General features: G+C 39.5%; 3 protein-coding genes across 3 annotated transcripts in view; 2 read left to right on the top strand and 1 right to left on the bottom strand.

The window, feature by feature from the left end:
- Positions 1 to 2,625: 2,625 nt before the first annotated feature.
- On the top strand, positions 2,626 to 11,421 carry ostf1 (osteoclast stimulating factor 1). The gene is made up of 10 exons (XM_049470696.1): positions 2,626 to 2,840; positions 3,678 to 3,724; positions 4,710 to 4,760; positions 5,094 to 5,157; positions 6,661 to 6,714; positions 6,850 to 6,957; positions 7,164 to 7,213; positions 9,218 to 9,296; positions 9,890 to 9,988; positions 10,955 to 11,421. Exons 1-10 carry the CDS (start codon positions 2,807 to 2,809, stop codon positions 11,011 to 11,013), a joined length of 645 nt encoding a protein of 214 aa, XP_049326653.1. The 5' UTR covers positions 2,626 to 2,806; the 3' UTR covers positions 11,014 to 11,421.
- A 15,693-nt stretch (positions 11,422 to 27,114) lies between these two features.
- Positions 27,115 to 33,716, bottom strand: LOC103036138 (uncharacterized). The gene is made up of 4 exons (XM_007242774.4): positions 33,141 to 33,716; positions 31,962 to 32,094; positions 30,744 to 30,878; positions 27,115 to 30,225 (listed from the first exon to the last, which is right to left on the bottom strand). The coding sequence occupies exons 1-4, from the start codon at positions 33,625 to 33,627 to the stop codon at positions 29,139 to 29,141; spliced, it is 1,842 nt and encodes a 613-aa protein (XP_007242836.4). The 5' UTR covers positions 33,628 to 33,716; the 3' UTR covers positions 27,115 to 29,138.
- Positions 33,717 to 46,089: 12,373 nt separating this feature from the next.
- rph3ab (rabphilin 3A homolog (mouse), b) overlaps positions 46,090 to 72,089 on the top strand; it is a 37,850-nt gene continuing 11,850 nt past the window's right edge. Inside the window, exons 1-9 of the mRNA XM_022664851.2 lie at positions 46,090 to 46,346; positions 63,073 to 63,243; positions 63,854 to 63,983; positions 65,025 to 65,108; positions 65,316 to 65,481; positions 65,856 to 65,900; positions 67,148 to 67,324; positions 67,426 to 67,611; positions 70,833 to 70,912. Of these exons, the coding sequence (XP_022520572.2) occupies positions 63,095 to 63,243; positions 63,854 to 63,983; positions 65,025 to 65,108; positions 65,316 to 65,481; positions 65,856 to 65,900; positions 67,148 to 67,324; positions 67,426 to 67,611; positions 70,833 to 70,912 (1,017 nt within the window). The 5' untranslated portion in view covers positions 46,090 to 46,346; positions 63,073 to 63,094. The remainder of the gene's footprint in view (positions 46,347 to 63,072; positions 63,244 to 63,853; positions 63,984 to 65,024; positions 65,109 to 65,315; positions 65,482 to 65,855; positions 65,901 to 67,147; positions 67,325 to 67,425; positions 67,612 to 70,832; positions 70,913 to 72,089) is intronic.

Raw genomic sequence — 72,089 nt, forward strand, 5'->3', positions numbered from 1 at the left:
AGTGAGGTGATGAAGCTGAGAGTGAGGTGATGAAGGTGAGAGTGGGGTGATGAAGGTGAGAGTGAGGTGATGAAGGTGAGAGTAAGGTGATGAAGGTGAGAGTGGGGTGATGAAGGTGAGAGTGAGGTGATGAAGGTGAGAGTGAGGTGATGAAGGTGAGAGTGAGGTGACGAAGGTGAGAGTAAGGTGATGAAGGTGAGAGTGAGGTGATGAAGGTGAGAGTGAGATGATGAAGGTGAGAGTGAGATGATGAAGGTGAGAGTGGGGTGATGAATGTGAGAGTGAGATGATGAAGGTGAGAGTAAGGTGATGAAGGTGAGAGTGAGGTGATGAAGGTGAGAGTGAGGTGATGAAGGTGAGAGTGGGGTGATGAAGGTGAGAGTAAGGTGATGAATGTGAGAGTGAGATGATGAAGGTGAGAGTAAGGTGATGAAGGTGAGAGTGAGGTGATGAAGGTGAGAGTGAGGTGATGAAGGTGAGAGTGGGGTGATGAAGGTGAGAGTAAGGTGATGAAGGTGAGAGTGAGGTGATGAAGGTGAGAGTGGGGTGATGAAGGTGAGAGTAAGGTGATGAAGGTGAGAGTGGGGTGATGAAGGTGAGAGTGGGGTGATGAAGGTGAGAGTGAATTGATAAAGGTGAGAGTGGGGTGATGAAGGTGAGAGTGAGATGATGAAGGTGAGAGTAAGGTGATGAAGGTGAGAGTAAGGTGATGAAGGTGAGAGTGAGATGATGAAGGTGAGAGTAAGGTGATGAAGGTGAGAGTAAGGTGATGAAGGTGAGAGTGGGGTGCTGAAGGTGAGAGTGAGGTGATGAAGGTGAGAGTGAGGTGATGAAGGTGAGAGTGGGGTGATGAAGGTGAGAGTAGGGTGATGAAGGTGAGAGTAAGGTGATGAAGGTGAGAGTGGGGTGCTGAAGGTGAGAGTGAGGTGATGAAGGTGAGAGTGAGGTGATGAAGGTGAGAGTGAGTTGATGAAGGTGAGAGTGGGGTGATGAAGGTGAGAGTGGGGTGATGAAGGTGAGAGTGAGGTGATAAAGGTGAGAGTGGGGTGATGAATGTGAGAGTGAGATGATGAAGGTGAGAGTAAGGTGATGAAGGTGAGAGTGAGGTGATGAAGGTGAGAGTGAGGTGATGAAGGTGAGAGTGGGGTGATGAAGGTGAGAGTGGGGTGATGAAGGTGAGAGTGAGGTGATAAAGGTGAGAGTGGGGTGATGAATGTGAGAGTGAGATGATGAAGGTGAGAGTGAGGTGATGAAGGTGAGAGTGAGGTGATGAAGGTGAGAGTGGGGTGATGAAGGTGAGAGTGGGGTGATGAAGGTGAGAGTGAGGTGATAAAGGTGAGAGTGGGGTGATGAAGGTGAGAGTGAGATGATGAAGGTGAGAGTAAGGTGATGAAGGTTAGAGTGGGGTGCTGAAGGTGAGAGTGAGATGATGAAGGTGAGAGTAAGGTGATGAAGGTGAGAGTGAGGTGATGAAGGTGAGAGTGGGGTGATGAAGGTGAGAGTGGGGTGATGAAGGTGAGAGTAAGGTGATGAAGGTGAGAGTGGGGTGATGAAGGTGAGAGTGAGGTGATGAAGGTGAGAGTGAGGTGATAAAGGTGAGAGTAAGGTGATGAAGGTGAGAGTAAGGTGATGAAGGTGAGAGTGAGATGATGAAGGTGAGAGTGAGGTGATGAAGGTGAGAGTAAGGTGATGAAGGTGAGAGTAAGGTGATGAAGGTGAGAGTGAGTTGATGAAGGTGAGAGTGAGGTGATGAAGATGAGAGTGGGGTGATGAAGGTGAGAGTAAGGTGATGAAGATGAGAGTGAGGTGATGAAGGTGAGAGTGGGGTGATGAAGGTGAGAGTGAGATGATGAAGGTGAGAGTGAGGTGATGAAGGTGAGAGTAAGGTGATGAAGGTGAGAGTGGGGTGATGAAGGTGAGAGTGAGGTGATGGTGAGAGTGAGGTGATAAAGGTGAGAGTGAGGTGATGAAGGTGAGAGTGAGTTGATGAAGGTGAGAGTGAGGTGATGAAGATGAGAGTGGGGTGATGAAGGTGAGAGTAAGGTGATGAAGATGAGAGTGAGGTGATGAAGGTGAGAGTGGGGTGATGAAGGTGAGAGTGAGATGATGAAGGTGAGAGTGAGGTGATGAAGGTGAGAGTAAGGTGATGAAGGTGAGAGTGGGGTGATGAAGGTGAGAGTGAGGTGATGGTGAGAGTGAGGTTTATGGTTTAGTGCCTTTTTAAATCTAACTGAGATTATTCATAAACGATAAAACAAAATTAGTTAATGTAATCTGGACAGGTGTATTACATATTAAAAGAGAAAAAAAATCACATTAAAATATTAATATCAATATAAATATGAATTAGCTTGACATAATATATATATATATATATATATATATATATATATATATATATATATATATATATATATATATATATATATATATATAATGAAAATAATGATATATTAAATATATATTATTATTACTATTATATAAACATATAATGCTAATATTGTTATAATATCTAAAATATATATATATATATATATATATATATATATATATATATATATATATATATATATATATATATATATATATATATACATATATTTCAATAAACGGCTAAGTCAGCCGTGCGCATGCGCACTGACGCTCTTCCGCATTTGCTCATCGCTTCCTCCTCTGAGAGTGGAGTTCAGTTTTAACTTGTTTTTAAAGCAAAACTCTTTTATCATTATTTTATTGATCTTTTATTGATAATTTATTTATCAGTGATCACGCGCTGTTCGGGTAACGGATCCGCAGAAGTTCGGAAATGTCCAAACCGCCTCCAAAACCAGCGAAACCAGGTAAAACCAGCCAAACTCCAATAAAGTCGGTTTAAATTCTGTCAATCAGACTGGAAACGGTGTAATTCTGATAAGAGTTCGGACTCGCTGCTGCTCGCTACATTAAGCTCTGTTAGATCTGATTTGTTAGTGTAAACGGCAAGTTTTACTTTAGTTTAATTCTCAGTTCCACCTTAAATTGTACAGCAGGTCCGTTCAGGCGCCTCGGGTGGTGCTGCTGTAGCTTCTGCAGCATTTAAGGTGGAATTGAAAAGAATCTAACCCAGCTCACACTTACAGTGATAGTGATGTTAGTGGTTAATAAACGGCACTCGGTAAAATGCGGAACCCAGCAACAGCATTATTTGCCACAAGATAAACAGCTATCTAGTGTAAACGAGAACTCTGATTGATTTTGTGAGTAAAATAATAAAACAATGAGATAATAAAAAGCGTTAATTAGCCAATTAACCGGTTGTTTATTTTCGCCGGATTGAGCTTTTAAATAAACTCATATAACCATATAAACACTCACAGAATAATAATTCTACAGAAAAAGAACTATATAGCTCTTCATTATACCCTCTCTAATCGCGCGGAATAAAGGGGGGGAGTTTACTGTCATTCCGGGTTTGGTTCGGGACTGACCATAAAGTGTTGCTCCGCTTGTTTCTCTCCGGATCTACTTCCCTATTCCCACCGCGGGCACAGGTGGGCATTAGGGCGCTGACTGGCACCATAACCCCGCCCACCTTATCCTGTACTGGTGTGTTGGTGGGAAGTGTTTAGTTGAGCAGGTTTGGGCGTGTTGAATAAGGTTTCACTGTGTGTTTGTGTGTGTGTGTGTGTGTGTTGCAGGTCAGGTGAAAGTGTTTAGGGCTTTGTTTACCTTTGACCCGCGGACGGTAAGTCTTATTCCCTGTTCATGTAAATGTGACAAATCTGCTTCTAATGCCACCCTGACCGGACCCTTACCCACCCTGACCGAACGCTGACTGGACCCTTACCCACCCTGACCGGACTCTGACTGGACCCTTACCCACCCTGACCGGACTCTGACTGGACCCTTACCCACCCTGACCGGACTCTGACTGGACCCTTACCCACCCTGACCGGACCCTGACTGGACTCTGACCCACCCTGACTGGACCCTTACCCACCCTGACCGGACTCTGACCCACCCTGACCGGACTCTGACCCAGCCTGACTGGACTTTGACTGGACCCTTTAAAAGAAGCCGTAATCGACTGATACTGATATTTTTTTGCATCATTGAGCGTCCCTAAGTAAGTACGTTTTTAAAGTTGGTTAGAATTACACAACAATGCTGTGTTCAGTATATTTTAGCATGTTTTAAATCTCATTGCGGAAATAAATTCCTGATGTATTAATTAGAATAAAAAATTGTGTGCAAAGTTTAATGTAATGTAGAGCTGAGGGATGAGAGGCGGAGGACAGTAGTGCTGAGGGGTGAGTGGAAGAGGACAGTGGAGCTAAGGGATGAGCGGAAGAGGACAGTGGAGCTAAGGGATGAGCAGCGGAGGACAGTAGAGCTGAGGGATGAGCGGCGGAGGACGGTAGAGCTGAGGGATGAGCGGCGGAGGACAGTAGAGCTGAGGGATGAGCGGCGGAGGACGGTAGAGCTGAGGGATGAGCGGCGGAGGACAGTAGAGCTGAGGGATGAGCGGCGGAGGACGGTAGAGCTGAGGGATGAGTGGCGGAGGACGGTAGAGCTGAGGGATGAGCGGCGGAGGACGGTAGAGCTGAGGGATGAACGGCGGAGGACAGTAGAGCTGAGGGATGAGCGGCGGAGGACAGTAGAGCTGAGGGGTGAGCGAAAGAGGACAGTAGAACTGAGAGACTAATGAACCCAGTTTGTTTGTGTTTCAGCCAGATGAGCTTTACTTTGAGGAAGGAGATATTTTGTACATCTCAGACACAGTGAGTATCTCTCTCTCTCTCTCTCAATTCAATTCAGCTTGGCTTTATTAGCATGACTGTTTTTAAAAACAATAATAACAATAACAACAATAATAACAATAGTAGTACTAACAATAATAGTGACAATAGTAATAATAACAACAAAAATAATAGTATAATTAGAGTACTTAGAATAGACAAGTATAATAATACATTTTGGTTTATTGGAGAGTTACTCACTGTCTTTCTCTCTCACTCTTTCTCTCCCTTTTTTCCTCTCTTTCTCTCTCTCTCTGTCTGTAACTCTCACTGTTTCTGCCTCCTCTGATTTGTGTGTGTGTGTGTGTGTAACAGAGTGACAGTAACTGGTGGAAGGGAACATGCAGAGGACGAACTGGCCTTATTCCCAGTAATTATGGTAAGAGAAATCTCACACACACACACACACACACAGGTCTTACTGTGTTTCTGATCAGCCCTCTCTAACAGAGCAGCATTGAAACTGCTGAACCCAGAGATAAAAAGAGGAAGCGCGAACACTCTGTAACTCCATTCGAAGAGTGTGTGTGTGTCAGGGGGTGTGTAGGGAGTGTGTCGGGGAGAGTGTGTGTGTCAAGAAGTGGGTGGGTGTGTGTATCGGGGAGTGTGTGTGTAGGGAGTGTGTCGGGGAGTAAGTGTAGGGAGAGTGTTGTGGAGTGTGTAGGAGAGTGTGTGTAGGAGAGTGTGTGTAGGAGAGTGTGTGTAGGGAGTGTGTCGGGGAGTGAGCGTGTCGGGGGAGTGAGCGTGTCGGGGAGTGAGCGTGTCGGGGGAGTGAGCGTGTCGGGGGAGTGAGCGTGTCGGGGGAGTGAGCGTGTCGGGGAGTGAGCGTGTCGGGGAGTGAGCGTGTCGGGGGGTGAGCGTGTCGGGGGGTGTGTGTGTTGGGGGGTGTTGGGGGGGGTGTGTTGGGGGGGGTGTGTTGGGGTGTGTGTGTGTATTGGGGTGTTTGTGTGTGTGTTGGGGTGTTTGTGTGTGTGTTGGGGTGTTTGTGTGTGTGTTGGGGTGTTTGTGTGTGTGTTGGGGTGTTTGTGTGTGTGTCGGGGTGTGTGTGTGTCGGGGTGTGTGTGTGTCGGGGTGTGTGTGTGTCGGGGAGTGAGTGTGTCGGGGAGTGAGTGTGTCGGGGAGTGAGCTGGCTTTATTCCCAGTAATTATGGTAAGAGAAATCACACACACACACACACACAGGTCTTTCTGATCAGCCCTCTCTAACAGAGCAGCATTGAAACTGCTGAACCCAGATATAAAAAGAGGAAGCGCGAACACTCTGTGACTCCATTCGACGAGTGTGTCGGGGAGTGAATGTGTCGGGGAGTGAGTGTGTAGGGGAGTGAGCGTTCGGGGAGTGAGCGTTCGGGGAGTGAGCGTGTCGGGGAGTGAGCGTGTCGGGGGGTGTGTGTGTTGGGGGTGTGTGTTGGGGTGTGTGTGTGTTGGGGTGTTTGTGTGTGTGTTGGGGTGTGTGTGTGTGTCGGGGAGTGAGTGTGTTTTGGGGGAGCGTGTCGGGGAGTGAGTGTGTTTTGGGGGAGCGTGTCGGGGAGTGAGCGTGTCGGGGAGTGAGCGTGTCGGGGAGTGAGCGTGTCGGGGAGTGAGCGTGTCGGGGAGTGTGTGTGTTGGGGGTGTGTGTGTTGGGGGGTGTTGGGGGTGTGTGTGTTGGGGGGGCGTGTTGGGGTGTGTGTGTGTCGGGGTGTTTGTGTGTGTGTTGGGGTGTGTGTGTGTGTTGGGTGTGTGTGTGTTGGGGTGTGTGTGTGTTGGGGGGGGGGGTGTTGGGGGTGTGTGTGTTGGGGGTGTGTGTGTTGGGGTGTTTGTGTGTGTGTGTGTTGGGGGTGTGTGTTGGGGTGTGTGTGTGTTGGGGGAGTGTATTTGATTGACGAGTGTGTTTTATCCGCAGTGGCTGAACAGGCCGAGTCTATTGATAACCCGATGCATGAAGCTGCAAAGAGAGGTGCGTCACTTTTATACACACTTCTGTAGATTTATAATCTGATATTATTCAGTAAAATTGTATTGCCTTTTTAATAAATATTGAGTATAGTGTGTGTGTGCGGTGTGTGTGTGTGCGATGTGTGTGTGAGAGCAGGTAATCTGAGCTGGCTGAGGGAGTGTTTGGATAATAAGGTGGGCATTAATGGTCTGGATAAAGCGGGGAATACTGCACTGTACTGGAGCTGCCATGGAGGACACAGAGGTAATGTATTACTGCACTGGCTGCGTCTCAAACGCTTCTCTGTTCCCTTTAAAGGGCACGAACACTTCTGTCTAATAGAAAGCATTTCTACTGATCTATCAGCAGCACTGCTGCCCCCTAGTGTTGAGAGGGTAGCTGAACATACATAAACATATACATACTCATATTTATTTGGTGTGTGTGTTGTTCTGTGTGTGTGTGTATAGATGTGGTGGAGCTGTTGCTTGGTCAGCCGAACTGTGAGATCAATCAGCAGGTGAGTGACTGAGAGTAGCTGTGAGAGTATGAGAGAGTGAGTGGTGTGAGGGAGGGAGTGGTGTGAGGGAGGGAGGGAGTGGTGTGAGGGAGGGAGGGAGTGGTGTGAGGGAGGGAGGGAGTGGTGTGAGGGAGGGAGTGAGTGGTGTGAGGGAGGGAGTGAGTGGTGTGAGGGAGGGAGTGGTGTGAGGGAGGGAGGGAGTGGTGTGAGGGAGTGAGTGGTGTGAGGGAGGGAGTGAGTGGTGTGAGGGAGGGAGGGAGTGGTGTGAGGGAGGGAGTGAGTGGTGTGAGGGAGGGAGGGAGTGGTGTGAGGGAGAGAGTAAGTGGTGTGAGGGAGAGAGTAAGTGGTGTGAGGGAGTGAGTGGTGTGAGGGAGTGAGTGGTGTGAGAGAGTGAGTGGTGTGAGGGAGTGAGTGGTGTGAGGGAGAGAGTAAGTGGTGTGAGGGAGTGAGTGGTGTGAGGGAGAGAGTAAGTGGTGTGAGGGAGGGAGTGAGTGGTGTGAGGGAGAGAGTGAGTGGTGTGAGGGAGAGAGTGAGTGGTGTGAGGGAGAGAGTGAGTGGTGTGAGGGAGTGAGTGGTGTGAGAGAGTGAGTGGTGTGAGGGAGGGAGTGAGTGGTGTGAGGGAGAGAGTGAGTGGTGTGAGGGAGAGAGTGAGTGGTGTGAGGGAGTGAGTGGTGTGAGAGAGTGAGTGGTGTAAGAGATTGAGTGGTGTGAGAGAGTGAGTGGTGTGAGAGAGTGAGTGGTGTGAGGCAGTGAGTGGTGTGAGGGAGGGAGGGAGTGGTGTGAGAGAGTGAGTGGTGTGAGGGAGGGAGGGAGTGGTGTGAGAGAGTGAGTGGTGTGAGGGAGGGAGGGAGTGGTGTGAGAGAGTGAGTGGTGTGAGAAAGTGAGTGGTGTGAGGGAGTGGTGTGAGGGAGGGAGGGAGTGGTGTGAGGGAGAGAGTAAGTGGTGTGAGGGAGTGAGTGGTGTGAGGGAGAGAGTAAGTGGTGTGAGGGAGTGAGTGGTGTGAGGGAGTGAGTGGTGTGAGGGAGTGAGTGGTGTGAGAGAGTGAGTGGTGTGAGGCAGTGAGTGGTGTGAGGGAGGGAGGAAGTGGTGTGAGGGAGGTAGGAAGTGGTGTAAGGGAGGGAGGGAGTGGTGTGAGAGAGTGAGTGGTGTGAGGGAGGGAGGGAGGGAGTGGTGTGAGAGAGTGAGTGGTGTGAGGGAGGGAGGGAGTGGTGTGAGAGAGTGAGTGGTGTGAGAAAGTGAGTGGTGTGAGGGAGTGGTGTGAGGGAGGGAGGGAGTGGTGTGAGGGAGGGAGGGAGTGGTGTGAGGAAGTGAGTGGTGTGAGGAAGTGAGTGGTGTGATGGAGTGAGTGGTGTGAGGGAGTGAGTGGTGTGAGGGAGGGAGTGGTGTGAGGGAGGGAGGGAGGGAGGGAGTGGTGGGAGGGAGGGAGGGAGGGAGTGGTGTGAGAGAGTGAGTGGTGTGAGGGAGGGAGGGAGTGGTGTGAGAGAGTGAGTGGTGTGAGGGAGGGAGTGGTGTGAGGGAGGGAGGGAGTGAGTGGTGTGAGGGAGTGGTGTGAGAGAGTGAGTGGTGTGAGGGAGGGAGTGGTGTGAGGGAGGGAGGGAGTGAGTGGTGTGAGGGAGTGAGTGGTGTGAGAGAGTGAGTGGTGTGAGGGAGGGAGTGGTGTGAGGGAGGGAGGGAGTGAGTGGTGTGAGAGAGTGAGTGGTGTGAGGGAGGGAGTGGTGTGAGGGAGGGAGGGAGTGAGTGGTGTGAGGGAGTGGTGTGAGGGAGGGAGGGAGTGAGTGGTGTGAGGGAGTGGTGTGAGAGAGTGAGTGGTGTGAGGGAGGGAGTGGTGTGAGGGAGGGAGGGAGTGAGTGGTGTGAGAGAGTGAGTGGTGTGAGGGAGGGAGGGAGTGAGTGGTGTGAGGGAGTGGTGTGAGAGAGTGAGTGGTGTGAGGGAGGGAGTGGTGTGAGGGAGGGAGGGAGTGAGTGGTGTGAGGGAGTGGTGTGATGTAAGTTGTGTTTGTTACAGAATAAACTGGGAGACACTGCTCTACACGCTGCTGCCTGGAAAGGATATTCAGACATTGTGGAGATGCTTCTCAACCGCAGTATGTACTCCTCTCTCACTCTCTTTAACTCACTCTTTCATTGGAGAGGCAGTTAATAGTTGATTTAGTGAATAGTTAAATAGGTGAGACAGTGAATAATTGAATCAACAGTAAATAATTGAATCAGTCAGTAAGTGAATTAGTAGTTGTGACTAACATGAATCCCTCAGTGGTAATGCACTATACTGAGAGAGATTATAAAATTCACTATGTAGTGAATCATGAGTCTATATAGACACACAAAACATTAGGTAATAAATGTTTAAATTCACAGTGCATTGTGGGAAATTGTGGAGCCCTCATGATCATATGCAGGTTCATATTCAGGCATTTGGGAAAGTGAATCAGTGATGGATTTAATGAGTCAGTAAATCAGAGAGTGAGTGAATCAATAGGTGAACCAATGACTAAGTGAGGTAGTGAGTAAATAGATGAATCAGCAAATATCAGTGATGAGCAGTAAAACTCAGGATTGCATTTTGTGCGTGCGTGTGTCTGTGTGCCTGTGTTTGTGCGCATGTTTGTGCGTGCGTGTGTTCTTGTGCGTGTGTGCGTGCGTGTGTGTGTGCATGCGTGCGTGCGTGTGTTTGTAGATGCGAGGACCGATATCCTGAATAATGAGAAGAAGACGGCGTTGGAGATGGCCACTAACGCTCAGTGTGCCTCTCTGTTGAAGAGGAAGCACGGAAACGGTGAGTCCAGAACCTTCCACTGTTCTTACTGATCAGTTACAGCGCTGACCGTACTGCTGTTTTTAGTGATCCGTTACAGTGCTGACCATACTGCTGTTTTTAGTGATCCGTTACAGTGCTGACCATACTGCTGCTTTTAGGAATCCATTACAGCGCTGACTGTACTGCTGTTTTAGTGATCCGTTACAGCGCTGACCGTACTGCTGCTTTTAGGAATCCATTACAGCGCTGACCGTACTGCTGTTTTTAGTGATCAGTTACAGCGCTGACCGTACTGCTGTTTTTAGTGATCAGTTACAGCGCTGACCGTACTGCTGTTTTTAGTGATCAGTTACAGCGCTGACCGTACTGCTGTTTAGCGATCAGTTACAGCGCTGACTGTACTGCTGTTTTTAGTGATCAGTTACAGCGCTGACTGTACTGCTGTTTTTAGTGATCAGTTACAGCGCTGACCGTACTGCTGTTTTTAGCGATCAGTTACAGCGCTGACCGTACTGCTGTTTTTAGCGATCAGTTACAGCGCTGACTGTACTGCTGTTTTTAGCGATCAGTTACAGCGCTGACCGTACTGCTGTTTTTAGTGATCAGTTACAGCGCTGACCGTACTGCTGCTTTTAGTGATCCGTTACGGCACTGACTGTAATAAACAAGTTCAGACAGCATTATGACCGTGTTTATTGTTGTTTTTTTTTCTCATAGAAACTACTTTTAACTGTTTTTTTGTTATTTAGTTTTCTGGTAGATTTTTGTTTTTAATATGTTTTTTTTTTACAAAAAACATTACTATATTAAACCAAATCGTTTTGGTAAGTTAATGTTTGTTTTTTTTTAGCAGTTATATTTATACTTACTTAATTTTTTTTTGGCGAAACTGCTGTAGGTTAAATGAGTATTTTTAAACATGACAGATTTACACTCTTTAATATATGATGTATTTTCTGTGTGTGTGTGTGTGTGTGTGTGTAGTGGTAACGCGTACTCACAGTAACGCTGAGGAGTATCTGGATGACGATGACTCGGACTAAAATTTGAAGAGGAGACTTCTACAGCAAATCAACCCTCCCCCGCAACACACACACACACACACACACACTTTCGCTCTCACACACATAAACACAAACACTCTCACACACTCAGGAAACACTGTATAGGTGTGTGTTATTGGTGGATGTCTGATTGCTTTAATTTAACCCGTTTACCGCTCTGCCCGCGTAAGCGTTGCGCCCCCTGCTGGGAGCTCAGTAACATTAATGTAAATCCAGCAACATTGCTCCGCCTCCACAGTTCCTTTGGACCGATTCCCCCTACCTAACCAATCCGGTTCATCAGCGGCCGCGGCCGGAGTGCCCCCTGGTGGCAGGGTTTATAATGAGGATTTTGTGCTGTTTGGATTGATGGTTTGTAATATGCAAATAAAGGTTTTGATGCTCCAATTCCTGCCTTTGTTTCTTAAATTGATTTTCTGATGTTCAGGTTGAAGTTCCCGCCCCACATTAACTCCTCCTACTTTTCAATTATCCCAGTGTGTTCAAACCATTGAGAGGCTTAACGAATGTTCGATCATCGGATCTTTTATTTTAAATGAACCCTTTCAGACTTGAATTATCTCCAGTGATGGGAAAAAATGGAGATGGAATGGAATGGAAATAATGATGCTGTTTTTTTGTCTGTAATGCACAGAAAAGAAGACTCTAATATTATACTGTAAAATCTGTATAGCAAATAAATCCATAATTTTTTTTTTTATAATTTTATTTCAGTTTTTTTTAAATAATTCATTTTAATGTAAATGATTTCCAAAATTCATTGCGTATATATTTTGAAGTAATTTCTGTACAAAATTTGTCCTCAACACAGGTCAGTGATGTAAGGTTTGAATATATGCAAGAAGCGCTAGGTGACAGGCCTTCAATTTAATTTTTGCACAAGGAGTGCAAAAGTTATCCAAAAGCAGTGTGTAAGACTGGTGGAGGAGAACATGATGCCAAGGTGCATGAAAACTGTGATTAAAAACCAGGGTTATTCCACCAAATATTGATTTCTTAACTCTTAAAACTTTATGAATATGAACTTGTTTTCTTTGCATTATTTGAGGTCTGAAAGCTCTGCATCTTTTTTTGTTATTTCAGACATTTCTCATTTTCTGTAAATAAATTCTCTCTCTCTCTCTCTCTCTTAAATTATTTTAATAAAAGAAACCCATCGTAATTAGTTCCTTTAGTAGAAAATATAGTTTTTCCACATTGTTTACATACAAAATGTGGAACTATGCACACAAATCCAAAAACATGAAGCTCATGTGTCACATTGTGACTCCAAACTGCTAAACTCTAAACACAATTCCACATGTTCTCACTCAGATATCATTCTAAATCACAGCTTTACAAATCACTAAACACAAACTGCATCATTTAGTACAGCTTCATCACCTAACAATCACTGACCTTCAAATACAAATCCCTAATTACCAAGAAGTCTCATACAAGTTGCACCCATGTATACTTAATTAGAAGAACGTTTAAATAATTTGTCAGAATATAAAAGAGGCCTGAAGTGACTGATACAGGTGTTAGGCGAGATCAGAGACTGTAAAAAAAGATGGACGCCGTGTCTCCGTTCCCATTCATTCAGTGAAAATGAAGCTAAAATCTTCCTCCATGGCGATCCTGAAACCCGAGTCTGCGAGACCAGAAGAGGGAGAAAGACTGTGTAGAGACCCGCCTACTCATTTACATAACCCCGCCCCTGAGGGCTGCCTCGAGGTCAGACTGAAGAGCGGATCTGACGCTCTGTTATTGGTCCCGCCCATAACCAGCCCTTTTACAATAACCACACCTGTTTTGAATAGAGCTGAATAACGTTTTTAAAAAATGAATTCTGTGGAAATATAAAAATTTAACAATATAAGCAGAGGTTACACTAGCTGCTGCGTTTAAATAATGGAGGTAGAATTACAGTATATTGGTTAAAAAATTGAATTGAAAGTTTGTTTTGCCATTGAAACCTATGGGGATGGGTGGGGTTACACAGCTTTCTGAAACCGAACAGCAGGGGGCGCCCAACCTGTGGTGGCTTCACTTTTGAGAGACAATGCTCTGTCCAGCTATACACAGTCTATGGGCGAGATGATGGAGCAACAGGAAGAGTCAGAGTGAGAGGACAAGAAAGAGCAATCTTTCAAGGAGGAACATCATTGGCAACCGTGCCATTGTCGATGTCCCTGGGCAGCGTGGTGGAAACATCACCATGTGTGCTGCCATTGGTCACCGTGGGGTCCTACATCACCATGCACAACTTGGTCTTTAAAACACTTCTTCCAATAGAGAGATTATTTTCTGCATGGAGGTGGAAAGCGCAGAAACGCAGACCCCACAAGCGTGTGGCAATACTTCAGGCAATGGAGGAGGCATGTGGATAACATCCACGCAGATGATTGCCAAGGATGGATTCGCCATGCGAGGCGTTCGTCATGCGAGGGAGAATTTTGCAGCTGATGTAGATGAGGTCCTCTGGCCTGAGCAAGATCAGGGGTCTGATGAACAGTGATCTGTTTCTTTGCATTTTGCAATAAATACATTTTTGTGTCCTCTTTGTATGTGAACTACACCACACCAAATAAATATAAAGAACAGAAAGACAACATATTTTCTTAAACTTGTAAGCATTTGAATTTGTCAGTGTTTATTTGATGCTCTGCAGGAGATGAGTATATAAATATCTGTGTGTGCTGTTTTGGTGGAAGGAATCAGTTTTGCTGGAGATTTGTGGAGTTTCAACAAAGCAGTTAATAATTTTCAGTTTGTGTTTAGAGTTTTGAGAAACTGAGTAAAGTTTCTAGAAATGCATTTAAACATTTGGGAAAAAAAACTGTAAAACACACCGGAATCAACACTACTAAGTTTTTAAAAAAGAGTCGAGAAAATGTATGAATACAACATAATTGACATGCCAATACATAATACTAATACTAATACTAATAATAATAATAATAATAATAATAATAATAATAATCTGTTGTTATATTATTTTAATTATTAGGTGATAACTGTTTTTGTAGTATATGTATATAATTCAGACGTATTTTTTATAATAACAGTAAATGTAAAGTGACCTTTGGTTGGATTTAACTATTAATAAACAGAAGTACAGAAAAAAAATATATATATTGTTATGATTAACTATTATTCCTCAAATGTTGTTAAAAGTCACTATAGGGTGGGCTTTGATTCATTTTAGAAATTGTGTCCCCTCAACACCTTTGGGTAGGTAGGTGTGAGTTTTCGTATGTGCACCAATGGAGAGAATGGAGGCGATGCCGGGTGGTGGAGGGGATTCCTCAGCCGCATTATTTCCACATTAATTGGACACTGGAAAGTGGAGATCTCGCAAAGTGGACATCACATCATCATAGAAAATAATTCTCATGTAAGCAATGGCGATTTTTGGCGAAACATTTGAAGTGTCCCTATTTTGGCCTACGTTGATTTCTGTGGTATGAAACTCTGCATACAACAGCAAAAATGCCAGTTGGACAACATATTGCGATTTCAGGCCTCTGGGCTGTCAGGGGAAGAAGTTTGGCCCACATTGACTTCTGTGGCACAAAACTTTGCACGCGATGCCAGTTCTGAGATTTTATGACTATATTTTATAGTTTTGCGTATGGTGAGTTTTGTGAGGCAAAACTCCACAGGATAACTGCAGGTGCAATCTAACCCTAACCCTACACCCTAACATTACAGTTAACCCTAACCCTAATTTTTTAACCCTAACCCTAACCCTAACTTTACCAAAGCGTCTAATATAAATGGGTTTGTATAGCAAAAGCGTTCGCGGTTAGGGCTAGGGTTAGGGTTATCGAAGCAGCTAGGGTTAGGCCTACAGGTGGGATAGGGTTAGTGTTAAAGCTGGAGCTAGGGTTAGGGTTAGGGTTACCGAAGCAGCTAGGGTTAGGCCTACAGGTGGGATAGGGTTAGTGTTAAAGCTGGAGCTAGGGTTAGGGTTAGGGTTACCGAAGCAGCTAGGGTTAGGCCTACAGGTGGGATAGGGTTAGGGTTAAAGCTGGAGCTAGGGTTAGGGTTACCGAAGCAGCTAGGGTTAGGCCTACAGGTGGGATAGGGTTAGGGTTAAAGCTGGAGCTAGGGTTAGGGTTACCGAAGCTGCTAGGGTTAGGCCTACAGGTGGGATAGGGTTGGAGTTACAGAAGGAGCTAGGGTTAGGGTTAGGGTTACCGAAGCAGCTAGGGTTAGGCATACAGGTGGGATAGGGTTGGAGTTACAGCTGTAACTAGGATTTGTAAGAAAGCGGCATGTGCCGCCAACCACCAGCAGAGGGCCTGGACACTGCGGTGGAAGAGCTGGTGGATCTGGGGCAAAAAACTCCAAGTCCCAGAATCCCCAGCGGTAATTAGTTCAGATCAGGCTCAGCTGTGAACACAGCTTAAAAACCCCAGCCAAACCTCAGTTCACCGTCACACCTTTGTAGAGGGGTGACCGGTAACAGTGGGTATTGAAGAAAAGAGATTAGAAAGAAAAGAACTCTTAAAAGAAGCCACAAAGAAAAGAAGAGATCCAAAAAGAAACAAAGGCTCACAAAAAAAAAGAGATTGTAAAAGAAGCCACAAAAAAAAAAAAAAAATCTTACAAGAAATAAAGGCTCACAAAAAAAAAAAAGAGATCTCAAAAGAAACAAAGGCTCACAAAAAAGAGAGATCTTAAAAGAAGCCACAAAAAGAGAGAGAAAAGATCTCCAGTTTATTTTTGAACTTTTGGTTTTCAAGAAGTCTTTCCTAAGTTTCTTAAAGTTTGATTTCATTTCCTTTGTTTGAGCCATGCCATGTGGCAGCAGATCCTTTCTTTGATTTTCCCGCCCTTTTTCTTCACTGCCACATTTAAGGCCCTCATCCAAAGCCACTGCACACACCCTACGTAGTGCAGTGGTAGCACACCCGTCTGGAGTTCCAAAGGTTGGGAGTTCAAATCCCGGTTCAAGCACTTCATCACAGATACACCAAACCAACTGCACACACTATATATATCAAATATAATATTACCAATAAATAATAAATAAGCAAAAAAAATAATTAAATTAACAAATAAAATAACTCTGCATTTGAGTCCACCTCCCCCCACTAAACCGTAACAGAAGGTGTGACCGGCTGTAAATCAATATGTCGTCAAGGTAGACATATGCATATTGGTCCAAGGCCTCCCGCAGTACATCATTAATGAAGCGTTGGAACACTGCGGGGGCGTTCATGAGACCAAAGGGCATTACACGGTACTCGTAGTGCCCTGTTGGGGTAATGAAGGCCGTTTTCCATTCATCCCCCTGCCGTATGCGAACCAGGTTGTAGGCACTGCGCAGGTCCAATTTGGTAAAAATTGAGGCCTGCTGCAGTGCCTCAAAAGCTGTCTGCATTAAGGGAAGGGGGTAACGGTCCTTCACAGTAATGGCGTTCAGTCCTCTGTAATCTATGCAGGGACGAAGTCCACCATCTTTTTTCCCCACAAAAAGAATCCAGCCCCTGCTGGTGATGAGGAAGGCCGTATGAAGCCTGACTCCAAGGCTTCACGAATGTAGGTGTCCATGGCAGCACGCTCGGGAGGAGCGAGTGCAAACAATCGACCCCTGGGTGGAGTTGTGCCTGGTAAAAGGTCAATTGCACAGTCGTATGGCCTGTGTGGGGGCAGGACCTGGGACTGTTCTTTTCTGAACACCTCACAGAGGTCCCTATATTCCTTAGGAACTCTGTCTAGGTGAGGTATGGGCATCTCCTTTGGTGGAACTGCCCGAGGAAGTGCTTTATTGAGCTTTAAACAGTTCCCCTGACAAAATGGGCCCCAAGCATAGACTGAGTGGGTTGACCAGTCTATACGCGGGTTGTGAAGCTCTAACCAGGGATACCCAAGCACCAGCTTCAGGTGGGGAGCCTGAGTCAGGTACAATTCCACCTGTTCCATGTGGGCCCCCACCTGAAGGATTATTGGTTTGGTGCGATGGGTCACAGGGCCGGAGCCTACAACCCTCCCGTCTATAGCGAGGACAGGTAGCGGACGCTCTAAAGGCGCTTCTGGTGGCCAGGGATGGACAAAGACACTCGTGCTTTCGTGGCTTCTTGTGAGGTATGCCAAAAGAACAAGGCACCCAGGTCCCGACCGCCCGGTCTCCTACACCCATTACCGATCCCATCCCGTCCATGGTCCCATGTATCACTGGACTTTGTGACAGGTCTTCCACCATCAAAGGGCAACACGGTTGTAATGGTGCTTGTGGACCGCTTTTCCAAGGCATGCAAGTTTGTGGCGCTGCCCAAACTCCCCTCTGCCAAGGAAACTGCGGATCTACTTCTACAACACGTGGTGAGATTACACGGCATGCCCCAGGATCTTGTGTCAGACCGGGGGCCCCAGTTCGCCAGCCGGTTTTGGAAGGCCTTTTGCAAGCTGATGGGAGCCACAGTGAGTCTCACTTCCGGTTTCCATCCGGAGTCGAATGGGCAAACCGAGCGGGTAAATCAAGACCTTGGCCAACTGCTGCGTTGCCTCACTGCAGGCAACCAGACTTCCTGGACCGACCAACTGCTCTGGGCAGAGTATGCCCACAACACCCTGTGGCATTCATCCTTGGGTATGTCACCCTTTGAATGCCAATTCGGGTTCTCCCCTCCGCTGTTTGTGGAACAGGAGAGGGAAGTGGGTGTATCCTCTGCTGAGCAGTATGTCCGTCGGTGTCGCAGGGCCTGGCAGAAGGCACGCGCCACCTTGCAGGCGACCTCAAAGGCCAGGAAACGGGTCGCAGATCGTAAAAGGAGCCGTGCCCCACAGTTTCGTGTGGGTCAACGTGTGTGGCTGTCCACCAGGGACCTTCCGCTGCGAGGAGTCTCGCATAAACTGGCACCCAAATTTGTGGGCCCCTTTAAGATCTTGCGGAGGGTAAATCCGGTCTCATATCTGTTGCAACTTCCGTCTACCATGAAAGTGCACCCGACATTCCACGTGTCCCACCTACGTCCATTTGTGTGTGGAGCCCCCTCACCTGGAACTCGACCCCCTCCCCCACGTCTTGTGGGCGGTTCTCCTGCGTTCACAGTTCGGCGTTTGCTGGACGTGCGTAAGGTCCGGGGCAGCACCCAGTATCTTGTTGACTGGGAGGGTTACGGGCCGGAGGAACGTTCGTGGGTCCCTCGGAACCGAATCCTTGACCCGGCTCTGATCCGGGATTTCCAGCGTGATCGTGCTGCTGGCTTGGGGTCGTCCGGTGCCGCCCCTAGAGGGGGGGGTACTGTAAGAAAGCGGCATGTGCCGCCAACCACCAGCAGAGGGCCTGGACACTGCGGTGGAAGAGCTGGTGGATCTGGGGCAAAAAACTCCAAGTCCCAGAATCCCCAGCGGTAATTAGTTCAGATCAGGCTCAGCTGTGAACACAGCTTAAAAACCCCAGCCAAACCTCAGTTCACCGTCACACCTTTGTAGAGGGGTGACCAGTAACAGTGGGTATTGAAGAAAAGAGATTAGAAAGAAAAGAACTCTTAAAAGAAGCCACAAAGAAAAGAAGAGATCCAAAAAGAAACAAAGGCTCACAAAAAAAAAGAGATTGTAAAAGAAGCCACAAAAAAAAAAAAAAAAAAATCTTACAAGAAATAAAGGCTCACAAAAAAAAAAAAAAAAAAGATCTCAAAAGAAACAAAGGCTCACAAAAAAGAGAGATCTTAAAAGAAGCCACAAAAAGAGAGAGAAAAGATCTCCAGTTTATTTTTGAACTTTTGGTTTTCAAGAAGTCTTTCCTAAGTTTCTTAAAGTTTGATTTCATTTCCTTTGTTTGAGCCATGCCATGTGGCAGCAGATCCTTTCTTTGATTTTCCCGCCCTTTTTCTTCACTGCCACATTTAAGGCCCTCATCCAAAGCCACTGCACACACCCTACGTAGTGCAGTGGTAGCACACCCGTCTGGAGTTCCAAAGGTTGGGAGTTCAAATCCCGGTTCAAGCACTTCATCACAGATACACCAAACCAACTGCACACACTATATATATCAAATATAATATTACCAATAAATAATAAATAAGCAAAAAAAATAATTAAATTAACAAATAAAATAACTCTGCATTTGAGTCCACCTCCCCCCACTAAACCGTAACAGGATTAGGGTTAGGGTTAGGGTTACCGAAGCAGCTAGGGTTAGGCATACAGGTGGGATAGGGTTGGAGTTACAGCTGTAACTAGGATTAGGGTTAGGGTTAGGGTTACCGAAGCAGCTAGGGTTAGGCCTACAGCTAGGATGGGGTTAGGGTTAAAGCTGTAATTAGGGTTAGGGTTACCGAAGCAGCTAGAGTTAGGCCTACAGGTGGGATGAGGTTAGGGTTAAACATATCACTGCTCCAGTATCAATTATATGGAACATAAATCCAAAATTTAGGTTGCGCTTCAATATATCTTTACTAATTTTAACAAAAGATTTTGATTGTTATGTCATAAAAGAATGGGTATCCTTCTTAAAAATAAATCCTACAGACCCTACTTTAGAAAACTGGAAAAGCTTTATGAACATTTTAAACATAACAACAAGTCTGGACTATTCTTAGCTAACCAAGTAAAATATAACAAAGGAAAAACAACAATTTTAGCAATCAAAGATGAGATCGGAGAGACCATAATAAATAAATAAAATATTCAGAAAGTTCTATTAAAGAACATCTACCACCTACCAGACCTGGTAGATATTCACTTTTCTCAATAGCATAAACTAGCCAACATTAACTGAGGAGCCATAAAGCACATCAGAAGAACTCCATAATTCTTCCAAATATCCAATGATAAAGCACCTGGATGGCTTTTCCACTAAGTTTTATAAGCACTTCTGGGCGAATTATGCTTCAACATTTAGTAGAGGTATAATTGAAATAAAACATAGTAAGAGATTACTATCAGAAATGAAGGTGGCAGCAATTTCACTTCATCTCGAAACTAACAAATATCCCACCTTACCATCCAGTTTCCACCCACTACCACTTATCAACATAAACACAAAGATCTAAGTATGGCCCTGGCTACCAGATTGGAAAAAGTCATCCCATCCCTCATACATCCTGATAAGACCGGCTTCATTAAAGGAAGTCACGCAACTACTAACAAGCCATTAGCAGCAGCTATATGGCAAAATCCAAATATTAGCAGTATTCAGACCCACAGCACAGAACACAAAATCAGCCTGTATGCAGATGACCTTTAACTGTTTCTATAAAACCCACTCCAATAAATTGAAAATTGTTCCAAAATCTCAAATGATTATGAATGAAAAATGTTAACTGGACCAAATCCACTATCTTACTTTTTAACTTGAAAGATACAGTAACCCAGTTCCTCCCCATCCGTATATGCACCCAACACATCTCATACCTGGGCATTAACCCCTTTTAACAGTGGCCAAAAAATTGAATTTTCGCCTGTTTTGAGGGTCCCTCTATTCAGCTTTGAATATTTTTTTAACTGTACACTGTACCCTGGTGATCAATGGCTCATATGAAAGTAGATACTTGGGGTCCAAAAATGGACCCATTGGTTTTCAGTATTTGGTAAATTAAATAACCTATTATTGATGATACATTTTGACAATTTTTAAAAAAAAAAAATTAAAATCGCCTATTGTTTTCACATACAAATCATCATATTTTTAAAGAACATGATGGTATCAAACTAATTCTGCTTATACAGGTGCACTAACTACTTGTCCATGAGCAGCCAAAATTTTATTTATCTACCTATAAGCCTATAACTTTTATTAAAGTTTAACCAAAGTGTGCCAAAAACGTCTCCAAGTGTCCCAAACTGTGTCCAAATGGCACAAAGTTCCCCAATGGCCAAAAACTTCTGTATACAGCCACAAATCTCTGTAAATGACTCAAAAGTAAAAAGAAAACTAATATATATACATAATATCATATATATACATAAATATATATATACATAATATACATAAGTATATATATATACATATGGCCGAATCAATAGTGTTACACTGATGAGTTAATGTACAATTGCTCCCCAGAATCACTCAAACAGCTCCAGCAAAACTTCTGATAAGTGTAAAGTTTTGTTCGTTGAACGCTCCACGAAGCGCTTTGCTTCCAAATAACAGTGAACGCACCTCAAAACAAAAACACCGCCTGCTTCCGCTGCCCATCTGGGTCAGGAACCTCCTTATTTACTGCTGATTCGCCTAAACTCGCTGATTGACAGCCTTCCAGACCAATGATATAACGCCTCGAACCGCTGCGTAAAGGCGGAGCTAAGCTGAAACACAGAACCATAGGCGGAGACGGGAGCGCATACGCACGGCTGTATCTCTGGCTCTGATTGGTCTATTTTGACACACAATGGCTCGTTTGAAAGCTGAAAGTGTCTACAATTGGACGAAACGACTGTCAGTCAAAGTCAATGGAGCTTTTCGAATTTCCCGCTGTGTTTTTTTCGACGCTGAATAAATTATGTGCGCTTTTTTTCGTACAAGTCCTAACGCTCTGAGTCTGATTACAAAAAAACAAAGCGCACTGGATTATAATACTCTGATGGATTTTGAAGAGGACATCTGTGGCTAAATGGAAAGCTGTATACTACTTTTATTTCTCAACCCTGATGGATTAAATTTCGATGGGGAAGTTCAGGATTTAAATGCTCCAGTTAAAAATAGCGTTTTTTTCATCTTGGGTGAGTAAGCTGTTTAACATGTATAAAGCGGTTTTATTCGGGTTTAAACTGTATTTTGTAGTTGCTGTAGGTGTTTATGATTTTTTAAGGTGATAAAAGTTAAAGTTAAGTTATTAGTTTTGGTTCTGTAGTGAAAGCTCTGTTTAAAGCCCTGCTTTCTGTCGGCTGCAGTGTGTGTCACCCCTCCCCCTTCTCCCCCTCCTCCCGTCTGACTGCCTGAACTCACGCACACACCGCTGCACACAAACACAGCCGAGGGAGTCCCCCGTCATATCAGAGCGGTTTCACCGCAAAAACATTATTTATTTGTTTATAATTAATCAAAATGTCCGCCGAGTCGATTTCCATTCCGCCGGCGGAATGGCCACTAGGGGGACTGCGGAAGTTTCCTCCCAGCTGTCCGAGCTCCACACACTTAACTTCAGTCCATTACTCACAACTGTAAATAATGATCTCCAATGCTGGATGAATCTCTGACTAGCCTTTTCTGACAGAATATCCACTATCAAAATAAGAGTATTACCTAAAATAAACTACTTCTTTTCAACAATTCCTATTCAACCCCCTCCTAACTGGTTTAGAAACTTAGACTCAATTATCTCCAAATTTTACTGGAAAAACAAACGATCTACAATCAAACTAACTACATACCAAAAACAGAAAACTCAGGGAGAACTAGATGCACCTAATTTCCAACAATACCTCTCTGAAAATCTATTACAGTATATAATTAAATGGATAAAACCAAATCAAACAAATGAAATATGGAAAGAGGTGGAAAATTATTAAGTAAAAAATCTCTGACCTACTGTTTATTAGCACAACACTCAAACGGCAACCCTGCTTAAAAAAAAAACAAATGATAGCATCAACTTTGACAGCTTGGTGGAAACTGCACAAACACTACACTCACACCCACCAAATTCTTACCTATCTGGCACAACACTGACCTTCCCAACACCAACAAAGCATAAAAATGACACAAATGAAAAGAAAAAGGTATTACACATTTACATCACATTCTACTGAACAATAACCTAACAACAATGTCACATCTAAAACAGAAATATGACATTGCAAGCAACCAATGTTTGCAAACTAAATAAACTAAAACATTAAGGCAAATCAATGCCTTACTAATTTAATAATTTCTCCTCTTTAGACAAAATAATTCCTTTATAGGTTTTTATCACAATTACGTCAAACAGTCTCTGTACCAACAAAGAAATGGTAGGAAGATCTCTCACATACTATATAAGATTGGATTAGTAGACACACACTGTTTATTAAACACCCCAGACAATTATATACACGCTTTATGGTACTGTCCACCCATCACACACTTCTGGCAACAGCTCATAAATCACCTAACTTCCTTGCTGATAAAGCAATCTCTGCAGCAGGACAACTATCTCTGCAGCAAATTTGTCAAAAGGCACCTGAAAGGACTCTCAGACCATGAGAAACAAAACTCTCTGGTCTGATGAGACAAAGATTGAACTCTTTGGTGTGAATGCCAGGCGTCATGTTTGGAGGAAACCAGGCACTGCTCATCACGAGGCCGATACCATCCCTACAGTCAAGCATGGTGGTGGCAGCATCATGCTATGGGGATGTTTTTCAGCAGCAGGAACTGGCAGACTAGTCAGGATAGAGGGAAAGATGAATGCAGCAATGTACAGAGACATCCTGGATGAAAACCTGCTCCAGAGCGCTCTTGACCTCAGACTGGGGCGACAGTTCATTTTTCAGCAGGACAACTTTGTGAATGTCCTAGAGTGGCCCAGCCAGAGCCCAGACTTGAATCCGATTGAATCTCTGGAGAGATCTGAAAATGGCAGTCCACAGACGTCTCCCCTCAAACCTGATGGAGCTTCAGAGGTACTAAAATGAAGAATGGGCAAAACTGCCTAAAGAGAGGTGTGCCAAGCGTGTGGCATCATAATCAAAAATACTTGAGAGGCTGTAGTTGCTGCCAAGGGTGGTATTAAGCAAAGCCTGTGAATAGTTATGTAAATATGATTTCTTTGTTTTTTAATTTGAATAAATGTTTAAAACTCTCAAAAAACATTTGTTCACATGGTCATAATGGGGTATTTTGTATGGGAAATAGATTAATATAATACAATTTGGAATAAGGCTATAACATAACATACTAACATAACGTAATATATATAATTTGGGGAGGTTTGAATCCATTGTGGTTATGCAAAGATGTAAATCCTGTAAAACTCCTTTCAGTATTTAATTGTGAGTGCTATATTAGTTTTTACACATATTTAATTATCTTCAATGTGGGAATTTTGCAGTTTATAGTTTGCAAATAATCAATTGAATGATGTAAATATACAGTTTTTCTACATCTAGAAAAAGTTTACATTTTTATTTTAACAGGTTGTTACGACCCCTGGTATGAGTGCCCTCTGTTTTTTTGTGTTTGTTTTTTTAGTTGCAGGACTGCAATTGGCACACTCTATAAAAAGACAAGAAGAAACCTGACCTGAGAGAGACGTTCAGGGCTTCTCCCCTTTCCTGACCTGGAACAACTTCCTGCTTAGACCAACCCAGATACTCAATTTTGTATTCTGTGTGTTGCTTTAGTTTTTGTTACAGTTTACATTATTATTTGGGTAAAGTAGGGAGTGATTGCCATTTTGTTTGGCTACCTTTTTTCTCCTGTTTTGGTGACAGGGAGTCAGGGTAGTTTGTGTATTTTGTTTTCTTTATTTTGGCAGGTTCAGTTAGTTTTCTTTGTTTGTTAGTTGGTTTAATTTTTAGTTTGGCCTGTGCTCACACTTGAAATCATATTTTCTTATTTTTTTTATCAATAAATTAATCCTGATTGAATTCATTTTCAGTGTCTAGTGTTTGGTCTGGCAGAGGGTCTGGGGAGAGAGCCTACTCTCATTTTCTGTTATGGCCTGACTCTTGACCGGGTCGTAACACAGGTACTTAACGTAATTAAAACATTTCCACAGTTAATTTAAACTTGGAACACAGTATCTCAGTGTTTGACAAACAGAAATTCCCTTTGAAAACGTTTTTTTCTGGCAGCAGGGGGCGCCAAAACAACTGTAAAAAAACAGGTTTTATAGGGAGCAGGCCTTTTTTAGCGTTATTTTCTCATAATGTAGGGGTAGCTTGGTCGTGGTCCTGGTGCGTTTGTTTACTGAGTATTTGTTATGGTAGCTCAGCTCAGCTTGTAGCTTAGTCACACACACGTTTTTACACGTTTAAAAGCAGGGTTGCAGGTTAACATTTTGTGTGATGTGTTTCTTGGTAACTCTCTTCTAAAGAGTTAAATTTTGTTGGTAGATGTTTGATAATCTTCATCCATTTTAATGTTGTGCATTTTAAAGAGTATGTGCTTCATTTATGGCTTCATGAGCTAGAATGAATACACCCTCCAGTTGCCCTGACGCTTTACAGGCATGTCTGGAATGTTAGGATACCTAACATAGGGGAATGTAGCTCCAGGTCACACTGTTACAAGTTTAAAACAAAAGTATTAATATTAGTTTTCTTAAAAGGTCTAGGCTTATGTATTGTACTCTTTTTCATTGTCTGTTTAATATAAAAGCAAACGAGCAAATGAGATCATGCCAAAGCATCCGTACTAGTATTTAATCAGCGTTAGCAACACTGTATTTTGATTTTCTATCCACTGAATTCTGTCAAACAGTTCTACTTTGTATAAATGAACTTTTAACTACTATATGTAAATATTTGGTAATTACTATAAAGCTAAGATAGAAATTCACGTGTATTAATGAGGGTAATCATGTAATGTTTACACAGTTATAAAGTACTGTAATTAAGGTAATGGGTGATTTAATTTTAGAATAGGTGATAACAATATATCGAAAAACATTGGCAGACTGATTGGGAGGTTGTGGATGGTTTCTTAATGTGTCTAAATAAGAGAATTTCTATATCTGCTCTTCTAAAGGAAAGGTCGTCATTATGCATCCCTACTTGTAAAAGTGACGGTGAAAACAGGATACAGTGCTGTATAGGGTGCTTAAAAACATGAAGTAATTAGGTGCTCCTTTAAAGAATGTGATATAGTGGTGGAGGGTGAAATTTTCTAATAGAGAAAATGTGATGTAAAGTTCTATAAATGTTCTTACAACAGCCTGACTGAAAGATCTGATCATTTCTACTTATAAGTGAAAAGCGATGATCCAACATGGAAAGTAAAAAGAACCCAAACAGAAAAAAAGATCTCAGGATTTACAGTGCTTTACAGTGTCCCCAATACGATTTTAAATCCCCCCCCTCAAACCCTATGGCAGATCCAGCCATGACAAATTAAAATGAAAATGCATTTATTTCTTTGTGTGAAAATAACATAAAATGATATATACTTATAATACATTATTTCATTAATTATTTATTTAAAAGCTTAATGGAAAAAGGAAAATTTAAAGTTCGCTTTGGCTTTGCTTTTTTTCCTCATGAACCAATCGATAGGTGTCCAAATTTAAATGAAAATGTTATACGCTCTCATCTTATCCTTTTCAAATGTGATAAGCTACAGATGTGACAAATGAAAATTAAAAACGGGAAAATAAAAAGCAAAGTGTCAGTTTAAGATTTATTTTTCAGCCCTCTTTTAGTGCCAAAATAGTAATCAAATTGAAAAGCGCCACCTTGTGCTGATTTATTTTATATCATCTTTTTCATTTCCAAGCCATGCATATGTAAACATATGTTATTTAGCAGTAGTCAGGGCTTCCTAAAGCAGTCTGGAGCTCAGGGAGTAATGTCAGATGTGCAGAGAACTTTAATTTTTATATTCATTCTTATTTATTATGCATTGTTATTATATATTTTACTTAGTAATTTAGTAAATTGAACTTAATGTATTAATCACGCGATGTTGCAGCAATTTAAAATATGCATCAAAAAAGTTTTGTCTAAAACATTGTTTCATACAATCCCAGTTTAAACAAAGTTGGTTATCTGTATAAAATGCAAATAAAAACAAAATGCAATAATTTGTACATTGGAACATGATTTTATTTACAATAGAACACAAAACACATGTCAAAAGTAAAAAAAAATTGAGATGTACTTTTTCTCAAAAAAAAAAAAAAAAAAAAAAAAAACAAACATTAACTAGTTTAGTGCCACCTACTTTAAGCTATTAAAGTAAGTGGTACTTATAATAAACAGCTGCAGTAGAAGCAAACTGCAACTAACTCACCTGACAGTGTGTAACACGGAGGAGGCAGGATGCAAACGCAAGTCAGTTTAATTTCCATTTAACAAAACTAAACAAACAACAAAACACTATGAAATATTATAAAGAAAAGGTAACTAAAACAAAACACTATGAACTGATTATGATAAACCAAAAGACTGAAACAAACAAGCAAAAATAACAAATAAAGAAACAAACTACATAAAGCAAACATGGAAGACAAAAAAAACATAGCAGGTCTAAGGCTAAACAAGGCAGATTAACAAGATCCAGACAGAGTAACATGACACGGTCAAACAAAAAGCACGCCACAGAACAAAGGAGCACATGGGGTATTTATACACAGGCACACACAAGGGACACCTGTGGAATTAACAAGGGGGTGGGGTTACAAATGAGACAGGAGGTGACAACACTAATGGCTAGGGCAGGGCTAGGGCGGAGCTAGGGCAGAGACAGGGACCAAAACACAACAGAAGCACATGGCTGGGAACATGACAGGAGCACAAGGGAACAAATGAGGGGAAAAACACAGGACAGACACAGGCTAAGGTGTGACATTGTGCATAAAAACAGCATTTTAGAGAGGCAAAGATGGGCAGAGGTTCACCAACCTGCAAAAACTTCATTAAACATGTAGAATCATTTTAGAAAAATGATCTCCAATATAAACTGACATAACAAAGATTTTGGGTATCCCACTATCTACAGGATTTAGAGAATGGACTAATACCTGTCAGACGTAAATAGATGAACAATCCTCTCCAAACTTCACCTACTCCTCTTCTCACTTCTCAGACTTTTACAGACTGCTGTTACAGTTTTTACAGCCTGAATATGCTTAACACAAAATCTGTCTGTTGTGAACTATACTGTTCATACAATTCATGTTGCTTTCACACAATACATTCAATGCAATTCAATTAACACATTATAAACATGCTTACAATTTAATTAACAAACAAAATTCCTTACTCACACAATTCTCCATCTTTCTGATCTTATTTACTATTCCTTGAAAACAGCATATCAAAATTAACTACCAAACCTTATTGTTCCAAACCTTAAATCCAGTATAAAACTACTGCTTCTGCAACAATAGCAGGAGTAAAACTATTATAACTAATACACAATTTTGAATTTACAGATTATTAATAATAAATTAGAGGATATGATAAGGAACTACAGCTGGTTCTGGATCTTAGCATTACACTTAACCAGGTTCTGTCAGAGACATGGACATATAAAAAGAGGTCTGTTTGGACTGAGTGTGGCCAGTGTAGCACATACAGAGAGAAAAAAAGAAAATATGTCTGTAAAGGCGTAAAGTAATAGTTGATCCAGAATAAGAGCGATAGAGAGGAGTGAGTATGTGTGGCGGGGTTTGAATAAAAGTAAGGATTATTTTTGTATTTGTGTATTTTCATTTTGCACATATGGCATTTTTGTAGAGTTTGACCACGTCATGTCCCTACTGTTTTTACTTTACTAAATGACTGCCACACACTATTTTTTGTCTACACAATAGATCTATATGAAAAATATCACTCAATTACCTGAATAAATTATGTTGCACACATTTAAACTCAAGAACATTATTTTTATAAAAAGTATATTAAAAAAAACTTGATGCTGTTTCTGTAATGTCATTAGCTATTATTATTTTTAAAGTGGTTGCAAAGTGATTGACTATATGTAGCTCTGGAACAGAGAACATTCGTTAGTGTTTTTGAAAGATTTGGTTTATGTTGATCCTGTTTTTTTGTGTTGGGAGAACAAAATGTGCTTTTGTGCAGGAAATCAACTATTTGGTTAATTGTATGAGGTGGGTGTGTTTCTGTATTTAGAGTTTAGAAAAAGTGTCTAATGTACTGGTAAACGCTTCTTCGCAGTTGCAAAAAACTGTAAAAGATGTCAGATGTGTTGCTGCCATTCATTTCTAAATGAATTAATGTATTTTTTAATGAAATGGTAAAACATCTGATATATTTTCTGTTTTATTGTTCCATTAATTTACATTTTACCCAGAGTCCTAACCACTGTGGAACAAGAAGGACGTGACACAAGTACAGTTGTTCTTATTCTGAAGAGAAGAACTGAGTGTTTTACTTGTCTCAGTTAAAGACAATATTTTTTGTTTTCAGAAGAGATGGAAATTTCTTCTTGGGATTTTTATATCTGGGTGTAGTCATTTTCTCAGTGCTGTTATGCACTATGGAAAAATTCCCTTTCTATTCCATCAAGTTAAGGTTTCTTGTTTGTCTGACAAATATTTTTTTAACCTAAGATTATTCTGTGAAAATGATACACTGACTAAAAATGTTGTCTTTGTGGATAAAACAATGTCTTTTGAGCGTGTGGTTTTAGGTCTTGTAGTTGGGGCAGGTTTTGACCGTGTTGGTTTCTTTCTCTTAGATGCATGAGTCAAAAAAGGCAATTTGTTTTTTGAATTCCTAGCTTTGATTTTTTGCTTTGGAAGCATAGCCATCTTTCCTGAAGGTAGAGAAATAATAGTAGGGTCTGATGTTTTGGAGGCCAAAGTATTGCCTTTCTTTTTGTTGTTACCCATTGGAAACATGCTGGACAGAGATGTTAAAACAATTGGAGATTCAGTAGTGCCCAAAGATTTACGTTTTGCTGCATTTTTCATCTTGTAATTCATTCCCTTTTGTTGTGTTGACTGGAAGTTATGATCCACTGAAGACAACATAGAGTCACAATTCTGATTTGACATCAAGGATTTATTACTACGAAACATCTTGAAATGCACTGTGGTATTTTGACTTTGGAGAGTGGTTGTCTTTTTCTTTGTGCACATTTTCTTTAGGCAAGTAACCTTTGGTTTTTGAGCACTGAGTCCTCTTGCCTTAAACAGTGTTGTATGTTTCTGTGTGTTTTTTGCTGGTTCTGGGGATTCAGTCATTTTATGCATGTGCTTAGTTTTAATAACTGTCTCTTGCTTTATTATAGTTAGATTCTTCTGATGGAAAAATGTAGAGTTATGGATTTTGAGTAAGTTGGAATGAGTTGGGATTTTCCAAATTGGAGGAGTCCTTGGTGATAGTTGCTTGCTTTTATCAGATCTCTTCTGCATCTTTTCAGTCATTAAAAATGTATCCCCTCGTGCTTCTGTATCATTCCTTCTTTGAACTTTTTGCTTTCTTCTTCGTTGAGGTTTGCTGTTTTTTAACTTTCCATTAGCAAAGGGTAACTCCCCATTACTTGGTGACTTAGAAGTGCCACTGGATTCTGCATCAGAACTTGAGATATTATAGGGTATGGGATTTTTGAGGATTGCAAAAGGAGCATCCTGCACTGATGTGCACCTGTAAAAAAATGTAGATGATTCAACACAAGCCCAAGATATCTAAAGGCAATTATTACAGAAAAAAATATTACAAAAAATATATATACAGTGACGATATTATACACACAGTTACCACAATGCTAGAGCATGGAAGTATTACTGTGAGAATAGAAGTAAAGTTTTATTAAAGATTTAGTAAAGATTATTAAACTACAGTGCTTCCCTAGTTTTCATTTTATTTATGCACAGTTATGAAGTCACATCCTCTTTTCCAATTGCCACTGATGCAGCATTCCTGGGTAGCCAGCATACTTCAAGGAAAGCACAGCAACTCAGCTCTGATACTTCAGCTAACAGATAACAACGTTACATTTGGAGTGATGAGAGCACCATCGACCCACCCAGAGAGAGCAAGACCAATTGTGAGCTCTCTGAGCTATTGAGCCATGATCTTAGGGCATATAACACATTTATCAACAACAGACTTGTATCACTGAACCTAAGCTTTTTACCAAGCCAAATTATGTAAAAACTCACATTCCAAACCAGTTGAGTTGAGTGCAGCGTCTCTTCTTAATAAGATCAAAGCAGCGGAGTTTGAGGATATGGAAAAAAGTGTAGCCCACCATATTTGAGACTGAGTCATTAACATTGAGAAGACACTGCTTAAACCTAAGAGCATGAGACACAGAGACAGAGGGGGAGATTGAAAGTGAAAAATATGCATATTGTTTTCAGACAACATTTATACAAATAAATACATTTTTATGCCAAATATTTAATTCCCTGTCCCTAATATGTCAACAGAAACATTTACGCACCCATATTTATATCCATGACAAAAGAACAAGGTTACAAAACACAGGCATATACATGTGGAATAACATGGTGTTGCAGATGCAGGAAAGAGTAATATTTAAGATTTATGTACTTGAAATACTCATTTCATATACATAATAGGGTTTTGATAGGGTTCATAATTTGCATCATACTTAAGTTAGTTTTGTACTGTTGTAGTACTAATATTGTGTATGTCAGATTTATAGTATGCACTTTTCAGTGTATTAGTGAAGGGATAGGGATCTCCCTTGGATTTTTTTTTAAATAAAATAGTCATGTGGTTAAATAGAGTTAATATTGATACATAGCATGGCTGCCAATGTTTATTTTTAAACAATAAATTGGGTTTTTGTACTGTAATTTTAAAATATTTTTTCTATAACATTGCCCATCTTTGTATATGTATTCCATTAAAATCTGTATTTAAAAACTGTACTGTAAACTGCAATAATAATTTTGGTGCAATTATTTTTGCTTTGTCACATTTAAGCTTTGTTCATACAACAACCTGGTAATTTACTCATCTGCATTTCCCAAATTATTGAAACGCCTGCTCATTCATTGACTCTTCCAAAATCAAATGTATTCATCAAGGGCTTTTGTCAGAGTAACTAACTGTTCTACCATCCAGGTAAAGTCTGGTTTTCTGCTACATTTTGAAGCATTTCTGTGAGGATTATATTGCATTCAGGGACAAAAGTGTCAGTGCCAATCAGTTAAATCAACATGAATCAAATAGTATACCTGACTCCAAAATCCCTTTTTACAGTATTACCCTTATGACCAAATATATAACCTGTAAATGACAAAGTGAAAGGCCAACGCAGGTGTTACACGGATAAATTATGACTTTCAGGAGTCTTCCTGTAGGCTATGTCTTATATGGAATGAATGCAATGCGCCAGCAGCAGTCACCTGTAGTCACAGTCACAGTGAGAAATGGTGAAGAAGGAAGGGTTGAAAACGCCATAGTTCACAGTGAAGGGGCGAATGATGTGGCTGCAGTGGTCATGCTCTCGACAGCATCTGTCTGCCAGCTCAAACATCCCTGTAAGTCAAAGTAATGCATATGAAACCCTGATAGCAAGAAACATTGAATAGACAACATTGAATACCCCCCCAATTACCAGTTCTGTCAGGAAATCACTTAAATAGAACCTGTCTGACAACATGAGGCAGCTAAGAGATCTCAAAATGCAACAAATTATGCCCTATCCAAAGAAATAAAAAATCGGAAAAGAAAACAAAGTGATTGACATATATTAGTCTGGAAACAAAGTCATATCTAAAGCTTTAGGACTCCAGAGAATGGAGGTCATGGAGGTCACAAAAGAAACTGAATTTAAAGAACTGCAGGTCTCACTTACCTCAGTTAAGGTCAATGTTAATGATTCAATAATAAGATAGACACTGGGTAAAAATGGTCTCAATGTGAGTACAATGATCCAAAGCACATGTAAGTTTACGTATAATTTCCTAAAAAGGATTTGGAGTGGCATATAGGCAAAGTCTGATTGAGATGCTGTGGATGATCTTAAACAGTGTGTCTGAAATAAAACAATTCTGTACAGAAAAGTGGAACAAAATTCCTCCACAGGAGCTTGATTGCATCCAAGAATGGCAAAAAAAGTTATTAGGGGTTAGGGGTCAAATTCTTTTCAAACGGGGCTAGATTGGTTTGGATAGTTTTTTTTCCTTTAAAAAATAAAGTGATCATTTAAAAAGTGCCTATTATATTTACTCTGGTTATATTTGTCTGATATTAAAGTTTGTTTGCTAATATTAAAAATATCAGTATACTAAAAAAGCAAAAACATATATTATACATGCATATTATTTATGCATCTTGGTATGTTCTCCTCCCCCAGTCTTACACACTACTTTTGGATAACATTATGCCTTTACTCCTCTTGATTATATTCCAGAGGTTTTCAATTTGGTAAAATCAAAGAAACTCATCATTTTTAAGTGGTCTCTTAGTTTTTTTTTTTCCAGAGCTGTATTCATTCACTGATTTGGCTAAAGCTACGCTAGCTTTTACCCAGCCTGCGTTCTCTGAAATATCTGTAAATGATGTATAGCAGCTCCTCTTACCCAGCTGCTCGTACTCCCCCGCGCTGCTCCCGCGGCCGCACCACAGCGTCCCGGGTAAAATCCAGGCGCGCTTTCGGCGAGTTTTTGATCCAGCCTGATGGCTCAGGTCCAAGTTCCGCCTATGAAACTGACAGGGACCGCCGGGCTTTAAAAGCAGACTCATATTAGGACGTGAAAACGACGCTCCACCTGAATCCCAAGCGCGCTCTTCACGACAAAATGTCAAATAACTCTTTATTAAAGCTGCTTCTGTGCTGATCCAGCACTCTCGCACGCGCAGCTCCGCTGTCCACACTGCCCGGTAAAAGTGCAGGGAGGCGGTGGAGGACTCCCTCCGCAGAAAACTACACTGAGTCCACCCCTCGAGTGCTGATGTAGTGTAAAGACAGAAAGGCTCATCGTTCTGGTTCCTAGTGTCTAAAATCAGAGCTCTGCTATACCAGAACATCGCCACAAGTGCTAAATTACACAGAACACTGCCTCTCATCTTCTCAGCAAGAAATACAGCAAACTAAACTAATAAAACTAGTAGTAGAAGCAGCAGAGTTTCTTTCAGTACGTTAGTCGGTCAGACTGGGAGATAAACCACAGGCTAAAAGCATCGGATGAACTGTCCGAGGCGTCAGTACTGAGGGGGCGGGGTCAGGGATCGTGTGAGCACAGGTAAGAGAGAGACGGAGGCGGGGATTGATTGAAAGTGTTCAGCGATTCGGCTCTTCTTTTTGACATGTTTAGACTGGTCCCATTTTTCAGAAATACAGCCTATCAACATAAGTAATATCAGTTGCCATGGGATAACTTCTTAGGCTATGTTCACATTACAAGCCACATTGCTCAAATCGGATTTTTTGCTTAGATCGGATTTGGCTATCCTGACTGTTCACATTCACAAATGTAAGTGACCTGTATCTGTTTTTTTCTATTTAATGTTTTATTGGTTTCAAATAAATTGCCATATACAGGAGAATAGCACATTAATCAATCTCAACAAACAAACAAAAAACATTTGTTGGTAGCATACGAAAGATAGTAAGCACCAGTGTTATAAGCACAAATATTCTATTAAATTAATAAAGAAATAAAAACAGAAGTATAAGAAATATTACACAGCTATAAATCGGACAAATTTAAATATTCTACGCCTTGTCCCACATTTCATAGTAGAATTTATATCTTGGGTTAAAAGAATAGGACACTCGTTCTATCAAAGCATTTTCAAATAAATTGTTTTTCCATACAGTTGGAGAGGGCGGCAGTGACTTTTTCCATGAAAGTAAAATTGTTTTCTTGCCTATTAATGCAGATGATAAAATCATTTTAGCTACTACTTTGCCAAGTTTCCATACAGAGGTGTCACCTAGAATCATTAGTCTTGGAGAAAGTGGTATATTAACATTTGTGATTTTAGATAAATGTTTAGTAATACTTTTTCAGAAAGGTAATACAGTTGGGCATGATCATAACATATGGAAAAGTGACCCTTCTTCTTGTTTACATCTCTAACACAGATTTGACACATTAAGTCCGTAAGCATGTCATTTTTGAGGAGTGTAATGTATTCTATGTAATATTTTAATTTGAATAGATCCTAACTTCATATTAGGAGTAGAAAAAAAATATATTGCTCCATACTTAGTTCCAGGATTTATTGTCTAAGAATTCATTAATATCATTATTCCACACATTTGACAAGCTTACTATGTGATGTTTTAAATACTGGGCAATAATAATCTCTAATTTTCTATATATAATTTGGATACAATTTTATTACGATTTTCAAAATCAAACAAAGTCATTTCTAGTGAGAAAGATTTAAAAGTAGTATTTGTATTTATCTGCTCAATTGTTTTCTTTTATTTTAATGTAAAAATATATATGAATCAGAGGTGCCTATTTTAAAATGTTCTTTTAAACTGTGTAAATTTAGTAGTTTGCCATTTTCAAAGAGGTCTTTCACCATGTTTATACCTTTTATGCATATAAAAGTGTTAAACATTTAATTAATTTGTTTAAAATACTAAAATGGAAAAGCAGATGGTAGCATTGACAAATAATATGATAATTTGGGCATAATTGAAGAGAGAAAGATTTTTACTTATAGTATAATATAAAAAATGCCATTCAATTTGATGAAAGGCCATTTCTGCATCTAATGTAATGGCCATTGCAGGATAAGATGAGTCTCTGTTAATATACATATTATGGATTAATTGTCTTTCTACAGAGTATCTTCCTTTTAGAAATCCTTTTTGATCTGAATGAATAAGCCCTCCAATTACAAAACTTTGGAGCGTTTAATAGAATTTTAAAAACCTCTCACATTCCATTAGATTATATTAATGGGTTTGTTTACATTATCCTTGTTCATTATATCTAATACTTCTAAATTGTTTCAAAGTATAATTCATGTTTCTAATGTGTAAGTGCATAGGAACTTCTGCACCCTTCTGGAACTCAACTTCATCATTTGTGAGTTGTAGCTGGGTAGCCATTTTTTCAGTTCATTCAATGTGTCTGTGTTCTTTTGCTCTCTGTCCTCAATATCTGAAATCCTCTGCTCAGCAGTTAATATGAGTTTGTCCATAGCATTAACAGCTTTGATGAACATTTGTTGGGACTCTAACAAAATTTTCAGCGTGACTTTAATTTGAAAAAGCTCGCTGAGGATAGCGTGAGAGTCTTTGGTGTAAGCGCTGTTGTCACTAGCATTAGCCGAGCTAGTTTTCGGTCTTTCAACACCGCATGACTGATAAGTTGATTTTATCTCAGAATTTTCGTTAAATTGGCTCAGAGACATTTAAGAGGTTGCCCTGCATTGAATTTCAGTCAAGGTAAAAGCCTTTTTACAGATATTACACAAATTTCATGAAACACTGACAGGAGCTAACAAACTCACGTCTTATCAGCAGCTCGCATCACTTGACTCTTAGTGACCTGTATTTGTGTAACGTGAACAAATCTGTCTCTAAAACGCCTCACATGCTCACATTAATATGAGTATAAACGTCACCTTCTTTACCAACAACAAAAAAACTCATATTTGAGAGACGACTCGTAGCTTTATAAAGGGAAATGGATGAGTTAGCAGCTCATATGTGGAGCATATTTTGCTGGATTCGAGAGTAAACTGCTGGTCTGAAGTTTATGTTCAGGTTCAGAAGGCTTTTGCTGTTTTATTTGCAGCTATAGCTGCACAGCTGCACCAAGAGATGTGTGGGTACAAAAGAGAAATGCACGTAGTGCATGTGTAAAAGCAAAAAGACACATGAACTTTGATTTGACCGTTTACATTCATGCCGCATGTCCATGGATCGGATATGTATCCAATTTAGGACCATATATGAAAGCAAAATCTGATTTGAGTCAGGTATAAATGTTATTAGGTAACATGTCTTTTGGGTTTTTAAAAAATGGTATGGGTGGAATCAGTAAAATCAATGATATTTCACTTTGATTTAGATGTCAGTTTTACACACACTCTTGGTTTACAAAAAGACTGCTCAACTTTATTTCAGAGAAACAAGCCAAATAAAACAAGCAAAAGATAAATATTTTTAAAATCAGCTTACAGAAACAGAAAGTTCTTAAATAAGCAAAATATCTTCCCAGGAAACAAAGGTGCCAAAGTTTGGTGTGCCAGGACCAGTGATGATGCACTTTAGCTTCTCAACCATGGCATCTTAAGTAAGACAGACCATATTATCATTCACACTGGCACTAATAATCTAAAGGCATAGCAGAAGAGAGCAGCTGATGGTGCAAGAAGGGTAGCACAAACTGCCACACAGATCTTTCCCACCACAAAGGCCTTTCCAATCTGCTACATTCACAAGATAAATGCAGAACTCTCCTGCAGATGTCTATCAATGGCTAATGTGCACCTGGTGCACAACCAATCTCTACAATAGGAAAAGAATAGTGAAGGCAACCACTCTAGCAGTCTTGAACTATGGTGATGTAATTAATAAAAAAGCGTTCTCCAGTGCTCTCAGACCACTGCATTCAATCTACCTTTCTGCTCTGAGATTTATTACTGGTGACTCTTACAGTACTCACCACTGTAGACTATATAATAGAGTTGGTTGTTCCTCACTAGCTGCACAAAGAGAATTTTCATTTTTAAATCACTTTCTGGCCATTTATAAGCTTATATATGTTTTCTGACCTCAATTAATAATAATACATATTAGACTCGCGCCAGTGGCTGGATCACCTGTCAGGTACAGAGAGTTTTTAGTGAACTGGGAAAATTTTATTTCTGAACTTCACATGTCAGACTTCTTATTCTTCACTTCACTGCTTTTTCAGTTTTCAGTTTATTTGTTTTCCTTAAAGGCCCTGGCAGTTTACTGCAAAATTTTGTACACTGGATTTTGTACCATTTTCTGTTGTTGACTGGAACTGAAGAGCTCAAACAGCAAAAAAAAAATGGAAAAAGTTCTAAAACATTTGACCAGTAGTAAAAACCTGTGTCTGTGTGTAATGTGAACGAACCTGTCTCTGAAACGTCTCACATGCTCACATTGATACGAGTATATACGTCACCTTCTTCACCACGAACAAAAAAACTCATATTTAAGAGACGACTCATAGTTTTATAAAGGGAAATGGATGAGTTAGCAGCTCATATGTGGAGCATCTTTTGCTGGAACGGAGATGTATTTGCATATATATATATATATATATATATATATATATATATATATATATATATATATATATTCAATACTGTATTTATACTGTATTTATTTTCCCACTGTTTATACTGACCATTTTTTTTCAATGTAAAATATTCAGGGCATGAATAAATCTTTGTTTTAATACAAAAGTAAAACCAGTGAATTCATGAAAAAACAGATCATACCCTTCAGGAAATCTGGTGTAAATGTGAGTTACTACCTCTTCTGGTAAACTGCGTAATATTAAAAAGGTAGAAGTGGAAGTATTGTATGGAATGAATCAGAATAGTTAAAGTTCGTAGTCCCACTTAAACTGGAAAAACTACACATTACGCTTAAAATGAACAAAGAACTTATAGACAATCCAGATTACATTTTTAAGTAGTGTCTACATCCCTCCCAGTGAATCCCCATATTATAATTAAACACATTTTACCTAATCTGCATCAGGTCAACAGCTCCATCACTAAAATCTAAACAAGCATGTGGATCTGATGGCATTTTAAATGAAATGATCAAAAATACATCTAAAACATTCCAATTGGATATTCTTAAACTATTCAATCTGAAAGTAGGTTATATCTATGACACCTAGAGTCAAGGTCTACAAACTACTATAACTCTTATTATTCCTTTTTATTTATATAAAAGAAAGGGAGGCACCTTATGCTTCACACTAGGAACATATACATTCAGTAGCTGTAAAGAGGACAAATATTTAGGATTTAGGATTAGTTCCATTAACAAAAATGCATCAACCCATTGGACCACACATCCACCAGCACAGAGCAGAATGCAGTGCTATCTGGCCTTTAACCCACAGTACACTTTTAGCCTGCCACAGCATGAGAGTGTGAATGTGAGTAATCCACCACAACACAGCTCAAACACACACACACACACATTTCTTTATTTATTTGTTTCATTTCATACCTTTTTATATAATTATGTAAAATATTATATACAATGAATATTTTATTAGATCATATTTATGATTATTGGATACATATGATTTTATATTTATTTTGTTCATTTTTACTTTGCTTAATTGTCAAAAAGTGAGAGAGAGAGAGAGAGACTTGAGCAAAAGACAAAGTGAGACACAAATTATATACACTATATTGCCAAAATGTATTGGCACGCCTACCTTTTAATGCATGAACTTGAGTGATATCCTATTATTAATCCACTGTTAAATGTTTAATATAATGCCGGGCCACCAGTTAAAGCTATACCAGCATTACCACATCTTGGAATACTTTCCACAAGATTTATGAGTGTATTTATGGGATTTTTACCATTCTTTAAGAAGCATTTTGTGAGGTCAGACAATAATTCTGGATAAAAAGGCCTGGCTGCAGTCTCTGCTATAATTCATCCAAAAAGTGTTCTATTGGAATGAGGTCAGAACTTTTCCTTTCACTGGTATTAAAGGGCCGAGACAGATTCCTGAAACACAACCCCACACCAAAATCCACCCTCCAGCAAACTTCACACTTGGTGCAATGCAGACAAGTCAGACAAGTAATATTCTTCTGTCTACTGCCAAACTCTAAAGTCCAGTGACAGCGTGCTTTACACCACTGCATTCCAATGACTTCCAATGGTGATGTAAGGCTTGGATGCAGTTGCTTGCATACCTATTCCATAAAGCTCTTGATGCTCTACTGTTATTAAGCCAATGGCCACATGAAGTTTAGATGTCTGGTGTGATTGACTATGCAGAAAGTTGGTGACCTCTGTGCACTCTGTGCCTGCTAACTCCGCCTGGTCATTTTATGTGGTCTACCACTTTGTGGCTGAGTTGCTGTTGTTAACTGACAGTTAACTGTGGAGTATCACCAGCTTGTACAAATGCGTAAGAATAAGAAAATATTACAATGAAAAAAAAAATTTTTGGAAGGGATTTGCATATTACTCTCTAAATGAATAATATAATAATATCAAATAATCTGTAGAAATTTCATTGTGTAAGAACACAAGCACGAATTCAGCACTCATCATCTCCGATAAGGCAGATGCACTGAATCTAGAACTGTCATTCAGCAACAGCTGATAGAACCACATGAGAGGGAGATTTCTTTAAAAACCTTTATCAAACACTACACTATAGACTAATATTCACAAATGACTATTTTACTGTGCAAACAGAAGCCTTTTATTAACAATGTTCAGTAGTGGCATTCACTTATCTGGGCTTGGAGGCATCTAGAATGGTCCAAATATACGAAGGGCCATCCAGACTGTTATCAGAAACAAGTCTAAATGAGAGGTTCTGTCATGGTATGGGGTGTGTTAGTGCAATAACACTAACACACCCCAACAGACTGCATACAGCCAGCAGGGACTATAAAGGAGATGTGAGAAAAGACAAGGAACAACATAAAAACAAGAGCATGATGTTCTAGAAGGAGACAGGAACAGGAAAAGGCAGCCAGAGGCTGTGGAAACCAAGACTATACTGTTTCTAATCTGTTAGGTCACTTTTACCCAGAGGGGGGCAGCAACTCACCAATTTTTCACCATCTTCTGCACTCAAAAGTGAAAGAGGCCTGATATGTTTATATACACTGCTTAAATAATACACTTATCAATCAGAGTAGAGCATTAACTCAGTTTAACTTATGGGGTATTGGTCTGGTCAGTTAAGTCTTGGGGTAAAATTAATTTATAAATGAAATTAACAACAGGTCCACTAGAGGAGCAACAAGAATACAACCCCCAAAACAGGAATGGAATGGTTTAAAAGGAGGAGGCCACTGACAGTTTGTCCCTCCCCGTCTTTTCTGATAGATTTTCCAGTAGTTTTGCATTTGTCTAGGGTCAGCGTCACTTCTAGTACCATGCTGCAGAAAATGAACTCCACAAAGGTAATCCAACTCCTGCAAAATAGCAAGTCACTATGTACCATTGAGATAAGGTTTTCTCTGTCTCCCAGCACAATCTAAAGTATATAGAGAAGATTCCAGGAGACAGCTACTCTAGGAGAGCTGGACATGGCTGTAGAAGGTCCTTAACTCTTCAGCAGTTCTGTGTCTGCTCCTTTGTGCACGGCAAAATAGTATAATAGATTATACTATTGTAATACTATTATTATAGTATTATAATATGAACTCTAACAGGCCATTGGTGTAAATGTGTCTTCATGAGGGTGGCCTGAAGGCCCAACGTCCTGATGGGGCTAGATCACCTGCCACTTTGGCTCTTACTGCCAAAGTATGAGTATTTTTCCGCAAGTTTCACGTATTATATTAAATTAAAAAAGGCTGTATTAAGCTGTGTGACTGGGAAAGCTCTTAATGCCAATCACGGTGCCGGTTCACAGATAAAGTCCCGCCTTACAGGAGAAACAGCCAATCAGCTTACTGGTTTTGTGGAATGTGGAGGAGAGTTAGTGTGAGTGAGGAAGCCCCTGTTCAAACCCACTGTGTGCCTGATAAAATCAGTGTTGCCAACTTAGCGACTTTGTCGCTATATTTAGCGACTTTTCAGACCCTCTAGCGACTTTTTTTTTGTAAAAAAGCGACTAGCGACAAATCTAGCGAGTTTTTGTGGTGTTATTGGAGACTTTTGGCGACTCTGAGATGAACACGCGCTCTTCAGTTACTGCCTTCCGCGCTGCAGCGGGCGCTGCCGTCAGCCCCGCCCCACACCACTCACAGTGCAGACCCACACTCTCTCCACACTCAGAGTACCCACACACACACCGCTCCACGAACACACTGTAAATGAATCGCGCGTGCCCACAGCCGCCGCTGACTGACCCCGCTCTGTATTTACAGAGCAGAAGTATAAATATTAAAGTGTCTTCAGTGTAACACGAACAGAAATCCCTTAATTTAACTCACACAGTCTCAATCATTCACTCACCTAATTCACCACACAGCCTGTCCCTCACCTCCTCCACAGTGTCTGCCTCTTTATAAAAAGCTAAATATCTTTTGAACCATTGAACAATTTGTCTATGATAGGTTTAAAAATAAAGAAAACTTAAGAAAACGTAAAAAAATAAAAATAAAATAAAACAAATCTAAATACAAAGCTAAAAAAAATAATAAATAAAACAAAGCTAAATATCTATTGAACCATTGAACAATTTGTCTATTATAGGTTTAAATATAAAGAAAACTTAAGAAAATGTAAAAAATAAATAAATAAATAAAACAAACGAACTAAAAAAAACTGAAAAAAAAAACTAAAAAAAAAAAAACCGTAGAATAACAGTTCCGGCTGCTCTTATAATAACATTTAAGAACATGGCAAAAAACTAATTTATGTAATTCGCGTAAAAATTAAGTAATTGTAAACAAAAGCGACATCCTATTTCAAAAGCAACAGAAGTTGTTCATTTGTAACATTTCTAACATATTTATGGTGTTTTTTACTCACTTTTTTTCTCTCCCACAACCTTAATCCTTTACAGCTTCAAAAAATATATTATGCAAATTAGGTAATGACGTCATTTAGCGACTTCTAGCGACTTTTAGGACAGCCAATAGCTACTTTCCTTACTGAGGAGTTGGCAACACTGGATAAAAGCTTGTGTCTAGTCAGTAAGCTTAACTTTGGAATTAGATAGAGAGGTAGTCAAGGTTTGAGAAAAAATATATAAATGTAATGTTTAACTTGCCCTTATGTGCCTGATAAAAGCAGCCAATAAATATTACATTTTCTATTGTGTTGATTAATTTAGAATTGCAGGAATCAATTAAAATTAGCTAACTAGTTAGCCAGATGTAGAGGATAGCCAGAATTTAGTACAACACTGATCAGCTGATCAGGTGGAAAATACACAATTTTAGGGCAGTGACCAGGTATAAGAAGCTGCTTTAAACTACCAACATTGTTGGTAGTTTAAAGCACAATGTTGGTAGTTTAAAGCAGTTTCTTATACCTGGTCACTGCCCTAAAATTGTGTGTTTTCCACCTGATCCAACTGATCAGCTAATTAACAATCCTTTATTGAGTTTACCTGTTCAAATCTCTTAGCCCCCTATGGACCATAAATGAATCATTATATATTTATTCAGCAGTGTATGAGACACATCAAACCACCACTTACTTTATTAAGTGCCTTTAAGGCAGAGAAAGCTCTAGAATATGCAGAACAGTGGGAATGTGCAGAAACAGGGTTGAGAAACACTGATCTAACGTGACTTCTGTTCATTTGTAGTTTACAATAACACCACAGTAAGACCACAAGTTTCTGTCAGAGTCAGTGATAGGACCAGGAGGGAAAAATATGGGCCCATGTGAATTGTAAACAGCGACATTGGGCCTAGATGAAACCCCTGTGAGATTAAGGTGGGCTGTAATAATTGGGCCATAATATAATAATAACAACTATATATAATAATTAACAATAATAATAACAGGACCCAGTTAAAACGCATGTACAAATCCACTCAGAGCCTATGTCCACTTGAAACACTTAGCACTTGTCCCACTCGTAGGCGCTCCACATGAGCCTGTTGGTTGGGATATCAATTTTGACCAGTAAACTTCCTGGTTTTACTTGTTTCTGGTTGGCCAGATAAATTCTCTTTTTATTGCAACAATATTATTTATACAAAGTGCTTACTTTCTATATTATAAGCTAATTCAGATACAGGGGTGAACTGTCAATAGGGAGAACCAGGACAATTTCTGGTAGGCCACCGAAATAGATAAAAATAGACTTTAATAATGACAAATAATTTATTTTGTTTATTAATTAAAACAATAATAAAATGTGTTTAAAATGAAGGCAATTCTAAAAAGAGCACAGAATGAGCTATAATGGCACACAGTGAAAAAGTAGGCAAATTTATTAAATGCACAATTTGTTTGGCTGTTAGAGTGGGGAAGAGCAAATCACAGAAAAGTGAACATACACTAATAACTTGTTTGTACTGGTCTGGCATGCTGAGATTAAACTTTTGAGGCATGTCAGTATCAGTTATCTGTATTTTAGAGGTTTCCTAATTGAACAGCCTGTTCTTTTAGTATTAGAGCTGTGCTGTCTTTACTGTTAGAACCTGAGGTCATTTCAGTTTTCTTCATTTTAGAGTGAGTACTATAATATGTATATAAATGTAATTATCTTCAATGTGGGGATTTTTTAGTTTATAGTTTATAAATGATACATTATATGATGACAATGTACATTTCATTTACAATTAGATGTTTTTTTTGTAACAAAGATTTAATGTATTTAAAACTTTTTAAATCTAACAGTATTTTCAAACAATCTAACAAGCATTTTTTTTACATATTTTCTGGAAGGAGGAATGGCAGAAAATAACTGTAATAACGTTGCCCTCTGCTGCCAGGAAAAAAAAAGCCTTTTCATTATTTTAAATATATTTTACTAATCACATAAGGTTTTTGATAATTTAATGACTCGCATGTAATTAAATATGTCTATTGGGGGCTGAGAGGGGAGCTGGGTGTTTTCTACGGTGGCCGAGAAAGCCCAACGCAGTGCAAATTGAAAAGCGCTGCAAAAGCACAAAACACATCCATCAAAATTACAACACAGGCGCAGCAAATAGAAAAACGCGCTGCAACTAGAAAAACGCGCTGCAAATAGAACCATACATCTTTTAAGGTCCCCGGGAAAATTCCGTTGTGACTCACTTCCGTTGTGTTGTGGTTCTATTTGCAGCGCGTTTTTCTTTATGCAGCGCGTTTTTCTATTTGCTGCGCCTGTGTTGTAATTTTGATGGATGTGTTTTGTGCTTTTGCAGCGCTTTTCAATTTGCACTGCGCTGGGCTTTCTCGGCCACCGTAGTTTTCACTTTGGAGTTGCTGTAATTGAGGGCTGAATTTAATTCCTAGTCCAGCCCTGGTTAAATATAGGGTCTTTAGAAATTTGTTAATATAGGGCACAAATCCATATATACCCAGATAGCAATTTATTTAAAGTTTTTAAATGGTTGGGGTTCTGAATTTACACTCTTATTGCTTTTAGGCCAAAGGTGGAGCCCACAAATTATAAAAAATAAATATTATTATTATAATTATTATTATTATTATTATTGTTATAATTATTATTATTCTCAGCTGGCACACAACCTTTAACGTTAATATGTGGTTGAAATAATTTTATCACCATACAATTTCGAAAAACGGTTTGAGGAGGAATGAAAAAAGTAGTTTTATTCTATTTGCAGTAATTGCTTTTTAATTTGCCACCAGTTTTTTTGTCGTACCTGTGGATATGTTTGTTTCACTGTTGTGTTGTTGAGATCAGATGTTTAACCCTTGTGTGGTGTTCGGGTCTGTGGGACCTGTTTTCATTTTTCATCAAATGAGACTAAAAAAATATTTTTTCTAACTCAAACTCATAGGCACTGGCTCATTTTTTGTGAAATTACATATACAGTATGTTTGGCCAAGGGCTAATAAACATTGCTACATTTGTAAATTTGAAATTAAACAAATTTTCTACTCATATCTTGAGTTTAATTCATTTTCTTTTACATTTTATTAAAAAAACTAATAAAAAAAGAGTAGCACTTTTTGAAAGAAATGTAACATAAGAAAGGTAAAGGGCAAATATTAACCATGTAAGCTGTTTATATTGCTTGCAATTTAGGTGAAGCAAGCATGTGTAAAGCATTTTAATGTAAAATTGCTTAATTTTGCTGAATTAAATACAAGTAACAAAGTAAACGAGTAACAAAAATATGAACACCACACAATGGTTAATCAGATTGCTAGTGGTGGAAAACATTCTTTATACTCATATTTACTACAGTAATGTAAGGTTAACACTATATGTTAAAAATAGGATTTTCTAGTTTAAGTGAGCTAGGTTTATTAGGGATTGAACGTAGAACGCTAAACAACGTTGCTATATCAACGTTGATTTACTTTTCAAAATCCAACACCAAATCCAACGTTGATTCATCCATAACATCAACGTTGATTCAACGTTGAAATGCCAGCTGGGTTGGTTGCATGGAAAGATGAATGATAATTAAATGATATGAAAATAATAATGTTTATCATTATGTTTCAGTGTATATTTCATGTATTGTGGACCTCTTGTAGTGTTGCTGTAAAGCACGCTTTGGGAAACGTCAGATTTCCCAACAGAAGGCGTTATACAAATCAGTTTGATTTGATTTATTTTGATATTTGAATGTGTCTGGTTTAATGTGAACGGGTTTTGAACACACTTCGAATGGAAGGATAACATGCGTTTTTTTCTTTCATCATTTCTCCTCATTCATCCATTCCGCTTGTATGAGTGGCGGGGTTTCCAAAGCGAAGTATCAAGGGCGCGGCGTACAGTAGAGCTACTTGAGGAGTGTCCCACGCAGAGCTGAAGGAGCGAGCGCCCGTGGTCAGAGCTGAGACGCGGCTTTATGCGGCTTCTCTCTGCGGAACGCTCACAAACGGGAGCGAGCACTGCCCAGAGCTATAACCGCGCTCTGTGAAAAGCCGCCAAGCCCGCGCTCACTGAACACCCGCTCAGCATCTCCGCATTTACAGCATCATCCCTCGCGACTGGGCATCATCTCATCTCTCAGGACAGCAGGTAGGCACAGCCTAGCAAACCATATCGCTACTTTTTACCTTATTTTCTTACATAAAGCAATACAGCCTACACACATATTATAGCTATTAACATCAGTGCAGTCTGTGTACAATATGCTGGTGAATTACATAACGTACCGTGATAGAGAGAGAGAGAGAGAGAGAGAGAGAGAAATGGACAGAATTGACTATTACAAAGCCATTCATTTGCGTCTTCTGTGTACGCTCTTTATCCATTTTTTACCATCACACTGCAGTTCCTTCATTCCGATCTTAAGTCGGATTCTGATGAAAGTATGCACGCGAAATGCCAGTTTACTAATAATGAATAGCTACAGAAAGCAGCACTTGAATGGGCTACTGTCATCAAACATGTATGAAGATGAACGGTATAGTACCATGAATGAACTGAATGGTACAATATGCTGCTGGACGCATTGCTTCGTGGTTTTATATTAAAATACATATTCTAATCTAATCTGCTCTGATAGAATTGTATTTTTTCAGATTTTTCTTCTACAAAGCGAGAAGAATTGATTATTTAAATCATCTTTTAGCTGTAGCAGTCAGGTCAACGCCTCTGGTCGGGCATGCTGTAGGCTACAAAACAACACAGTCCGCCTTCAAATAGAACAGCATCAGCTGACACGAATCGATAAAGGAATTGGGCTTTTATTGATGAAGATGGAGGTTAGGAAGCTGGATGCCTTTTAACACGGCACATCTGCTGTGTATTACTATGTATTTCCTTGGCGCAATGGAGGCGTCTCTGACTGGGAGAATACGGCGACATACGCTTGGCTGCTAGCTGCAGAATATGAGTGTAGCCTACGGTGAGCCTATCTGGAACGGCTGACTGCGTTCAAAGCTGCATGAAAAGGAAATGCGCAGTAGTGTATTTGACTAGTTTGGCATGTCCAGTCATGTGCTTTACCTTGTTGAGAAACAAGATGAGAAACATTCATTTAAGATTGATAGATAGTGACTTTTTGATTTTAATCCTAATACACTCAAACAGCATTTTATCCACTTTTTCTATGCAGTTCTACATACTTTTTCATTATTTTCTTCAAATTAATTTTAATATACAGCTCTGGAAAAAAGAGATCACTTCAGTTTCTGAATCAGTTTCTCTGATTTTGCTATTTATAGGTATATGTTTGAGTAAAATTAACATTGTTCTTTTAATTCTATGATTACAACATTTCTCCCAAATTCCAAATAAAAAGTTTCTCCTTTAGAGCATTTATTTGCAGAAAACGAGAAATGGCTGTAATAACAACCTCAAATAATGCAAAGAAAGCAAGTTCATATTCATAAAGTTCAGAAATTAATATTGGTGGAATAACCCTGGTTTTAATGCAATATTGTCATGTTCCCCTCCACCAGTCTTACACACTGCTTTTGGATAACCTTATGTCACTCCTGGTGCAAAAATTCAAGCAGTTTAGCTTGGTTTGATGGCTTGGGATCATCCACCTACCTCATCTTCATCTTCCAGAGGTTTTCAATTTGGTAAAATCAAAGAAACTCAATATTTTTAAGTGGTCTCTTATTTTTTCAGAGCTGTATATTCTGACCTGTTTCTAAAATGGATATTATAAAGTCTTAATTCTAAATGTTTACTTTTGTTTTATTGTACAGCTCTTTGGTTAGCACTCAATGTGCGTTATAAATTAAGGTGACTTATATCAGGGCCCTGTGGAGCTACAGTTGTGGTCAAAGGTTTACATACCCCGGCATATTTTTTGCTTTTTTGGCATTTTCTTGGGAGAATATGAATGATAACACAAAAACTTTCTTTCCACTCATGGTTAATGGTTGGGTGAAGCCATTTATTGTGACTGTGTTTTCTGTTTTTAAATTATAATGACAACCAATAACATCCAAATGACCTTATTAAACCATGTATTGCCCCCTCTAACATCAATGAAAGCTTGAAGTCTTTTGTAGTAGTTGTGGAGGCTCTTTATTTTCTTAGCTGGTAAAGCTGCCCATTCTTCTTGCCAAAAAGGTCCTGTAAAAAGCAGTCCTGGCCTGTCTTGCATGAACTGTGTGCTTGATATCTCCCCAGAGTGGCACAATGATATTGAGGTCCGGAGACTGATATGTCTAGATCTCCAGAATCTTCACTTTGTTCTGCTGTAGCCAATGACAGGTTGACTAAGCCTTGTGTTTTGGATCGTTGTCATGTTGCAACGTCCATGTATGTTCCATTCGCAGCTTCCAGGATGATGAGTGCAAATTTGCCTCTCTTTGATAATGTACTGCATTCATCTTTGACCAAGTGTTCTGTGCCTTTGTAGCTCACACATCCCCAAAACTTCAGTCATCCACCTTCGTGCTTTACAGTAGAAACGGTGTTCCTTTTATCATAGGCCTTGTTGATCTCATCTAAATGTAACATTTGATCTTAGTCCCATCACTCCAAATGACCTCGTTCTAGAAGTTTTGAGGCTTGTCTCTGTGGTTGAGTTTGTGGGTTTGTCTTTGCATCCTGAACAATTTTCCTGGCAGTTGTGGCCAAATTTTTTGTTAGTCTACCTGATTGAGATTTTTATAGAGCCCCTACATTTCTATTTGTCAATCACAGTTTGAACACAGCTGATTCCTTGGATGTCTTTTTGTATTTCTTTGCATGACTCACAATCCAGCTGGATGAAAGATAGAAGAGTCTGTCTGCATCCCAGAAACTTACACAGCTTTTCTGCGCACACACACTGATTACAAGCAAACAGATCACAGTGAAGATGTTACCTTTAGTAGCCATTCAAACCCGTTTGTGTCAACTTCTGGGCATGCTTTTAGGGCAAAATCATCAGGGTATGTAAACTTTTGATCAGGGCCATTTGGATGTTTTTGGTTGTCATTTTGATTTAAAAAGAGAAAACACAGTCGTTTGACAAAAAATGGCTTTACCCAAACACTAACCATGAGTGTTAGTGTCATCATTTATATTCTTTGAAAAAAGGCCAAGAAAGCAAAAAATCTGCCATGGTATGTAAACTTTTGAGCACAATTGTACTTTGAGCTTGTTAATGATGTAAAAATGACTGTGGGTTAGATACCTGGGTTTGGCATTTGTGCCCAGCACAAGTATGATGAGTATGTTTGTCTTGTCTTAAGTATAGTTGAACAAATGTTGCAGTTCAATTTGTTATGGTGCCTTATTACAATCAACCAAAACAGAAAACCAGGATAAATCAGATGAAAAAAGAAAGTTGAAAGTTATTTATGTCTTTTGAGACACATAATTGGCATACTAATAATTATACGTATGATCCATGACATGCATGATTAAAATGCTACATTTTCAATAACATGTTTACCTGGCAGGATCACAGTATCTTGGCAGCATACACAGCAATATAAAATGAAACGCCTACCTCACTGCAACTTCATTTGGTTTCTTTATTCCTTCCTCCATTCCACCTATTTTTAGATCAACACCAAACCAAACTTTTGTTAGTACAGGGACACCCCTAAATCAGAGCAGCCTGAAATGAAGATTTTAAATGTGATGCAATGATTGAATCTCATGTGTTTCAAATATATGACTGTGCCTTGTTCTGAAAGCCTCACTGGTGTTACAGAGAACAAGAAAAAAGGTAGCTGAAAGTTTTTAGTAGGTGAAATATTGTTTAACTGCGATTTAAACGTGGAATGACAAACACAAAGATGAAAATGAATGTAAAAAGCGTAATAGAGGGTCAACAACTAACATAACTAAATTACCTGCCTCCCATGGTGGCCATCCAGAACCTTGGCACAGTTACAAGACCTAAATCAGAGGACTTGAGTTTTTGAGATGGAGAATGTGGATGTAGTAGTAGTTTTGAGAGATGTTGTTGGGATTCAGTGCAGGACTTTGCATTGATAAGATTTTTTTTTTGAGAGTGAGAGAGAAGGTGGGAAGAAAGCCAAAAGAAAAAGTGCTGCTGAAAGTGTTGAGTACGCAGGCTGTGGACTGGGGTAGGCAGGGGGAGGAGTAAGGAGTGGGTGGGGTAATTGGCCATCCAAAATGGGGAGAAAATTTGATAAAATTATAAATAGAAATGTATATATTGTTGATATTCAAACATGTCAAGCCACATTTAAATTACGCAGTATACACCATTAGTTATGTTAATAATATTTACACCAAAATGTTTTGTTGCCACTAAATTTGGCACAAGAGGGTATTGAATGCTCTTTATAAGACCCGCCCATTAAACCTAAAATGGGTTTAATTAGGGGGGTCTAAAAGACTGAAGTCACTAAACTATGCTGGACACTTTAGAAGTTGTTGAAACTTATTTATGGCAGAATTTATGGCTCTTCCTTTACATTGTTTCATAATGATCTGGAACAGAGGTCCTGTGCCCTGGACAGATGGTTGGGCAGATGGTCCACAGTACTCACCACAGAGTGGTCTTCCTACAGAGAATAAGGCTACTGCGTGTCCCCTGTATTTAAAGTGGGACCTTTATGTGCTTTATTAGATCTTCCACCTGTTTTTAACATGATAGCGGTAACCACAGAGTTGAGACTGCTTGGCCCTGATGTTTTGTGGCTGTACACAAAAGGTGGAACGATCAAAAACTAGATCATGGAATGCTTTTTTTATTTTTCAAATAGGGTTGATTAAAATGAATGTGTTTGTGTGAATTCAAATACATTAGGTATAAATATAGTTGGGGAAAAAGGATTTAATGAGCCACTGATTGTGCAAGTTGTCTTACTTAGAAAGATGAGAGAGGTCTGTAATTTTCATCATAATTACACGTTATCTATACAAGACAAAATGAGAAAAAATACAGGAAATCACATTTTAGGATTTTTAAAGAATTTATTTGTAAATTATGGTAAAAAAATAAGTATTTGGTCACCGACAAACAAGCAAGATTTCTGGCTCCTTCTTTAAGACGCTCTGCTATCCTCCACTGTTACCTGTATTAATGGCATCTGTTTGACCTCGTTATCTGTATAAAAGACACCTGTCCACAGCCTCAAACTGTCAGACTTCAAACTCAATCAAGAGACCAAAGAGCTGTCGAAGAACACCAGGAAGACCTGCACCAGGCTGAGAAGAGGGAATCTACAAAAAGCAAGCAGGTCGGTGTGAATAAACCAACTTTGAGAGCAATTGTAAAAAAAATGGAAGACATACAAGACCATTGATAATCTCCCTTCATCTGGCGCAGACCACAGTGAGAGCTATTACTCACAAATGGAGAAAACATGAAACACTGGTGAACCTTCCCAGGAGTGACTGGCTGACCAAAATTGTTCCAAAAGGGCATGGACAATGCATCCAGGAGGTCACAAAAGAACCAAGAACAACATTTAAAGAACTTTGAGTAAAGATTCTTTGGCCTGAGTAAAACAAAATTCCTCCATAGAGATGTGAATGACTCATTTCCACTTATCAGTAAAGCTTAATTGTAATTGTTGTCGCACCACTAAGTTAATAGGTTTAGGGGGCAAGCACTTTTTCACACAGGGCTAAATTGGTTTGGATAGATTTTTTTCCCTTTAATAAGTAAAATGATCATATAAAAAGTGCTGTTTATATTTACTCAGGTTATCTTTGTCTGATATTAAAGTTTGATAATCGGAAAATATCAGTATGACAAAAAACAAAGCAAAAACAAAAGCAATCTGTAGGGGGCAAATACCTTTTTATCTCTTTCACATTATCTTACATTTACTTTGACTTTTTTAATTGCAATTTTTTTGTATGGTCAATTGATTGTATTTGTAATTTAATATAATATAATATAATATACATCCATTCTTGCATTTCAGGCCTAGAATACATGGTTTAAAATGGAGAAATGTAGGGCTAGTAATTAGGTATGAACAAGTAAATTATGCTAATTACAAAAAAGATGATTACTTACTAAGTTTCAGGGTACAAGCCTAGACTAAACAGCTGTGATCTATTATTTAATAACAGCTGATAGAACCACATGAACAAAAGATCACTTTAAAAACCATTTATCAACAACAAGCTTTACAATACAGAATTCCATTCACTAGCACCATTTACAACTTTACTGTTCACTACAGAAGAATATGCAACAGAAGTGGTGGGTAGCGTTGCTGCCTTTTAGAGCAAGAAGGCCTGGGTTCGATTCCCAGCTGAGGCAACTAGGCAGTGGAATATGAAGTTCTTCCCATTTCTGTGTGGGTTCGTCTGGGTGCTCTGTTTTCCTCCTACAGTCCAAAGAATTGGCGTAGTTTGAAATTGGTGGGAGTGTATCAGTGACAGTGAGTCTGTCTGACCTGTGATGGATTGGCAGTCCAGGGTGTATCCTGTCTTCTGCCTGATGACTGCTGGCACTGGCTCCTCTGCTACCCGGAGTCGATTAAGTGGTTGATGATGGTGATGAATGTTACAGAAGCCTTTTGTTGTTATGTCCCGAAGCAGCATCAACTTTCTCTGGCCTCAGAAGTGTCCCATTCCACAATGCAAACATGTATTGAGGCAATTCAGACTGTAAGCATTGAGCCCAAAGCCAGGGTCTGTTGTGGTATGGGTGGTGTTTCAGTATGTCTGTATGATGGCAGCATTAATGAAGAAAAGCACATGGATATCCTAGAGCAACACATGCTGTCTTCAAGCCTTTCATCTTTTCCAGGGATGTCAATGCATTTTTCAACAGGACAATACAAACAGGTACTTGACTGGACTGCCTGCAGTCCTCACCTGTTCCACATAAAGAACGTGTGGAGAATTTATAAACAAAAAATCATGCTAATGCACACTGTAAGACGTATTTGCAGTAAGAATGGTACAAAACATCCCCTGAAACACTTTATTGCTTGGTAGTCTCAGTGCCTAAACAACGAGTGGTACGTGCTTTACCATCTCAATCTTGTTTGGAATGTGTTGAAGGGCTGAAATTCAGGAATTGATGTATATTAATAAGGCGATAACTATGTTATCGACATATTGTGCGATAATAATCGTGATCATTTTTGCCAACGTCGATAATAGCCATTGGGTTTTTGCGTGGGTTTGTTTACATGAGAACGAGTCGCTCTACGCTGCTCTCTCACCGGCTGTCGACGAATCTGTCAGACAGTGACAGCTATCTGTTTGGAAATGAGTGCATCAGTGACGGTGCCTTCACACACACACACACACACTGAGCGGAGACTATGTGTGTGTGGAGATGTGTTAGCAGGCGAAGGTATTCGAGGCTAATATGACTTTCTCAAAGCTAAACAGCTTTAGAGAAGGTTTAGAGATGTCCAGTCTAGAATGGGCTTTGTTTTAAAGTTTCACGGCTCCGGAGTGGGAGTATTTTGGGAGTATTTTGGCTTTAAGCCAAATGAGCGAGGAGAACCATCAACATGAATGAGCCGGTATGTCTACTTTGTTTCACAACAGTGGCAACAAAAGCTGACAATACTACTAACCTGAGATCTTATTTAAAGCACAACCATCCAGCCCAAATTATCCAGCTGAACACTAAATATAAAAATTGTTTCCCCAGAGAGATTCTGCCTCAAGCCCCACACAGTACAGCTGGTGTTTTTTTTTTTGCTCAGAATTTGTCTGACAGTTACATTAAAAAATACATTTATAGTAAGAGCTCTGGCATGCTGAGCATCTGTCTTTGATTATATGGAAAACATATTATATTAGAAAACAAGACCGGGGACTGGACGAAACACTGGACATGGGGCGTGAATGGAAACTGGACCAGAGACTAGACACAGGGCACAAACAGAGACTGGACAGGAGACATAAATGTAGATTGGACAGGGGGCTGTACAGGAGACTGGACAGGGGACACAAATGGAGACTGGACAGGAGATGAAGACTGGACGGGCGACGTGTAAGGAGACTGGACATGGAGTACAAACGAAGATTGGACGGAGGACTGGCCTGGGAGTGCAAATGGAGGCAGGACAGGAGACAGGACATTAAACTGGACAGGAGACGTGGGCCAGACACTGGACATGAACTGGACAGGGGGCAGGACGGAAAACAGAGACTGGACTGAGGACCGGAACAACAACGTGAAGGGAGAATGGACATTACTTGGCCAGGGGACAGAGATGAATATGTCAACAGGGACGGACACTAACATGGTGACAGGGACAGGAACAGAGGCAGGTACAGGGACGTAGACTGAGACAGGGACCAACATAGGGAGAGAAATAGGAACAAAAAAAGTAGGTGGGTGCCCAGGACTGGTAAAAGTCTGTGGTAAAGTCTGTGAAGCCAGCCTGGGCACAGTTCTAGGGTTGAGGTCAGCAGGCCTCAGTGTAGACCTAGGAGCGCGAGACCTGGGGTTAAAGAAAGTTATGGGAGCCGGCACAGGAGCAGGGGGGGGTGGCGGGAGCCGCAAATACAGGTTCCGGGGTGGCAGGAGCCGCAAAGAGGGGAGATTCTGAGACAGGGGCCGGTGCTGCTGCCGTCTTTATCGGAGCTGCGGGTACGAGGACTGCCTCCGTCTTCGGAGCCACGGGTACGGGGGCCGACACTGGCATTGTCGTCCGAGCCGCGGGTACGGGGGCCGACGCTGGCATTGTCGTCCGAGCCGCGGGTACGGGGGCAGGTGCTTGCGCTGCTGCCTCCGCTTTTGGTGCCACGGGTACGGAGACTGGCGCTGACGCCTTCGGAGGCGCAGGAATGGAGACCGGCGCTGCCAGGAATAAAAAAAACATAGAAACCAAAAGGAACCAACAGCCTAATAGACGTGACAAAGTATAAGAATAGATATAAATAGTGGTGGACATGAACGGAAACACCTGGGACTAGGGGGCGGAGCTACAAATGAAAGGTGAGCAACAGTGGAGGAGACAGGATACACACAGGGCATGTGCAGAGGTTAAATAAACACAGAGAAAACAGGGCAAGAGTCTGACAATTATTACTGTGTCACACTGTCTTAATGCTCCTTTGGGAGCCCAGAAGCAGGAAAAAAAAGCTTTTTCTATAGTGGCCTTTAAAATGACAATATCACCATTTATCGCGATAATTTCTGGGACAATATATCGTCCTGAAAAAGTTTGTTATCGTGACAGGCCTAATAGTAATAAATTAAACATAAAATAGATTGAGTTCATAATGTCTACATGTCTACAATCAAATTATATACAACAAAAATGTTGAAAATGTCAGAATACTATTAAAAACACAACAGACGGAGCTGAGATTCCATGGATTACATTGTATTATTAAAAAAGAGTAGGTGCACACAAAAACTGCTAAATCATCTGAAGCTCTACGTTGAGAGCCACAGTCTAACTTGCTTAATGATAGTGAAGTCCCCTGCAATTTCTGAATACAAAGTAATTAGCTATTAATTAGAGGTTACTATCTACAGAGCTAGAAGAGTACTTGAAACTGTGTTGAGAAGCCCTGTTTTTTTTTTTATGAAACACTAGGGGTTTACAGGCTGCAATGAGACATGGACCATATTGAAAACTTCAAGCTGGAGTTTTAACATACCTTGAAATACATTAGAGGTGAAAAAGGTAAAATTCAGATGAAGTATTTGAAAAGCTACTGTGACAGTGCTGTTTCAATTTTTATCCAACACAGAACAACATGTGCAGGTCTGCACATACACCTACTTGTCTAGACAGAACGTCACTAATTCGTATCCAGCTTCATTCCATTCAGATTTATTAACTCTTTCCATTCTGTAGATTAGGTATTAGGTAGCTGTAGATTAGGTAGCTTGTTGAATTACAGACATTGGCACAATTAATCTATAATATTATATATAATATTTTTGTTTGATGGATTATCTGCTCCTTGTTAGACGACCCTAAATAAAAAAAAATGGGACAGTGTGTAAAAAGCCGAAGAAGGCCTGCAGCTCATTCCAGAAAAGTTAGGTCAGTAAAGCATTTACTACTTTGTAATTTTGAAGTTACTTTTTACATCATTTAAAAGATGTTTAGGCCCTGAGGATACCAAGGGTTATAAGTTTTTTTTGTGTTATTTTTTCCATGCGTCCTGCAAACACATCTATGGCTACATACAGCTCAAATCAGATTTTTTGCTCAGATCAGATTTGGCTATTGAAGGTTCACATTCACAAATGTAAGTAATCTGTATCTGTGTGTAATGTGAACGAATCTCTCCCTGAAACGCCTCACTACACACATTGATACCTGTATAAACTTCGCCTTCTTTACCACCAACAAAAAACGCCATATCTGGATGCGACTCGTAGCTTTATAAAGGGAAATGGATAAGTTAGCAGCTCATATATGGAGCATCTTTTGCTGGAGTGGACAGTAAACAGCTGGTCTGAAGTTCATGTTCAGGTTGAGGAGGTGAAAAAAGGACAGGCGGTTTGCTTTTGCTGTTTTATTTGGAGCTATAGCTGCACAGCTGCACCAAGAGATGTGTGGGAACGATTGAGAAACACGTAGCGCATTTGTAAAAGAAAAAAGGCGCATGAATTCTGTTTGACCGTTCACATTCATGTCGCATGTCCATGGATCAGATACATATCCGATTTAGGACCACATATGAAAGTGACTCAAATCTGATTTGAAAAGAATATCAGATTGTAGAGTATATGTAAAAATACAGGATCATAATTGTTTCAATTTTCCGAATTCTCTATCACAGGACTGCAGGCTGATGTATAAAGTCTCATCCCATAGGAGTCTACACTGTATCTGGATATGGTTAACATAATGCTTTTGATTTGCACAGAGAAGTTTTATATGTTATTTGTGAATGTACAGGGGTTGGCAATGAAACTGAAACACCTGTCATTTTAGTGTGGGAGGTTTCATGGCTAAATTGGAGCAGCCTGGTGGCCAATCTTCAATATTTGCACATTGCACCAGTAAGAGCAATAAGAGTGTGATGGTTTAATTAGCAGGGTAAGAGCACAGTTCTGCTCAAAATACTGCAATGCACACAACATTATGTGTGACATGCCAGAGTTCAAAAGAGGACAAATTGTTGGTGCACGTCTTGCTGGAGCATCTGTGACCAAGACAGCAAACAGACTTTATCCAGGGTAATGTCAGCATACCACCAAGAAGGACGAACCACATCCAACAGGATTAACTGTGGACGCAAGAGGAAGCTGTCTGAAAGGGATGTTTTGGTGCTAACCCGGATTGTACACCTCAACTCTCCTGTTTCCACCAGAACTGTCCCTCGGGACACTAAATTATTTTGGTCTAAAACCAGGTGTTTCAGTTTCATTGTCGAACCCCTGTAATTCTGTGTCTTAGTGCTTGATAAAGGTTTGCTGAAGTTATCCCTTACACATGTTGTTGAATGATGGTTCTTGGTGCAATCCCGTCTGAGGGATCAGAGATCATGGGCGTTAAGCTTAGGCTTGAGCCCTTGCCCTATACACAATGAAATTCCAGGTTGAATAGTTTAATGATAATGTTACTGTAGAGGCAAAAAATATTTAAATCCCTTCTTATTTTTCTTTGAGAAACATTGTTTTTAAACATTGAATAATTTTCTCATGCATTTTTGACAAAGCTTTTGTACTCAATAATGCTTAGACTCACCAAATGACCTCACCTATTTCACATGGTATTTTTTTTCCTCATTACTTGCCCTAAATGTCCCAATACCAACATTTTTGCAATATGTCGCAGGCCTAAAATGCAGAAATGGATGTATATTAATAAAGAAAATTAAGTTAATCAGATAATCTTGAGATATCTTGGGTTAGTACTATAAAATCAAATTAAAATCCAAATAATCGTAAGAGACAGTGTTTTTTACATACTGTCCCAACGTGTTCTGATTCTTTATGCTGGGTTGTAATTTTTTTTTTTATGATTATTTACTTCAAAATGTGATGTGTATACTGTAGGAAGAAGTTATTTACTACAAGATTTTAGTCTAAGTAATTAAAATGGATTGTATTAATCAAGTGGAAATGCCCCTCCCACATCTCCACAGCTACACAAACCGTGCCAATCAATAGCTTGGATTCAATTTCTGACTGGTATTCACATTCCAAGCCTTTTTTGCAGCACTTTAATCTGCTTTGTATGCATGGCACAGTCTGAAGCAAATGTACCAATAATCAAAGTGCAGTGCAGTGTTTAAAGAGCCAAAAACACTGCATATGGGCAGGCCTTTTGGGTGCAAAGAAGAAGAGGATGCATATCAATTATTTAAAAGTGCTGAGTGATGTTTCTCATCTGTACTGGAGAGAAGAAGGTGGATTTCAGACATGCATCTTCTTGATAAATATAATGTATTTTGTTAATATATATTATATATTACATTTGGTTAATGCATAAATTGCCATATCATGACGCCAGAAATCTGAGCTATTGATTCCCAGAAGTAATGTTTGTAAACTTGTGTCAAACTGTAAAATTAGCATATAGAGCATATATACTTCAGAAACTGAATAAAATGAGTGAGAGGATGCAGTTTTAAAGTGGACTAAAGTGCTGGGAACCTGACAAAAAGAAAGATACAGATCCACTGTATAAAACAGGAAAATATTCAGAACACCAGAGCATAAGATACAAATGTCAGTCCCCTTCAATAAGAAAAATATATTGGGTAAAATTCAGAGAAAAAAGATGAGTTTTAATGTAGATCTGAGTCCATAAACACTCCATTAAAACTATTTTACTTGTGAATCACCGTGACCTGCATGTGCTAAACAGAGTAATATTATCACTAATATACTGTAGGGCTTAAAACAGTAATTGTACATTTTTTAATCAATCCTATACCTGAGAGGGATCCAGTGTAGAGAGGCCATAACTGGTCAAAGGCTATTTTTTTCTCTTGTACCTGTAAGCGGACTGGCAAGAGAATTTTAGGCTGCAGATGGGTTAGAGAAGACTGACTGACTGACACCTAGTATACATGATAAAACATGATATAATAAAACATGTAAGATTAAATCTATCTTACTAAATGTGACAATGGGACTTAATTTACCAATATAACTGTATTTGTATAGTCATAGTTATATTTGTAGTATAACCAGTACACTCACATGCATAATGAGTTGTTCACTATCTTGTCACAGTCTGTTCTCTATAACAGTGATCTACATAGTGGTCTACATTATTTAATGTGTAGGGGATATTGAATAGGACCCACAGCTCAACAGGCACAGCTCAAAACTTAGTAATCAAAAGATGTGACAGATTGAAAATCAGAAGACTTTAAATGTCAGAAGACTTACAGAGTTCTCTGTACAGATCATGCTCTTTCTTTCTTTGCCTCTAACAACAGGAACCAGTCTACTTATTTTGCTTATAGTATGAACAAAACAAGTTTAGTCAGTTTTCATTTTGTAGGTTTATGGCTTTACAGATGCCAGGGTCAAAGGTATTTGCATGTAAATTTAAAACTTGTCAAATTTAGTTAATGATTAAAAAAACGCTCCCACAACATAAAAGCATACACTGATTCATATATCTCACTGACCTACTTTAGAAATGTTACATTATAGATGTGAGAGTTCCTGTAGTTGGAGTTGTAATTCACTTTTACATAATTGCAGTAAAGACAAATTGCAGTTGAAACACGTGGACTCTTGTGATACAGTATTATTACAGGATTTTACACGAGTATGATTCAGAACAGGTTATGTCCTCTAGATTGTTGTCTTGTCCCCTCTACCGAAGTTACATAGTGTGCTGAGCTGGAGCGGCAACACCAGAGAGGTCAGAATTGATCTATTACAAGTGAGTGAAATATTAAAATGATTTTAAAGCTGTTATTTTAAAAGTCATTTTATTACTAAATGTAGATTTCGATTTTTGAGTGAGAAGCAGACAAAGTATTGTAATAAATGTCATCAATGTACTGGCCTAAGCATTTTGGCAAAGTTTGATATAATAATGTAAAGAATTAATATAGAAGAGTTGTCTCGTAGGTTTACAGGAGTTTTTTTTTTTCTGGCCATGCCTTCTTTACTTACATCACATATAGATTTTAAACTGTGATGTACCTGTGTTACAAAGTTGTACTATATACATATATATACATATATATATTAATAAAGAGATTACAGGGATAGTCGGAGTCAGATACCAAAATGGCAGCAATAGTAAACGACATGCCGGGGAGAGAGTAGGCAAAAGGGCCATACACAAGAGATTAAAACAAGAGAAGGGCTAGACAAAAAGAGCAGATAAACAATAGGATAAACAATAGGCACTAGGGCAAGGCCAAATATTCATTAAAAATACAAAATGAGGAACAGAAACTGGAGGGTATTTATATAACCTGGACAGGTGTGGGTAATCAGAAGCTCGGTGAGTTAGACCGCCGTATCATAACGTGATCATGCTGGAAGAAGGAGTCTTTAGTGTGAGTTATAGAGTTCATGGCAGGCAGACTGACAACATCGGGACTGACCTGACACTTGAGACTTTTATTTCAGTTTTCTGTGTTTGTTGGATATGACTGTTCACTTCATTGTGACAGTATTTTATTATAAATCAACAAAACAAAGTGCTCAAATGCATTAATAATGCATTTTCACATTGCATCATACATTTATTTACATTTACATCATTCAATAAAAGTTAAAAACATGTTTGCCCACAACTAAAAACTTACTATTTTGGATATGCATGTTTTAAAAGCATGTATAATTACACACACATTTTCAACAGAATCTCTAAATCTCTCAAAACTTACAGACTTATGTTTAATCAAATCTATAATTTATTCACAGTTGTTTTTTTTATGGGTTCTGCTCATAGATAGCACAGCACACAAAAGCACACACATATTTATACAGCTAGATATATAGTGCCTCTGTGTAAGATAACTAAATAAATAAGCAATTATTCAATAAAACATGGAGAATCCAAGTTACAAATCATTTAATAAATCTCAATGGAAAAGCATCTGGGAGTTGTGTTCCACAAATATAAGACATATTCAGTATTAGGGATGAAGATTGGTGTGTCCAAAACAGGTCCAAAGCAGCATCCTGTATTGATGTTCTCTTGAAAAGCAAGCTGGCTGTTACTAAATGAGCTGACGCTGTATAAAAATCTGTGCTGCACTTTCCTCGTTTTGAGCAGATGGGCAATTACACTGATGGTGGCAATGACAGCATAAATCAAACGTCCCATTCTCTCTTAAGTTGTTTTGTTTCTATATAGATTGTCCTTTTGGTGGTGATGATGCGAAAAACTGGAAACTACTGAGAAATTACTGTAATTCTGCGCATTTGTGGCACAGAGACTTTCAGATCTGACTTTTTTCTAACTGTAAATGGTGCGCAAGTGGATGTAATATGAAGTCAGAAATGCTGATTTTGGGCTCAGTAATTACGTCAGGCCCCCTATTGATTAGTTGTCTTTTCTGTCACATTAATGACCCCAGCATGTTAAACAGTGAATAACTCAAAGAGTAATTTTTGCTCTTCATGATTTACCTGGCATTTAGGTTTCTATCACTGTTTCCCTTTAAATTATTAAATGAATTGTTTTACAGTATTATAATATTATTAACGAAAATATAAAATAAAATATAAAATATTTAAAATAAAAGTAATATGTTGATTAGATTATTACATTTTGATGAAGTACGTTTTTAAACCCAGTGCAGTACTTCTCTAGAAACTTAAACAGATTGATTTTCAGTTTTTGGTCTATCCCAGGGGTGTCCAAACTACGGTTTCCTTTTTTGGAGCGGCCCGCAAGCTATTTTAGAAATAGAATGAAAGTTGGCCCGCTGTTAAGCAGGTTTTTATAATGTGAGATTCAAAGTTTGAACGCTAGGTGTCAGAAACGGGCCAAAGAGTCTAAAAGCGGAGAGGGTGCACATTTCTAGTGAAAAAAACGGGCCAAAGAGTCTGAAAGCGGAGGGTGCGCATTTCTAGCTCAGAGAAACAGGCCAAAGAGTCTAAAAGCGGAGAGGGTGCGCATTTCTAGTGAAAAAAACGGGCCAAAGAGTCTAAAAGCGGAGAGAGTGTGCATTTCTAGCGCAGAAAAACAGGCCAAAGAGTCTAAAAGCGGAGAGAGTGCGCATTTCTAGCGCAGAAAAACAGAGTCTAAAAGTTGCTGTAATTAAGAAGTTTAATATTAAGAGACATCATGAAATTAAACATCAATTTGAAAAATCTTAGTTTACACAACATTGTTAAAGATAAATATAGTAAGTCAAGTAAAATGGTGTTTACATGAAATAATCGGGAAAAAAGTATTATTTAAAGTGGTATATTTCATTATTTGTTTTATTACAGAGTCTGTGGCCCGTGACTTCAAATATATTTCTCCTTCTGGCCCCCAACAAAAAAAGTTTGGACACCCCTGATCTATAGTAATGTCACACAAGCACAATCAGAGACTAGGAGAAATTAAATCAGAGCAGTGAAGTAAGATTGAGTTTTATAGATTATGTGCTTACTCTGTAGTGATGTTCATTTTATTTTAGTTTTCTATCAAACACATTTATCTATAATAATTGACCATGTTCTGCCTGAGTGATTTTACTGGTGTAGCAGTGGCGTTGTGCCTGAAATTGTGGTTAATTACATTAGACTGTACTGAGTTACACAATATACCCAGGACTTTATGTCTTAATTTTCCTTATGACTGATTTCTATACATCTTTAATGACGTCTTTTTGGCTTACGACAATTTGCAATTTTGTAGGACCTCACAGTTCTCACTGGGAACACATATTATGCATTCTTCTTTTTAGCCATTATAAATATATATGTTCTACCTGTTAAAATATATTTTGTAACTGAATATTAACTCTTCCATATACTTTGTTTAAAAATCTTTAGAGATTCCACTGGTTCGGGCACCATGACGGACACAATGACAGGCACGAGGGGTATGCACTCACAGCCTGGGCCTGGTCCTAGTCCAGAGCTGACTGATGAAGAGAAGGAAATCATCAACAGTGTAATTGCTCGTGCTGAGAAGATGGAAGTCATGGAGCAGGAGAGAATCGGGTAAGATATGAAAAGGTGGATTCATATGAACATATTTTAAGCTAAACATAATAATAATAAATGCCCAGAGTGGTCCAGACCCTGTCCTTATGATCAGACTCTGTCATTATGTATCTAAGGATCCTGGAACATGCTGCTTGTCATCAGCAGCCGGAGCCCGAGAGAGTGCAATTTGCCTTTTTCTCTCTGGGTGGGTAGAGGATACTCTCTCATTCCTAGTGTGATGCTGGACAGCACAGGCATCTGTCGGCTCATGTATCAGAGCTGGTGATCCAGAGATTTGCTGCATCAGTGGCAATTTGAAAAGAGCTGCTGGTTAATTTCACATGTATTGGAGAAGGCATGTGCTAGTTTTCATTCTCCTAGTATTAAGGGTATTAATAGGGATAGGCCCGAGTTGATATGAACAAATGTTGGGTAATTAGCCTTTCAAATTAGGGTGCAAAAATTTTAATGAAATAAAAGTGTTCTGTTGGATATGTTTATCCTACTACATTTAAAACAGATTGTCCATAAACATTTCAAGGTGGCATAACCATGCTCAAATAAACAGATAATTGCAAAAAGAGAAATAAGTCAGTTATGCTTTCTTTTCTTCTGTGTATTGCAGGCGTCTGATGAATCGTCTGGATAATATGAAGAAGACAGTGTGTGGAGATGGGGTGTCTCGCTGCTTGTTGTGCGGAGAGCAATTGGGTGCTGTAGGCGTAAAGTCTGTGGTCTGTGAAGACTGTAAAAAGGCAAGCATTGTTTTCTTAATTTAAAAGCCTCAGGTTTGTGTTACCTAATGCAAACCATGTCACTAACTCAACTCTACTGGGTACTAAAGAACTAAGCAAGTATGATAACTGATTATATGGTAAACCTAATAAGCAGAAGACAATAGAAATAGTAATGTTATACTTCCTAAGCACTGGAAACTTGATTTGATGAGTAATATAATCTCTTTAGCATCTTGCCTCCTATAGTAAGTAGAGTCATTTTTTACACTTCCATGTTCATTAATGTGGAAGCATAAAAAATATAAAAAGCGGTTTCTGGTCGTGTTCTAATAAGATCAGTTCAGATTAGTTTAAAATTAAAATCAAATGATTAAAATGCTCAACATCAACATTAAATCATTTATTTAAATGATTACCAGTGGGAAACCTGATGCATTTTTTTCTCCTTCAGAATGAGGTTCAGTAATGGTTATCATTTTATTCTGTCCGTTCAGAGATGTGATGGGCATGAAGAAACTTGTCCGCCATGTGAATGCAGTTATGGCAGCCTCACACACGAAGCTCTATGTAGCAGTAAACAGCGTAGCTGCGTGAGGCATGCAGGATCACACACAGGTCTAAAGTATTAAACTTTAGTGTGATGCGATACTCCCAATACAAACTAGCCTTTAGTATGATGGAAGTATAAGAACACTACTACTCAGAGATGGATGGGATGACGCAGCAACTATGAAAAAGGTCTATAACATCTAACTTTTCTTCTAGCATCTAAAATGATGACTTTTTTTACTTTTTAATGCAATATTTATATAAAATTATTTTATTGAACATTTAAGTAGGAAATATATAAACAGATAAAGGTTTACCAACATGGGCAGGAGCAGGCTTAGACATAAAAAACATAATAAACAATTTAGGTAAATCTGATTCCAACATGAATTGAAAGGGCAACCGTAGACACATATGAACTGTGAAAACAGACAGAACCTGACCCAGAGTGCAACAGTTGTATCATTTTATTGATTTTGCCATGTTTTAAATCTGTGTCTGTTTCTCTAGCACATGTGCACCAAGTGTGGAGTACAGAGTAACAGCCGTCCTCGAGCTGTATGGCTCTGCAAGATCTGCAGTGAACAGCGAGAGGTGAGGGAGTGGTGATGATTAAGATGCATTAGTAGGAGAGAGCATTTGGCGGCAGAAAAAAGGAAGCTGTGACACATACAGTGCTCTCCAAAGAGTTCTGATAAAATAAGAAACTCTAAGCTGATTCATAGTTATGTATTGGGCATATTAACTAAGCTTTTCATGATTAATGTGAGATTTTTGTTCCTCTTTTTCTTTCTTACGAAGGTATGGAAGCGATCAGGAGCTTGGTTTTTTAAGGGTCTCCCTAAGCAGTTTCTGCCCTCACCGATGCCCATGACCAAACCCAAAGAGCCTCATTTTCAGAAGCCTTCTGAGAACCAGACTGCACAGCATACTGCAGCTGCTGCCCGGCCACAAGCACAGACTAAAGGTATTCAGTGACTGCATTCTATGAATATATGAGACAGATGAAAGAGAAAGAAAGATCATTTTATTACCTACTATTATCTAAATATTACACTGAATGGTTACCATAGTACCAAATTCAGTCCATCTTCAAAGGGCCACAGTGGGTCTAGATTTAGTACATAGGAACATGTTTGATCAAATGTTTGAATACTGATAAAACGAGCAGAGTCATCTGTGCTTGTTTGCTATAAAACCCTGCAGCCACAGCACTGAAGCTTATTTTCAAAGTAGCTTTTGGCTTTAGGTTAAGATCAATTTCATTACTTGATTAAACAAATATTTAATGTGATGATTAAATCAGCCTTTTACCTGACAGCTGATCTCATTGCATCTTAGATTTGGTGGAGAATCAGGCAGGCGGTCCTGAAATGCAGTCTACAGGTAAGGGTAATGACTTGTACAGTGTATGCCTTCTTTTGTCATTTTGCTTGTGTACACCAATTCAGTAGATGAGAACAGAATAAAAAATATATATACTTCAATCCTACACTTCCAAGCCTTACTTCGCCAAGCACAATGTATAGCATCAGATGCGGTGGTGTAAAGCACTAAGCCACACTGGAGATGTGTTCTCTGGAGTGATTAATCACACCTTTCCAACTGAATCTAGCGCTTGCTAGGAGAACAGTATGTGTCAGGACTGCATGAAGTTTGGTGGAGGGGGATTATGGTGTGGGGTTGTTTTTTTTAGGGGTTTGGCTCTGCCCCTTAGTTCCAGTGAAAGTATCTTCAGCATACCAAGAGATTTTGGGCAACTTTTTGGGAGCACTATAGGGATGGCCCCTTCCTTTTCCAACATGACTGCACACAGTAAACCCATACGTTGTTTAAACTCAAATGATTTTACATAAAATTGGATGTTTCTAAACAATACTTAACTATTTTGAGTTAGTTGGACTGTTGTGGGCACATATAAACATTCAAACTGAGATCTTTGAGTTGAACCAACTTACCAACATAATAACTGAGTTTAGTCTGTTTTGCTATTAACAGCTTCTTTTTCATTGGCTTCTGTCATAATCTTTTTGCATACTGGGTGTGTCCAACAGTTTCTGACTAACGCTCACCATCAGTGTGTAGTGATTCCCCCTGGGCTTAGCAATAAGTTCCCCTTTAGTTGTAATAACTTGATGTTTTAATTTATGGTAACTCAATTTTTCGGTACCCATTACTTTAAAAAAAATTGAGCAAACGAGCTGCCTTAAAACAGTAAACTCAACTTATCCGGTCTAACAGTCTAACAAAAAAAAAGTTAAATCAACTTTGCCTTTAGTTGTAATAACTTGATGTTCTAAGTTATGCTTACTTAAGTTTTCTTTACCCATTACTTAACTTTTTTAAAGCAACCCGTTTCCTCAATTTTAAAATTTTTAATTAATCTTATCCAGGCTTACAGTGCACACCCGTGCACAAAGCAAGTTCCACAAAGACATAAATCAACACGTTTGGTGTGGAATAGTCCTGACCTCAACCTGATAGAACACTTTTGGGTCAGACAGTGTGACATGTTTTCTGATTTCCTCTTGGGAATTCTACTTTATATCAACTTTATATCAAAATTAAATTAATTATTACCTCCAATTTCAACAGTTTGAAAGTATCCAAACTAACTGTTTTTTACACTACAGCTCCAGAGCCCACAGGTCGCCCACCAGTTGCTCCCAAGCCAGCTGTGGCTCCAAAACCTGCCAGCATTGGTGGTTCCTGTTACTCAGAGGCAGATGGTCCTGTTGTGTTGAAAAAGGCTGTTGCTGTGCATAGCTCCAGATCACCTCCAACAGCTGCAGCCTCCAGAAACCAGCAGAGTAAGTCCAGACCTGGATTTACCACTGAGACTTTCTGTATAATCTCACAGCTCTTTTGTGTGAAGCTTTCTCGAATAATCAAACTCTTTATCTGTTTAAAGCCCCTGCTTTCCAGGAAGCTGAGAGAGGAGCCAATCTGAACACTGGGTTCCAGGATAAAGCACCCTCTGCAGAAAGAGAGGAGAGGAGGCAGCCTGCATCCTACAACCTCCCACCTGCCCGTCACCAGGCCCCGCCTCCAGAGGAGGATGAAGATGAGGCTAATAGCTATGACTCTGATGAAGCTAGTAAGACCAATTGAACTCTGATTCTCTTGAAGCTGAAAATGATCACTTGCAATAAGCTAGAGCTGTTCCTGTGACATAGAGTACAATCAAAAATGTAAAGTGATTCTGAAATATTCAATATTTTATTAACATAAACCAACAACGTCTCCTGAATTGTTAGGTCTTTACACAATATTAAACAATAACAAATGCAACATATTCACATTAGTTTCATAAATAACAAGACAAACACCTAACAGACAAACCGGTAAACTATGAACCTTTGTGAATCTGTGCAGAATCCAGGTTAAACATGCCAAATTGATCTAAAGTGTAATGGAATTTTGATTTTGCTGGTTGTGAGACATGAAAATGTGTTTTTTTAGATGCTAAGCTGTAATAAAACTCAAATAATAATGTCCCTATTATTAGAAATAACACTATTTTTTTGTATTTTCTCCTTAAAGAAATGTTGCCTAGCTTAATATTTTCACTGTGGCAGCTTTTGTTTTAAAATGGAGAAAATGTGAAGAAAAAAAATCTTTAAAAGTATAGAAATTAATCATCCAGACACACACACACACACACACACTCTTAATAAGAAGTGCAGGTCTCTCACTTACCTCAGATAAGGACTAAGCAAAGCATCACTGAAAAACATCAAGGTTAAAACCAACCAAGATCATGATGACTTTGCCTTATAACTGCCAAAATACATTGATGACCGCCAAGCCTTTGTAAAATGATGACGGTAGAGTGATATTTCATGGAAAATATGGGTCACATAACATCAAATGTAAAGCAAGACACAAGCCACAATAAGAACAGTGTGATGATTTGGTTGGTAGTGATAGTGTTATGGTGTGGGGATGCATTGCTCCTTAAGGGTCTGAGTTTCATAGCAATCAAACCAACAATCTAAAGCACAAGAATCCAAATTCCTCCCTGATTGGCTGCTTGAAAATCCTCCAGTGTCTCTGAATTAAAGCAACTCTGCAAAGAATAGTAATCAAAAATCCTAGGCAGGTAGGTGAAAGACTGAAAGGAAGTATTGCAGTTATTACAGCTACAGCTGATCATTTCCTTTTTTTACATTACAATATTGCAAATGATATTTCCTTAAAATAAAGAAATGCTCATGTTTTATTGTCTTGTATGACATTTTGTCTTATTTGACATTTTGCATGAGGATCTGAAAGCATTTAGTGTGACAACAGTGTAAAATAGAGGCAATATTTCACAACACTGTAATTCAGATTTTTGATTAAACAGCAGTTTAATGTATGCATTTAACACACTTCCGAACCTTGTCTCAAAAGTAATATATATAATTTATATCCTTGCTGACATCATTGTTTAGGAATGCTTTTAGTACATCACAGATCCTTATGTGCTCTGCCAGTGCAAGCACTTGTGCCAAAACTCTCCATGAGATGGATGATTCCTGTTTGCTGCCAAAGTAGAGAAATCAATAGCCTGGAGGCCAAATAATAGAGGATTGTCAATATAACAGAAACTATGCTCTTAGTATTTTTTACCAGCTTTTTTTCATGAGGAATGAATCATGTCCTGCTTTATTGTCACAGAATCCAGTGGCCTACAGTGAGTAAGCTTTGAGAAAATATTGAACTAAACATGGGGATATGTCTCAGTGTATAAAATGTGAGGCTTTAGAGAGGACAGAGCTTCTGCAGATTTCCCTGGAGTTCCTGTCTGGTCAAAAATAGCAGGTGAACCTCCTCCCGAAGCAATCACCATAGCCACATTCTTCAAACTCCAAGTAACATATTTCACTTGTTCCACTTTGTCTTTATTTTTCCCCTTAAATGTCCTACTTCTGAATTTCAATTAGATATTTTGGGATTTTATTAATACCTGCATCAAAGGATGTCAGTTGAAATATGGGATTTGGACTTGGCGACACACTAATCTTAATGCAGCGTATTATTCGAGGAGATATTGAACACACAGGAAACTGCTATATGATTTACAATAGTTGAAAAATCATTAGTCAGGTGATCACATTAATCAAACCTGTAACAGATGATGAGCGTAAAATGCTTCTTTCCCTTTTTTCGTTTTCGACTCTTAAACTGCAGCCCAAGCAGGTAGAACTACATTTCCCTCAAAATACTACGATTTTATTCTCATAATATTACGTCATTAATTACGAATAATAGATAAAAGAGTGATAAATCAGTAAATCCAACAAAATAAAGCTCATTACAACCAGAAGAGACTTGAGACTTGATTTGGACTCATGCCCAAAGACTTGAGACTTGACTTGGACTTGTGCCCAAAGACTTAAGACTTGACTTGGACTTGTGCCTAAAGACTTGAGACTTGACTTGGACTTGTGACCAAAGACTTGAGACTCAGCTTGGACTCGTGCCCAAAGACTTGAGACTCAGCTTGGACTTTTGCCCACAGACTTGAGACTTGACTTGGACTTGTGCCTAAAGACTTAAGACTTGACTTGCACTCGTGACCAAAGACTTGAGACTCAGCTTGGACTCGTGCCCAAAGACTTGAGACTCAGCTTGGACTCGTGCTCAAAGACTTGAGACTCAGCTTGGACTCGTGCTCAAAGACTTGAGACTCAGCTTGGACTTTTGCCCAAAGACTTGATACTTGACTTGCACTCGTGACAAAAGACTTGAGACTCAGCTTGGACTTGTGCCCAAAGACTTGAGACTTGACTTTGGACTTGTGCCTAAAGACTTGATACTTGACTTGGACTCGTGACCAAAGACTTGAGACTCAGCTTGGACTTGTGTCTAAAGACTTGAGACTCAGCTTGGACTTGTGTCTAAAGACTTGAGACTCAGCTTGGACTTGTGCCTAAAGACTTGAGACTTGACTTGGACTCGTGACCAAAGACTTGATACCTGACTTGGACTTGTGTCTAAAGACTTGAGACTCAGCTTGGACTTGTGCCCAAAGAATTGAGACTTGAATTGGACTCGTATCCAAAGACTTGGACTTGCAAAACATACTTGTGAAGATCTCTGGTCAGAATATTCACTTCACTGTAGAGGAGTGATCTCTAACATGCCTGCAGGGAAAAAAAGGAAACATATCAATTATTGATGGCATACAATATGCACTATAAAGTACACACACTCATAAAATAGATGTATGTCATATAAGAGTTTTCGTATGATTGGCCTGGTTGGACAGAATGTTATGGATTGAGACTGGATTGAGTGGCATTTTCTGAGTTTTAACTCTCTTTCTTATAGCAACTCTGGGAGCTCTTGAATTCAGCTTGCTGTATGAACAAGAGAACAGCAACTTGATCTGCAGCATCATCAGAGCTAAGGTAAAACACCAGCAACACAGATCTGTACAGTGGCATGCATAGCTTTGGGCACCCCTTGTCAAAACAGTGTCCAGCATCTATTTTGCAGTAGTATCCCATGCAAACTTGAATATTCCTGTAGGGGCGGAGTGTCGATAGTGCTGAGAGCATCCCACACATTTTCAGTCAGGGATAGGTCCAGCTACCTTTTCTGAACAGACACTCTGATACAGGGTGTGAATTATACAGTGATAATTAGGGGGGTCAAGTATTTCTTCGGGCTGTGAATGGAAACCAGTACAGGGCAGGCGCTGCTTCACTGAACTGAAGTCTTATAATCCTTACAGTGTCTTGCTTTCTTATTTTAATGTCTACAGCACGTAAAAGATAAATCCATTACATCAGCTAATATAACACGTACCACACAACAACCTTTATAGTCACAAATAATATATTACACCGCAAAATCCACAGTTAATCCTGCAAAAACTCACACAATGCTGTTGGCTGTTATCTTTCATCAGCTTTCTCGACACTTTTTGACACTGGGATTACAGTATTAAATTTTAAGAAGTAGAAATGCCTTTATATAGCTTGGCTTATGTCTTTAAAAAGCTTGGCTATTGTTAATTTTCAATATTGCCAAATAAAAAGATAGTAAATAAGTCTTACCTTAAAAAATTGTTATACACCAGTTTACTGTAAAACTACTCATCTGAGTATCTAATTCCTCACTAGGTTCTACTGCAGCGTATGAAGCTGTTAGTTTCCTGTTCTCGTTTCCCTTCCACCTTAAAACATATTTCCATTCCACCGTAAAACATATTTCCGTTCCACGGTAACAGTTTCTCTACATTAAAGACAAATGTTCACTACGTTAAAACACAGTTTCCTTTGTAGACTGCAGTAGATGATAAAGTGTTTTAAGAGTTTTACACATTTCTGCTTGGGGTGTGCAGAAATCACAAACAGTTCATATAAAACAGAACAAATTCCCATTTGAATGTTCTGTTCCACCTTAAAAGTACAAAAAAGAGTATCTACAGCCACAGCAGCATTTAAGGCGGAGTGGTTAATAAGCAGCATTTAAGGTGGGATAGCAAATTTATGTGAGTTATTTATGTGAGGAAAAGTATGTTTAAAGTACACATTTAAGAAAGCTGAGTAGATAGCGCTACTTACACGTAATGCTGTAGCT

This window comes from Astyanax mexicanus, chromosome 22 (assembly GCF_023375975.1).
Source record: "Astyanax mexicanus isolate ESR-SI-001 chromosome 22, AstMex3_surface, whole genome shotgun sequence".
Lineage (NCBI taxonomy): Eukaryota > Metazoa > Chordata > Actinopteri > Characiformes > Acestrorhamphidae > Astyanax > Astyanax mexicanus.

What these genes read in the sequence shown, in the direction of transcription:
- ostf1 (XM_049470696.1), top strand. Translation starts at nt 2,807, where the DNA reads ATGTCCAAACCGCCTCCAAAACCAGCGAAACCAG. An exon ending in TTACCTTTGACCCGCGGACG is followed by an intron (nt 3,725 to 4,709) that starts GTAAGTCTTATT and finishes TTTGTGTTTCAG; the next exon opens with CCAGATGAGCTTTACTTTGA. An exon ending in CCTTATTCCCAGTAATTATG is followed by an intron (nt 5,158 to 6,660) that starts GTAAGAGAAATC and finishes TTTTATCCGCAG; the next exon opens with TGGCTGAACAGGCCGAGTCT.
- LOC103036138 (XM_007242774.4), bottom strand. Translation starts at nt 33,627, where the DNA reads ATGAGAGGCAGTGTTCTGTGTAATTTAGCACTTGTGGCGATGTTCTGG. An exon ending in CACTGTGACTGTGACTACAG is followed by an intron (nt 30,879 to 31,961) that starts GTGACTGCTGCT and finishes TCATGCTCTTAG; the next exon opens with GTTTAAGCAGTGTCTTCTCA. An exon ending in CAACTCAACTGGTTTGGAAT is followed by an intron (nt 30,226 to 30,743) that starts GTGAGTTTTTAC and finishes ATTTTTTTACAG; the next exon opens with GTGCACATCAGTGCAGGATG.